Raw genomic sequence first — 72089 nt, forward strand, 5'->3', positions numbered from 1 at the left:
AATAGAGATAGCATTGCAGCTCAAAGAGAGCCCAGCTTCCTATCCATGCAGCCAGGAGGGAAAGCAACAAAACGCAGCCTGTCCCTTTAAGAGGGACCGCGTTTCTCTCCAGTCCGAAGCGCAATGCCTCCTGGGAAGCCGAGTGCCGGTGTCTCCTCCCACTTGCTTCCTCTGCTTTACTTGAGAAGGCCAAGAACTGCATTTCCCAGCATGCAAAGTAAGGTAAACTGGGCGCTGCGGCCTTAAAGGGCCAGCACAGGCAGAAGCGGCTCCAAAGCTCAGCAAGGAGGTAATGCTTTGCCAAAATGTGGTTCCTGTTTTGGAATGGTGGTGTCTTTGGTGGGGAGGAGACAGCCCTCAGGTGCAGGCCAGGATCACTTCCTTGGCGTGCGCCTTGGCGGCTTGGGCTCCTGCCTCCTTCACTCCAGGACGCAAAGGCTTGGCTCGGCTTGGCTTGGCTGGCTCTGGTTGCCGGTGCCCGATGCTGGTCTGTCTTGGCTTCGGAATCCCTCCCCCCAGCCCCCTACAGCCCCTTCTCGCCGCCCCTCTGCCGATGCCTCCTTCCCTTTCCCCTGCCCAACGGAGCCAGAGGCTTCTTTGTGCACAGGAGGGAGCCTCGCGGCAGCCTCTCCTCCCTTCCCTCCCTAGGACTCCCATTGAGAGAGAGAGAGAGAGAGAGAGAGAGAGAGAGAGAGAGAGAGAACAGGAGAAAGGGAAGGGTGGGGGGATGCCTGGAGCCTCAGCCCTCCCTTTCCGCGGATCCTGCATCAACTCACTTACAATCAGGCCACATGTTCCCTGAGCCCCCCCCCCCCCCAAGAAGCGGGAGGGAGCATCACGAGCCGAAAGCCTGGAGGGAGAGGCTCAGGGTCCCTAGGTCCCTGAGGCAAGGGAAGAGAGGCAGCCTGGAGGAGGAGGTGAAGAAGGGGCGCCTGGGATGCAGGGCCCAGAGCGGGAGGAAGAGAAGAGGAGAGCGAAGGGCATGAGGCCGGGGGAGAAGAGCTGAGCAAAACGGAGGCGTGCGAGCAACCCTGGGAGGAGGAGGCACGGGGGAGCGTCTCAAGTGCGCCCCCACAGGATGGCGCTCCAGGCAAATGCCTAGTTTGCCTCGCCGTTGAACCGCCTCTGGTCCCGGTGGTGATGGGCACATTGGGTGCCGTGCCAAAAGATCTCAGCCGGCATTTGGAAACAATAGACATTGACAAAATTACGATCTGCCAACTGCAAAAGGCCACCCTGCTGGGATCTGTGCGCATCATCCGAAAATACATCACACAGTCCTAGACACTTGGGAAGTGTTCGACTTGTGATTTTGTGATATGAAATCCAGCATATCTATCTTGTTTGCTGTGTCATAATAAAATAATCTATTATAATAATAATAATAAATCTGAAGCTCTTTCACTTGACTAGAGATTTGTGTCACTTGAAAGTTTAATGGAACAGCCATTTCATGAAGATAGAGATCTTTAAAACTAAACATAAGAGAGATTCTTATTTTTGGTTAATAGTGCTACTTCCCAAATCCCTCTACTACAGAACACATATATATTTTAGAGAACAACAGTATAAAAAGCAATGGATAAAGGGTCAGAGTCTCTTCTAGAACTATTTTAACCAAACTGTAACACCTGCCAAATCCTCTCTTCAATTATCAGCCTTGAGCAATCAGCCAGCTACTTGATAATTAATGGAAATAGAGGGGAAAGCACTTCAAGGGCTTTAAAATATTCTGGCTGATGGTTTCATGTATAAAATCAAATTAGCTATTCTACTGTTAATCATGTTGTCTACACACCTCCATAATAAACTCTATAGCTCAGTACTCGTATATTTCAGGAACAAAGCAGTTACGTAGCTCTGATTATTTTTTCACTTAGAATTTATATGTAAATGCACCAATTTGGATTGCAAAATTGAAATTAGATGCAGGATTTGGAAAGGCAAAAACCTTCCATAAACACAATTTTTGCAGTGTGTGCAAAAGTGTCCTATGCACTTTTCGTGAGGAACTAGTCCCATGGGTTCATATCAGAATCTCTGAGGGTGCTTTCTGACAGCTGCATCTGTACCTTGAAAAGTCTGACTTGGCTATGGTGGTACATGCCTGAGTCACATCCAGACTGGATTATAGCAATGTGCTCTACATGGGGCTGCCCAGAAGAGCATTCGGAAACTTTAACTGGTTCAAATGTCAGCTGCCAGATGGCTTACAAGTGCTGGATATAGGGAAAGAACTACCCCTCTCCTAAAACAACTGCACTGGTTGCCAGTTTGTTTCCAGGCACAATTCAAGGTGCTGGCTTTAGCCTCTAAAGCCCTAAATGGATTGGGCCGAGCCTACTTATCGGACCACATCTCCTCCTACGAGCCCATATGAGCCCTGAGGTCATCAGGAGAGACCCATCTCAAGTGTGGCTGTTGGGAATGAGATAGAGAGCCTTCTTGGTAGTAGCACTGTGGCATGGAACTCCCTCCCTACAGAGGTTAGAATGACCCCTTCCCTGCTGTCATTTCGGAAGCAGGTTAAAACCTTTCTTTGGAAGCAAGCCTTCCCTGAAGAAGATTACCTGATGGACAGATGTAGTGTTGTGCAATGTTTTAAATGTTTTAATTTGTTAATTGTTATGTGGGGTTTATGTTGTATTTTTGACTGTAACTGTTTGATTTTATAGGTTGTAAGCCACTATGAGTCCCCTTGCAAGGAGAAAAGCGGGATAGAAATAAAATAAAATAAAATAAATTTTGGACTGTTGTAGACATGGTTTGCTGTTGGCTGAATGCATGTAATCGAGAATGGATTATGCATGCTTGAAACCAGTGACGCTGCTAAAATCCAGCATAACATCAATAAATATATATAATACTCACAAGCAGATGTACACTGAACCAGAGGCTAGCATACCATTTGCGTGTACAGAAACTATTTCAAAAGTTATACTGAATGTACACAAACATGGTAAGACCAGGCAAAATTTTGCCTTCCCCTATAAATCATTCAGACAGCACTGAATAGAACAGCTGCAGCAGAGTCCTATAGTCTTCTTAAAATGCATTTTGATGGGGAATCTGTTCAACAAGTACAGAGGTGAAAAAAAAATACTTTTTATTGTCTATTCTACTGCTATATGGCTGTAACTAGAACTCTGATTCTCACAGTGGAATGAAAATGATGGCAATCAGAGCCTAGCTGAAACTATTCATTCTAGAGTCAAAGATGAAACTTCAGTATGCTCTACACTGCAGTATCTTTGAAAGAAACCATTCTGAGAAAGAAATCCCTGATTCACAGATTAAATACAGAAAGAGAAAATCTAAAATAAGGCTTGTTTTATGTTCACTCACAGCTGTGGTTCTAGCACATTCGAAATCCATTTCTATGCAGCAGTATGAATAGTCTATTGCTATAGCTAGCAAACACTGGAGTAATATAAGAATTTATAACCATTATGTTCTCCTGTTTATTAGCTTCCATTTGTGAGCTTCCTGAGTTGCATTATACATTTTAATACCATTTTATCCCAAGAATTTGTAGCACTTCAGCTACGTTTTTCTCCCAACGTGTATTTTTTTATATAGCCAGATTAAAGATTTGGGAGATATACTGATTCATTACATCTGCATATTTCATTAACTACCATAATTTTTAGTGGTTGAAATCTAATTGGGCAAGTGCTCTTGTCTGCAGTTGATACCATTCAAGCTATTCCTCATACTTCCTCTTGAATGAATGACAATCCATGTAAGTATTTCATTTATCTACTAGGCATGTGCAATCCATTAAAGATTGTTCAAAAGTCATTACAAAACCAGGGATGCTGATGCTTCATTTCTAAAGTGTTTATAAAGTATACTTTGTGAAAAATGTGTTACTATAATTAAAGTAACAACATTTCATTACTATTTTGTTACAATAATTGTGCATGTGCCAAGCAGGGCCTCTCCAGATGATCTCAGAGATCTTGCTGGCTCATAGGAGGAAATACGTTCGGACAAGTAGATTGGGCCAGAACCGTTTAGGGCTTTATAGGTCAAAACCAGCACTTTGAATTGGGCTCGGTAACATATCGGCAGCCAGTGGAGCTGGCTTAACAGGGGAGTGGTATGCTCCCTGTAAGCCGCCCCAGTTATTAATCTGCCTGCAGCCCGTTGTACTAGTTGGAGCTTCCAGGCCATCTTCAAAAACAACCCCACGTAGAGGGCATTGCAGTAGTTTAAACGGGATGTAACCAGAGCGTGGACCACCATGGCCAAGTCAGACTTCCCAAGGAACGGGCACAGCTGGCGCACAAGTCTGAGTTGTGCGAATGCTCCCCTGGCCATCGCCGAGACCTGGGATTTCAAGCTCAGCGATGAGTCCAGGAGAACACCCAGACTGCGGACCTTTGTCTTCAGGGGGAGTGCGACCCCTTCTAACACAGGCTGTAACCCTATATCCTGTTCGGCCTTACGACTGACCAGGAGGACCTCTGTCTTGTTTGGATTCAGTTTCAATCTGTTCACCCTCATCCAGTCTGACACAGCGGCCAGACACTGGTTCAGGACCTGAACAGCCTCCTTAGTGACAGGTAGGAAGGTGTGACAGAGCTGGACATATTATGCATACAGATGACACCGCACTCCAAAACTCCGGATGATCTCTCCCAACGGCTTCATGTATATGTTGGACAACCTGGGGGACAGTACTGACCCCTGTGGGACCCCACAAGACAAAGGTTGTGGGGCCGAGCAGGTGTCCCCCAATGACACCATCTGGGTACGCCCCTCCAGGAAGGATCGGAGCCACTGCAAGACAGTGCCTCTGAGCCCCATCCCGGCAAGGTGTCCCAGAAGGATACTGTGATCGACGGCATCGAAGGGCACTGATAGTCTGAGGCTGCCAGATAAGCATATAGTTGTGAGGAATTAAATATTTTATATGATATTATAACATAATTAACTATTAAAAAATCTCTTTCATGTCTAATAGGCATCTGTGGAGAAAATCATACCTTACCATAGACATTGTGATACTGTGCAGCATTCATTGTTTCTTTCTATAAAATAACAAAATAGGATGTATCTATTTAATGAAGCCTGTTTAATACTTAGAAAGAGGGTTCTCTCTTCAGCATTTTGACAGCATTTTAAGGGTATTTACCATCAGCAGTAAAAAAAGTTGTCAGAGACAACATTTCTGGAGGCTATGCTAAACAGCATACTTTTATGTTTCTGGGGATAGGTTTTATACTATCTCTGTCTCCTCTGTGGTCTTATAACTTCTGATCAGGAATGATAGTTAACTGCCCTTTTTTATCCATCAGTGGTTGATGGGTTTTACTGACCTTGTGTACATGCACAATCAATATACAATTACATAAAAGTGAGACTGGCCATCTGTACAGTACCATTAAATAACCAGTCACCTATAGCCAGAGGGTAACTGGCCACTGCTTTTCTGGCTATGTTCCATCAGATGATTGCTTTTTTGTCTTGTTCAGCATAATTAAGAAATGTTATACCAATCTTGTATGTTGTTTTTTATACCCTCTAGTTATGGCACTGGTTTACTATTTTCTCATATCAGAATGATTTGTTAAGAGATTTTTGCTTTTGTATCAAATGCATCTTCTTCATCTTGGAAAGAAGTCACGAGTGGAGTGCCGCAGGGTTCCGTCCTGGGCCCGGTTCTGTTTAACATCTTTATTAACGACTTAGACGAAGGGTTAGAAGGCACGATCATCAAGTTTGCAGACGACACCAAATTGGGAGGGATAGCCAACACTCCAGATGACAGGAGCAGAATTCAAAATGATTTTGATAGATTAGAGAGATGGGCCGAAACAAACAAAATGTTCAACAGGGACAAATGCAAGATACTCCACTTCGGCAGAAAAAAACAGAATGCAAAGATACAGAATGGGGGATGCCTGGCTCGACAACAGTACATGTGAAAAAGATCTTGGAGTCCTTGTGGACAGCAAGTTAAACATGAGCCAACAATGTGATGCGGCTGCTAAAAAAGCCAATGGGATTCTGGCCTGCATCAATAGGAGTATAGTGTCTAGATCCTGGGAAGATCCTGCTCCCCCTCTATTCTGCCTTGGTCAGACCACACCTGGAATTCTGTGTCCAATTCTGGGCACCACAATTGAAGGGAGATGTTGACAAGATGTAAGGTGACCAGAGGAGGGCGACTAAAATGATCAAGGGTCTGGAGAACAAGCCCTATGAGGAGCGACTTAAAGAACTAGGCATGTTTAGCCTGCAGAAGAGAAGGCTGAGAGGAGACATGATAGCTATGTATAAATATATGAGGGGAAGTCATAGGGAGGAGGGAGCAAGATTGTTTTCTGCTGCCCTGCAGACTAGGAAGTGGAACAATGGCTTCAAACTACAGGAAAGGAGATTCCAGCTGAACATTAGGAAGAACTTCCTCACAGTGAGGGCTGTTCGGCAGTGGAACTCTCTTCCCTGGACTGTGGTGGAGGCTCCTTCTTTGGAGACTTTTAATCAGAGGCTGGATGGCCATCTGTCGGGGATGCTTTGAATGCGATTTCCTGCTTCTTGGCAGGGGTTAGACTGGATGGCCCATGAGGTCTCTTCCAGCTCTACTATTCTATGATTCTATGATTCTGTGGACACCCAGAATCAGACTGTAACCTCGTATTTCTTCACATAGAAAAAATTTACTCGGTACTCCATAACATTTATTATATAACAAATAAAATAAATATCTGTTCCATCCACAGTACACAGAAACCCTTCTGTTTCAAACCACATTATGTTATTTTCTTGAACTCTCAATCTGCTCAGCTCCCAAAACCCAGTTTCTGACAGATAAGGTTCCAAGTTATACGCTTTTCTCCATCCATCCCTCCTTCACAACATTCTCTTTCACAACTCATAAGACCTATTGGAACTCAATCTCTGGGCTCCTCCAGACCTGTCTCAAAATGCAGGACCTATCTCACTGTTACTAGAGGCATCCAAAAGATGTCTCTGATAAAACTCAATTAATACTGAGAAAATCAAGTTTCTTTGGTTTACTCTACATTAATTAAATACCTCATTGGATTCTGGTCTTTATTAAGGATCTGGCTCTAATGAGGTATTGGGCTTTTGGGGACTTATTCCTGGGATTGCTTCCACAGTCCTAGGAGTCAGTCCCCATAGCCATCCCGCTTCTTCGGGCTCCAAATAGTCTTCAGGATCCCCTTCCCCCAAGCCTCTTAAAATTTACCGAAAAGGATCCCTGGCAGCTCTGAAGCCTCCCCTCATGTCATACTGAGTGGAGGAAATGACACATGAGGAGACCGGGGGGGGGGGGATTTTCTTCCTCACCCCTTCCATTTCCTCAGGCATCATTTCCTCCATTCAGGACAATGAGAAGAGAGGCTTCATGGCTGCCAGGGAGCCCTTTCAGTAAGTTTTAGGGGCTAAATTCAGGGCTTGGGGTGAATTTCACCCCAAGCCACTATCCCAATTTCATGTAGCCACTCCTTAGGGAAAGCCTAGGATTTGGCTTGGGGGGTGGGGACTATAACCAAAGCTGGTTACTTTAATCTATTTCAATATTAGTTATGTCTGGAAGGGCACTTCATTGCAGTATCTGGTTCCCAGATGAAATTATCCAAAACATTTTTATTTTTAAAATATGTTTTAAAATAAAAGAAACAGATTCAGTAGAGTCTCACTTATCCAACACTCACTTATCCAATGTTCTGGATTATCCAACACATTTTTGTAGTCAAAGTTTTCAATATATCGTGATATTTTGGTGCTAAATTCGTAAATACAGTAATTACTACATAGCAGTAATGTGTAATGAACTACTTTTTCTGTCAAATTTGTTGTATAACACAATGTTTTGGTGCTTAATTTGTAAAATCATAACCTATTTTGATGTTTAATAGGCTTTTTCTTAATCTCTTCTTATTATCCAACATATTTGCTTATCCAACGTTCTGCCGGCCCGTTTATGTTGGATGAGACTCTACTGTAGTTGTGAATTTTGTTGCCCCCTTCCCAAGCAGAGGGCTTTGGTCGTGTTAATGTAGCAAAAGGGTGCAAACAAAGATGTAGGGATTTCGTATCAGGACATTATGGCAACAAGGATGCAGGTTTCTGGGATCATTGCCTGCTTAATGAGATTCTAAGTACTTTTCAGTCACAAGGGTATTTTTGAGTGAAACATCTGGGGAAAAGCAAACTGTAAAAAGGGTTGTCAATCGTTTGCTCCTACTAGGAGGTGGAATTTATTTTTTGCCCCATGTGAACCTGTGCTTCTATTAGGATACATGGAATTGAAGTTGGCAGACATGATGGTTCTTTCAAAAATATCTTCCCTTCCCTTCCCTTCTTTTAAAAGAAGCAGAAAATCTAGGTGGGCTCAGTTTAGATGAAAAGCTCATTGTGGGCGAGGAAGTCCGTTTCCAAGCAAAACAAGGGAAGGAAGTTCTGGAAAAACACCACCATATATCTGTCTTTCCCCCCACATATACCTTAGTGCAATCTCCCTCTGAATCGACTCTTTATAAATACCGCAAGTTTGCTCCCATATTCCCCATCTTTCACTCAATGAATCAATCAGATAATGCTCTCATTTGGAAATGCTAATGCTCAGCTTTACATGGCAGTTAGTCAAGACACTGTGACAATTCTATTTAGCTTATGGTAAATATTTCAGTTTTAAAAAAATCCCTTTCCTTGCAAGCTTAATAAACTGTCACAGCAGCTGCAGCTGTGTAAAATGGATTTGAAATCCTCTTTAAATATTTTCATCTCTGGCTTTATATTGTTCATTGGTTGTTAAAGCTCTTTTGGATTTCTGGCACCTGCACCGAATATCCAGGAATCTCTGTCACAAAAAAAGAAATAAAAATAAAAACCAGCATTTAAATTTTCCCAAGTTTTATTGGAAAGAGTGCTTCTAAAGTAAATGGAGGAGTGGATTTCAAGTTTCACCCCAAACTATTTTCTAGTACAGCAGGATTTTTTTTTAAAAAAGCAGTAAGATATTTTTATGCAATCTATTTAGTACCAGAACTATAGGTCAAGAGCTGCCCATTTCTGACAGGAATTGTGCAGGATAAATGTTCACTGTATGTCTTTAGGCTGAACTGAATGCGACTCAATATTCCTCAGGCTGGAATTTGTGAAAGAATGCCAGGGATTAGGTACAGAGCCTGTATAAGTTAATAACAAATACACTTTTCTTTGCATTTCTTCTGAAGTCAAATTTGAAGTTTTGGAGTATTTTTCTCAGAAAAAAGTAAAGAAACACCATCTGTAAATTTAATTGATGAATGTCAAACAGTTTCCCATACCATTGTATGTAGTGCTGGATTTTGTGAATGTTTGGATAATGTATTTTTCATTGTATGTTGGGAATAATGTTACAAGCCTATAATATAAAGTACTAATGTTTGCATAGAAACGAGAATTGGATTATCAAAGGAATGCCTAAATCCATCTGCGCATTTGGCTACACAGTTCAATTTCGGAACTTCCTAGCATAGTGAGGGCATTGTCAGGGCATTCACACAACCTTTTCCAAGAAATATCACTTCAAGAATGTAAATCATGCTTTCATAATTTTTGAGTTTTTAAATCTAATCTATTAGGCTTTATTGGAATCCAAATAACAATTACAACACTATAGTGGATAATTAACCTGGCTCAAGAGTTTATGGCTTGAGTTGATACTAACTGTAGGATTCAGCAGTCTCTTTTGCTGTCTTATGCTGAATATTCCCAAATTTTGGTAATTTCCATTATAGTGGCTGCTGCTGTTATTATAATGATTATTTTATTATGATGGATGAGCATCACAGTGCCTGTGGTTACCAACATATTTCCTAGTTAATTTCTTTCTGCAAAGTGTGTTATAGCCACTAAAAAGCTCAGGAATGTCTGTACAAGTTGAAGCAAACAATTGTTATGTTCTAAATATTGTGTATTTTTGGATATATGGCAAATACTCCAGTGATTTAAAGCTCTAAAAAGCCTTTTCACATTGAGAATTCTGTCCAATGCTTATATAGGTCTTTTCTGCTATTTGCCTGGGTCCTTTTAATCCTTATCAAATATTTAGTGGGACCTACTGTCATCTACAAAACATTAAAAAATCACTAAATTTAAACCAAAAAGTAGATACATCAGTCACTGTGTAGCTATAAAGGATCTCTTTAAGAACATTCTCAGGATTACTGATGCTTCACTAAAACCTTTCCCTGTGTCCTACTTGTTTGAAGACTCTCTTAGAAGTATATTGCTTTACATTCTCTAGATTGGTTTCGAGAAAGAAATCTTTCTAAGGAGATCTTCCTTCCTTCAGAAATGACTAAAGTAAACACTAGAAAATACAAAATATGAAGTAATATACGGAGGCATCATTATACTTCTTAACCATGAGTATTTGATATTTTAGTTAGGTGTTTATGTGATATCCCCATTTAAAAAATATATAATGCTTGCAAGGTAAAATTAAAGCAAAAGTTAAGATCTTAATTTGGCATAATCCAAGTAGCACGGGCAATTTGTCTGCCATGCAATGTCCATTGGAATATGTGAGAGACAGCAGTGAACTTGAAAGCATAGTAGTAAATTAGCAATGTAGAAGGTCAACAACAACATGCCCTATATATTTGTTGTTTATTCGTTCAGTCGTTTCCGACTCTTCGTGACCTCATGGACCAGCCCATGCAAGAGCTTCCTGTTGGAAGCCCTATATATATTTGCACATAAACACAGGCTCTAGCAGTGAAAAGAAGTAGCTCAATCTTCTTTGTAAAACATGAGAGCAATTATACTTACAATACTTTTTCTTAATCAAATTCATGGCTTAAAAAAGGAAAAGAGAGGGAAGAAGAAAGAAAGCGGCAGGTTAGAGTGAAGCATGAAAAGTACCCTATGTCCGTCTATGAATTTTTGTTAAAAATAACCCCCAAAACGAGGGCTGACTTACCCATGGATCAGTGTCAGTACTGTACCACAACTCTTAGTAAAAAAAGAATGAACCCTTCTTTGAGTAGAGTGGCAAAAGGCAAGAGCTTAGTATGTCCCAGAAAAATGTAAAAGAAACATTGACATCCTGTATTTTCTTTACCATGGCATCACTTCTGGTCTTTTTGAAGACCTGGGTGGGGAAATGGTATCAATAGCCTGAGGTGGCATGGGAGCTTTCCCCTCTTTGTGGAATGAGCATGAACTTATCAGCAAGTTATATCCCAATCCATATTTTTGACTTCATAACCTATCCTTGATTTACGAGAATTCAACTTATATATGAGTACATATGATTGCTATGGATAATCAAATGAACAAGACATTGCCATAAATGCATGCTGTGTCTAAGTTTCTATGAAGTAACATACAAAAATGTCAACCACAAAAAATTTAAGTGTAAGAGAAGTTTTGTTCAAATTATAAATATGGAAGTTCATAACCAATTCATTATTGGCCCAACCCCTGTGTGCAAGCAATAAACAGTCAGTTGAAATGTCAAGAATTATGACTCAGGATTGTCATTGTCTGTAGATTTGTTCTGTTGATGCTGATGCATCGAAAGACAAGGAAGGAGAAATGTAACTTTCATCTTATGTTCAATATGCCAAAAACAGGCATTTTGATTTGACAGTTTTAGGTTTGCAGCATTTCCAGTACACTAATTTTAAGGGTTTTTAAAGGCCTTATTTTAAAGATGTAAGACTCACTAAGCCAAGACAGTTTGGGTGTGGGTGTGCAAGTGCATCTTGGCGAGAGAAAAGGGGAATTATGATTTGTTTGGGAAAGTTTGAGTCTGTGTGGGGCTGAAAATGCAATTATTTGACAGCCAGGATTTTGAATGTTGTTTGGCAGGTGAATGTATAAGACCTCATTTTATACATTGGTTTCAGCAAACCAAATTGTTGCTGGTAAATTTTTTTCAGTCAGAAGGTGTCAACTGTATTTCTTCAGTTTCTCTCGAACATTTATTTTTTTGTGAAGTACAGACACCAACAGAAGGATAGTGGGGCATTTGTAGTGAAGGTGTTGCGATTCAGCCCCATTTTTGGGCACATTTACACTGACCACTTAAGGTGGGATAAAATCAACTGTGAAGGAAGCAAATCAAATGTCGAATCGATTACATGTGAAGCCCTGGAATTGGTTCAAGGTCTGGGTGGTGCTTATATGCACTGGAAAGGACAGCTGATCTGGTTCTAGGATCAGTAGTATATGTGGCTTCATTTTCCCCCTTAACTCCCTGCCTCAATGTGCATTTACAGAACACCAGAGCACCTATTTGTTAATCAGTTTTGCCATGTAATGTGGATTACACCAACACACACTGATGTGCATTATTGGCTCCATTTCAGAACATTCCCTGATTTTGCTTTCTCCCTGTTTAAAGCCTTTAATTGCATTGCTATGTGCTATGATGCTATGCATTAAGTGGTCAATGTAGATATGCCCCTTGCGGTAATGTGACTAGCTCCACACAATGTAAATTGTTATCAATTTGTAATTCTTTGCCTCCTCCTCCGTGGGCCCAATCAGAACAGAATGGGGACTAGTTGTTTATGATATCATTGTACCTCTGATCCATGTGTTGCATTCTTGCAAACATTACAGTCTTGGCAGGAATTGAGTCTCTATAATCTCAGCAGAATCTTTGACAAATATAATGCGTATATAGTGAGATGCTGAGTTCCTTGACAGGAATTAACACTCAAAAGATGAGAGTGATTTTTTTCAGCAATCTGTAAATTAGGTCAAAGAAATAATCTCTCTTTAAGAAATGACTGAGACTTATTTAGATGAAAATATACAAACACCTCAATAAAACTGTGAGTTTGAGAAATTAGGCTATTTCCTTTTAAAATTTGTTTCATGATGATATGTTATATACATGTTTCAGGCGGTAAAGGAAAAATATAAGGTGCAAATGACATTCAACTGTTGTAAAATGCTTTGTAAAACAAAGTTACTTTGATTCTTTCTTTTTTTCTTTATACACAGATCCAATCAACAGTATATGTGCATTTTTGTTCATGCTTTGCTTCCAAAACTTCACATTTTGTAAACAAAATGCAAAATGCAGAAAATAATATTTATAATAATAATATTTATAATAATAATAATGACACATGTGAATTTTATGCAGAGTAAGTCTCCAGTTGTCAATAGGCTTCAAACTTGTGTGGTTTTCATAAGGAGAAGAAAGTTTTTAAAATATTCTGCTTGCTTTGAGAACAAACTTTGGGTGCATCTGTACATTCTTTTGGAGAGAAGACAAAAGAGATAGTAAAACTACATTTCCCATGGTTCTATATTGAGCCATGACAGTTAAAGATGTGTCACATTGCATTAATTCTACAGTGTAGATGCACTCTCATTGATGAATTACATCTTTTATCATCACACCATATCAAATTTAAATGTCTTCTTCCTCTAGCCTCTTTATATCACCACTGATTTTCATCAGCTATACATATGAGGCCTACACACAACTAATTTTATGTAAGGGTGTAAATCCTCACCTAATTTATAAATAAATTTGAAGTCTTTTATTCCAGCTTTGCAAACTTCAAAGCTTTCTGCATTAAACTTTTTAGAGCTTTTGATATTTGAGGACTTTCTTAGGAATATTATTTTTCAGAAAAAATGTGTATGGTTTTTCCATTTGGAAACCTCAACAAAATGCACCAAAAAAGCTATTTCTTACACACATGATATGCACAGTTTATGTACAGAAAAAGTATATTTATTCACTCTGCGCAAATTGGTGTTTTGTGAGCCGAGAAACCATCTATGTTTCAGTGCAGGAGTTTTCCCCAATAACATCCTGAAATGAAGAGAAACATATGAATATTGTCCTTTTTTTCCAGCAAGGTACCTTGAATGCTAGGACCATCATCTCCTCCCCCTCACCTCTCTTTTGAGACTGCAAATGTTAACATGTACTCTTTACATCTCTAGTTCTGAGCATCCAAGCAGCCTTAAGCTTCTTTTTTTAAACTTTAGGAATATCATTCCATCTCACATAGCAAACCAGTTTTGAAATCAAAGAGTTTCAAAAGTAGTTCGTGATGTGACAAGGAGAGCCGTTCAAAGAGCCCTTCTGCTTGCCTAAATTAATTCTTTGACTCCTGGCATTGTACTGTGACACATGTAAGAATGATTTTCTTGGCTCTTTGTCTGTTCCAATGTATTAAATTCACTCTAAAGTATCACTATTTTTATTTGTCCCACAGTTGAAATAGGCACAGCTATCAACTTTGCCAATCTCACCTTACATAACCCTTTGGCAGAATGATGGTAGACAATAGTGTAAAGCTTTTATGAAGACTCGTTTGGCATAAAAGCACAATGTAAAAGAACAGCAAAGTGGGCCTTTCTGTACAAGTGCCCAGAACATTCTGGCTAGATTGAAGGAAGCCAGAGAGCCCAGACTAGCTATAAACAAAGAAGAACTGAAGTGAAGGGAAATATAAAAGGCAGGGGGAGAATGTTTGTAGCATCAATGGATGATTATTTGCACACTGAAAGCAGGGAGTAATAAAGGGAGTCATGCTCAGAACATGCAGTGTGGTTGGATGGGAAGACGCAGCTCATGAACTAACAGTGGTGATAGGGTTGTTGTATGTTTTCCCGACTGTATGGCCATGTTCTAGAAGTATTCTCTCCTGACGTTTCGCCCACATCTATGGTAGGCATCCTCAGAGGTTGTGAAGTATGGAGAAACTAAGCAAGGAAGGTTTATATATATCTGTGGGAAGTCCAGGGTGAGGGAAGAACTCTTGTCAGTTGGAGGCCAGCATAAATGTTGCAGTTAATCACCCTAATTTGCATTGAATAGCTACATCTACTAGCTACTTTCTACCTGGGGGCATTCTTTGCCTGGGTTCTATGAATTAGTCTCCTGTGTTAATATTGTATGTTTTATGTCGATTTTAACGATTGTTTTTACTGTAATTGATGTTTTTATTGGATAATTGTTTTATTGCTGTGTTTTGATATTTGATTGTTTTATCGGGCAAGGCCCCATGTAAGCCGCCCTGAGTCCCTTCGGGGAGATGGGGCAGGGTATAAAAATAAAGTTATTATTATTATTATTATTATTATTATTATTATTATTATTATTATTATTATTATAATATTATAGTTCCCATGTCTCAGAGTGTTGCTTCTTATTTACTGTTCTGATTTTAGAGTTTTTTAATACTGGTAGCCAGATTTTGTTCATTTTTATGGTTTCCTTCTTTCTGTTGAAGCTGTCCACATGTTTGTGAATTTCAGTGGCTTCTCTGTGAAGTCTGACATGATAGTTGTTGGAGTGATCAAGCATTTCTGTGTTCTCAGTTAATATACTGTGTCCAGGATGGTTCATCAAGTGCTCTGCTATGGCTGATTTCTCTGGTTGAGTGAGTCTGCAGTGCCTTTCATGTTCTTTGACTCATGTTTGGGCGCTGTGTTTGGTGGTCCTTATGTAGACTTGTCCACAGCTGCATGGTGAAGTGGTAAATTTATTGAAGCAATAACTGAAAGCAATGGCTGAAAGTCCAGAACTGCAGGCAGTAATGTAGATCTGTATCATCAAGTTTTAAAACTTTTCATCTATTTTAATATAAGGCTTTTTGCAAGACTAATGGGTCTCAATTGCTTGAGTCAAGCAAACATATTTTGCATTGTGTTAGAGATAGATCATAACAACGCATATTTGTCCATCGAATTGAAAAGAGAGATATACTCATAGATAAAAAGGGATATTTTATTAACTAGACCTGTTATGTACCAATGCTACATAGTGTACTGTATGCGGAAACACATGCCTATATATTATTCAGTATATCAAGGACGAGTAATTACATAATTAAGTCATTGAATTTAGCTTGGCTCTGGCCAGTCATTTCCAGGAATGAGCAGAATCCTCATCTCCCCAAGACCTGATCCCTAAAGGAGGAACCCACTGAAATCTAACCTCAGATATTGTTTCCATTGTCATCCTTGAGTCACTGGACCCAAAATGAACGACTCCCTTTGGCCATTGCTCAATGTAATGGAATACAGTAACAGGATCTGAAGTTGGATGAGGCATCAATATTCTTTGACAGAGAAGACTAAAGACTTCATAAAACTGCAACTCTCATGATTCCATAGCATTGAGCCATGGCAGTTAAAGTGGTGTCAAACTGCATTAGTTCTACAATGCAGATGCAGCCTGGCTATCAATAGTTTCAGAAACTATCCAGCATGCTGAAGCTGCTATGAATTCTTCCCAAAACATGTTCTAAAGGGGTTCTCAGCACTTCTAAGCAGAATATGATTGCATGTGTGGGCTGTAGAGGGGGAATTTTTCTGTTCTGGATCTGAAGATAGCCATATATAAATAATGATTAAGGATAATAATATCCCTTGGGACTGGTGGAGATAATTAATACAAGGACCAAAGGAAATCTGCTACATCTGTCAAAATTTAATCCAGTTCCAAGGAACCAAGAAGATAGGTTGCATATGTTTTTGTGGGCCCCCACCTCTATATTCTCCGAGCAAAAAGAGAGAATCAGCTTGGCCCACGGCCTATAAAACATGAAGGCAGATTGATCAGGAAATACAGGAGAGACATGCTAAAGTGCAGTCCAATAATTGGAGGAAAAGAGCCCAAGCTCCTAGCTATCTAAAGGTGATTATTAACCTTAAAGGCCTGTCAGGATTCTATGCCTTGACAGGTGGTGGCAGCATTATTAAATCAGGAAGAAAAAAGAGTAAAAACCAAATGCAATAAAGGCCAAAGTTTTTGAGCAGGATTGGCAGAACAGAATTGTGACATTATCACTCTAAAAGCCAATAGATGCAATTTTATCCCTTCTCCACTGCATCTTTGAGCTTAATTTGACATACTTTTTATTTTTAAGTGATAGCATTTTCCATATGCATTGATTGATTATGTTTACAACAAAATAAATCCTGAAGTTTAGTGGGAATCCACATCCAGGACAGTAGCAATGTACATACAATCCTCAGTAAGGCTTAGGATTTTCTGAAGCTTTAGTTTTATTTTATGGATTTGTGACTTGAACACATAGTTTGTTGAAAAAAAGTCATGCCTATGGAAACTAGTAAAAGACACATCCTTCTGAGGTTTTATGGGACAAAAAGGTTGGCATAATTTCCTTTTTGGCCAAGAAAAGCCCAGAAAAACCAACAACGTGTGAATTTCAACTACAACTTTCAAGCAAATTAAATCAGTTTTGCTTACTAGGTAACACTTTATTCTGAAGGATCCTAAGTTCTCATTTAGTGTTCAAATAATATATGTTTAAATAATCTGTGAAACTCTTCAGATTCAAAAGCTTTTAAAATTCTTTTCTACTACTAACATTGTACTCCTTATGAATATGACAAATGCACATTATTTTATTGAGAAAGCCATAATTTAAGTAATGCTTCAACACTGCCTTTCTGCAGTGTTCAGAATGAAGGTAGAGTCTGGGAGATAATGCACCATTATTGGCTGGTTTCTACTTAATTTGTATATTTGACAGATCAAGAAGACTTGACTCATTTACATTAAGAAGTTTCCTCATAAGTAGACCAAATACTAATACATACTCCAGGTCAAGCATAAAAAGAATTGTGCTGCTAATTTTGCCATAACCCTCCCAATATATTCTTATATAAAACCCTCTATGTGTGTATGTATGAATTCCAGAACTTTCCACAGATACTTGAAACTACAAATAATACTGAATGTACTTTTTCACATTTGGAGTGAAAATAGAACTTTCACTATTTCCTCCCTAGCACTAAGTGTAGTTCTTATGATTTGTTACCCAGGGGAAGATTCTCCCTGGTATCAATGTCCTTATTCAGTTTAATGTGTTGTCGAAGGCTTTCATGGCCGGGATCACAGGGTTGTTGTATGTCTTTCGGGCTGTGTGGCCATGTTCCAGAAGCATTCTCTCCTGACGTTTCGCCCACATCTATGGCAGGCATCCTCAGAGGTTGTGAGGTATCCATACCTCACAACCTCTGAGGATGCCTGCCATAGATGTGGGCGAAACGTCAGGAGAGAATGCTTCTGGAACATGGCCACACAGCCCGAAAGACATACAACAACCCTTATTCAGTTTCATTACCTGGGAGAAAGTGGGGCAGATTCCTAGCCTTCTCCCTAGTGATGAAGCAATGCGGGTAGTGACGATTCTTCATGCTTCTCCCTGTCTGAAGTCTGAGGCTATTGTGTGAAAACTTTACTTACTTACTTAGGCGATCTCGCGTAGGCCGAGGATGATGGTCCTCCAGTTGTGGGATCTTGTGGGTGGGTCCATAGGTGGCTGAAGAGACCTATTCTTGATCCGCATGTTCTCCCGCAATGAGGAAATTGGTTTCCAGGTGGAACGCGGTCCCAGTCAGGGTTGGCTTGACGCTCCTTCCTCTTGGCACGTTTCTCCCTTAAGCCCTCCATTCATGCCTCTTCGAACTCCGCAGCACTGCTGGTCACAGCTGACATCCAATTAGAGTGCTCAAGGGCCAGGGCTTCCCAGTTCTCAGTGTCTATGCCACAGTTTTTAAGGTTGGCGTTAAGCCCATCTTTAAATCTCTTTTCCTGCCCACCAACATTCCGTTTTCCATTCTTGAGTTGGGATTAGAGTAACTGCTTTGGGAGATGGTGATCCGGCATTCGGACAACATGGCCAGTCCAGCGGAGATGATGTTCTTGATGTTCCACATAATCACTATTCAGTTCAATACATTTTATTATCCGTGCATCAAGTTTTTTGATGCCTAAGTCATAAAAATCTCCCTCTGCCTGTTTCAGCCAGTTCATCACTTCGATTTTCACCTCGTTGTCATCGAAAAAGCGTTTTCCACTCAGGTGTTCCTTCAATTTACTGAACAGATGATTGTCACTGTGTGTGATATTGGGGCTGTGAGAAGGGTGGCTTAAAACATCCCAACCAAATGAAGTCAACAACTTTTGTGTTGCATAAGCATTGTGAGGACATGCATTGTCATAAAGGAGACAGACTCCCATCGTTAGCATCCCATGATGTTTGTTTTGGATGGCTCTAAGAAGTTTCTTCATGGTCTCACATTATTTTACAGTATTGATTGTTTCACCTCTTTCCAAAAAATCAATGAGCAGAACCCCTTTTCTTCCCTGACGCCATGATTTTTCTCATGATGAATCACAGCGGCGTTCATACTCTTAGCATTTATGTAGCATTTTACAGTGCAAACTTCGCACTTGGTGGGAAACAGAATGAGGACGCTCATCTCTAACCTTCACCATAATGCCAGTCAACTGGCACTGCTCATTCACTTCCACTGGCTTCCCGCTATATAGCAGTGATACCAACTTCCCCTGAAAAACTTCCCTGTGAGAGCTACGTGCCTTGAAAACCTTACTTTCCAAATAACCCTTGTATCACACACACACACACACACACACACACACACACACACACACACACATATACACGCCTAATTAGAAAGCATATTCATGAAATCAGTTTCAGCTTGTTTGAAAGAATATACAGCTAATTTAACTAATCTAAGGACTGGATGCTATATTAATGTCACCACCATTGCAGTCAAATCTCTGCACAATATGAATATATAGCATTCTGAAGCATTACGTAAAGAACTATCACACTGACCTTAAGGCAAATCTTCATCATACTCCCACTCATAGAGATTTCTTGTCACCAGAGTGCCATGATGATATCACTGGAGAATGATATAGCCAATAGCATGTTTGTTATATTTGTGGTCATAAATTCAGATGGCTGTTTTTGACCTTGCCAAAATTTATTCTTCTCGCAAATTCCAGCTTGTGACAAAGGAGGCATGTTGATAATTGCTGGTGCAAATAAAATAAAAATATAAGCTGGAAATACAAATGAAATAGGCGAGTTCAATGTACGCTGAACAATATTCGCTTTTGGTAGACATAAATCCAATAGACATGCTAATAGTATTACATTGTCAGTACCATCATATAATATTGTTAGATTATTAACCCATTTAACCCTATGCTGTGTACTCTGATGGTATGCCCTTTCTCAACCTCATTACATGAAATCTTTTAACTTGAACTATCAAGAATTGAATTTTGAATTTTTATATACAAATCATGTAGTGCTGAGCTGTGGCCTCCCTGTGCTTCTTGAAAAAACATGGTTTCAAATGTTAGTGGGGGACAGGGAAGTAATGTCAATCATTGATCCTATGATGCCTTCTGTTGTCTGCTTTCTGCTGTACATATTGTTACTTAAAATGCTAAAAACAACTTCCTACATGCTATCTGAATAAAAAGTAGAATCCAGTTCATTAAAATGGGATGAGCATAACCTTTAAACTTTCCTACTGTGATACCATTGTTAATTAAATTACAGGCCTTACCATAGATAGCACCAAAGAGTCTTAGCTCCAGCTTTCATTCTTCAACGGGTATAAGACATTGATGGATAAACTCAATTAAAGCCTGGACATTAGAAAAGTTATGCACAGAGCTGCACTGATCTCCACCAATCTACTTTTTAAAATTGCTATAAATATTTTAAAATAAAACCCTCATAAATTATGCTGAGGACACATGTTACTGAGATTGAATGGAAATTGAATTCAATTACTCTAAGTGAGCTTACTTTTGGCTAGGAAATGACTTTTGTTTTCCTGACAATTATTAGTTATAGCATCTTACAGACAGATTATTAAAAACGGAAATGAAATAGGACATAATGCTGCTGTTCTATTCCTGTCCTTTGAAACAGAAACCAAAGGAGAAAAAGTATCTGGTGACCTAGATTGGTCTTCAAGCTTATTAACATGAATTCTGCTGAAATACCTATATTTTTTATTATGATTACTATTTGGCTAGTACTTGACAGTTGTGCTGAACTCATAGTCAATGGACTGGTTGACCAGTAATGATGGTCCCAGATGTCTAGGAGGTGACTTGGGCCCAACTATATTGCATGCAAGATTTCCGGTGATGGTCATAGTGACTGGAAATAGAAAGCAGTGTTGTGGGTTCATCTGCCATGGAGGGAGTCCAGACAGGTGGGTGGGAAGGAAAACACATGGTTTCTATGCCTGCAGGGATACACAGGCATGGAAAACTGCACATTTCTCAGGAAGAATCGGGTTTAAAGGGTACATTTTAAATATGTGTTTTCCAGCCTTTAACCAGATTCCTGCTTGTACCTTTTGAATTTTGGCTACACACTGTTTAGCCACCCCCCTTTAACCCGATTTAAACTGGATTATAATGCATGAGTAGAAGGACCTTTCATTTTCGTATTTACTCAAATCTAGTGTACCATCAAATCTAATGCACACCTTAATTTTCAAGACCCTGAAATTTTAAAAAAAGATTTCCTGGTGAACGTAATGCGCAGTGGCAAAAAGTGCCCTTTTTGTTATTTGTTCCAAAAAGGTGTTGCTGTATGCTTAGAATTCCTTCTTTAAAAATAAAGTATTAGAGCACCAAATCTTTCAGCAATGGAAAATAACATCAGGTAATCCTCCCCTCAAGGAGCCCTGAAAGAAAAGGCAGAGAGACAGAAAGAGAAATGAGGCTTCATGTTACAGATGGGGCTTATGTTATTTGGAATGATACTTATGGTAAAGATGACACTCATGTGTTGCCAGTACCAGCTTAGTGCCCACAGAAAGTAGCAAACCCTATTTTTCAAACATAATTTTAACAGCAAACAAGATGTGTTTACCTTTGTTAGATGTTTTCAGTCACAACTCTTAGATGCTAAGGAAAATGGGAAGGGGAGGGGGAGAGTCCCCTTTCCTTAATGTCTCAATGGCAGGCTAAAGAAAATAGACTTGGGAAGGAGGGGGATAGTACTTTTTCCTTAATGTCTCAGTGGAAGACTAAAGACCACGGACCTGGGGAGGGGAGAGTCCTTTTTCAGAGCCTGAATGAGGCCAGCAGAGAAGCTGCGGCTCCTCCATCAGGCGGAAGCAGGTGAATCCAGTACCCTGAGTCCGATGGAGGGAAACAGGCATGTTTTAGCACATGATTCTAATGCACTATTGAATGTAATGCACACCTGCATTTTGGCTAAGCAATTAAGCCAAAAAAGATATGCATTACATTCAAGTAAATGTAATGCCAACTATCGTCCTGTCTCCAACCTCCCATTCTTGGGTAAGATGATAGAGCGGGCTGTGCTAGTGGGCTGCAACAATTTCTGGATGATACGGCCGGCCTGGACCCTTTCCAGTCAGGCTTCCGCCCTGGCCATGGGACGGAGACAGTCCTGGTTGCCATTACAGATGAACTTCGTCGCCAGTCTGATAGCGGCGGATCAGCGCTACTGGTACTTCTCGACCTTACCGCAGCGTTTGACACCGTTGACTACGATCTAATGATTCACCGTCTCACCATGTCCGGAGTTCGCGGTCAGGCCCTCAATTGGTTCAACTCATTTCTGCGAAACCGGAGCCAATGCGTGGAGTATATGGATCAAGTCTCTGACAGATCTCCCCTCCTATGTGGGGTACCCCAAGGTGCAATTCTCTCCCCTCTTCTCTTTAACATCTACGTTAGACCCCTTGCTAGCGTGGTTCGGAGTTTTGGCCTAGACTGCTATCAATATGCGGACGACACCCAACTCCTTCTGCGCTTGGAGCCTGGAGCAACGTCAATACCAGACAATTTCACCTTATGTCTGGAGGCTCTGTCGAACTGGCTACGTGCTAGTAGACTGAAGGTGAACCCGGCGAAGACCGAGATTCTCTGGCATGGCCGCTCGACTGGTCTGACCCATTTGCTACCCACCTTCGATGGTGCTGCCCTATCTCCTTCGCCTACCGTTAAGAACCTGGGTGTCGTTTTAGATTCGCAGCTGACAATGGAAGCTCAAGTTGCTGCTGCCAGCAAACAGGCCTTTTTCCACCTACGACAAGTGAGGCAACTGGCACCCTATCTATCTGATGAGGCGCTGGCAACAGTCATCCATGCCACGGTCACGTCTAGGCTGGACTATTGCAATGCCCTGTATGTTGGCCTTCCGATGTCCACGACCCGAAAGCTCTGTATTGTTCAGAATGCGGCAGCCAGGCTACTCACAAGAACACCCATGAAATGCCACATAACACCATTGCTGCAGCATCTGCATTGGCTTCCAACTGATTACCGTGGTCTATATAAGATGCTAGTTCTGACCTTTAAAATTCTTTACGACCAGGGCCCATCGTACCTTAGGGACCGTCTCTCCTTCTCCCATCATCGGAGGTCACAACGACCATCCCAACGAGACTTACTCTATGTACCGGGTTCTAGAGAAGTGCACTTGGAAAGGACCAGATGCAGAGCTTTTTCTATTTCTGCCCCTGCCTTATGGAATGCCTTGCCGCCCTACATGAGAGCCATGCGTGAGTTAGAGCCTTTTACCCTAGCACTCAAGACCTGGCTCTTTACTAGAGCTTTTAATCTATGTTAATTTTATTAATATTTGTATGTATGTATTTTTATCCTCTACAGTTTTATCTTGTAAATCGCCTAGAGCATCGTGGATGCTCTTTAATTAATAAGTAATTAAATGATGATGATGATGATGATGATGATGATGATGATTATGATGATGATGATGATGATGAAGTAAATGCGGTAGTTGCATCTATGCATGGCTGACCCAGATGGAGCACCGAAGTCCATGTGTCGCCAGGGAGGGTCTCTGGATGCAGGTCAAAGAGAGAAGTGAAGCAGTTGCCAAAGTGAGAGGCTGCTGAACATGGGTGGCAATGACTTGTGTTCCTCCCTCCCAGCAAAGATTAGAACTCAATGAAAAAGTGAATTTTCTGGTCCCTCTATTTTTTCTATGAGGATCCAAACCAGTGGCCTTACTCCTCTCTATATTTGGATTATAACAACCTTGTTTTTATATCTTTATATCAAGCTAGTGGGAAGATTATAATGGTAGGGTCTAGGATGTGGGATGTTTATGCATGTACTGCTTGCCTATTGGTTTTCCTTCATGCCTCCTTAGAAAATGTGGAAACAAGTATTCTTGAAGTACCATATACATAGCTTGGGGGCACAGCTATTGTTGAGATATCTCAAGTTATCCCAAGAAGTTTGTGAATGTCTAGTTTGTCTTAAGACTCAGCAATTCAGCTTCACATTTCACCATGATGCTTTTTTCATTGTAGAAGACAGCAAGCTAGAAGTCAGATGAGAGCAGCAGAGAGATCCCTACTCTTATGTGAATGGGTCCTTTGGGGGAAATGCTACCTTGTATAAGTAAGCAACAACATCCCCCTCCCCCGATAATGAATCATAATTAGTAAATGTTATTTATTGCACGAAAATCCCAACAGCTTAGCTCGTTATTATATTATTTGTAAAAGAACAGTTGCTGTGCCTGAATTGCTCCCTAAAGAAACACATTGTGGATAAAGATAGTGAATAACTTTCAGTCTTTGAATATACCATATTTGTACTTTCTTAATTTCATGTTCTAGAATGTATTGGATCTCATTAAAAGAACATTTCAGCATAGCTGAAGGAGACTGAAGTCTTATGTAAGTGCACGTTCTGACCATGATCAATCCTAATTCATCCTGCTGTGTACATGTATGAAAGGAGAGGAGAGATTATATGTAGATTCAAGTGTTCTGTTTCTGACCTAAAATGTTATAGTTCAGCCACTGATGCATCAAGTGCAGATGCTGACAGTGTAGAACAATCTTTGACCTTCTGTTCTTTCTGTTTATTTATTTATTTATTTTTTAAACTTATATGCCGCCACTCCCCTAGGGCTCGGAGCGGCTTACAAGAACCGACTAAAATCAACAATTTAAAAAACATTTTAAAAACATCTTTAAAAAAAATCTTAAAAACATCCTAAAAGCACCTTTTAAAATATCAGCAACAGAACTCAAAAGCCTGCCGAAAGAGGTGTGTCTTACATGCCCTGCGGAAGGCCAACAAGTCCCGCAAGGCACGGACTTCAGGTGGCAAGGTGTTCCACAGAGATGGCGCCACTACTGAAAAGGCTCTGCGTCTAGTTGCAGTTAGACGCAAGGTCTTAAAACTGGGGACTTCCAGCAGGTCTTGGTCCTCAGAACGGAGGGATCTCTGGGGTTTGTAGGGGGTGAGGCGGTCCCTCAGGTACATCGGCCCTGGACCATGTAAGGCCTTGAAGGTAAGCACCATCACTTTGAAAGTGATCCGGTGCTCAACTGGTAACCAGTGCAGCTGCCGTAAGATTGGTGTTATGTGGCATCTTATCGGGACTCCCAAAAGGAGCCGGGCAGCTGCATTTTGCACCAATTTGAGCTTCCGGATCACCGACACAGGAAGGCCAATGTAAAGGGCATTACAGTAATCCAGTCTCGAGATGACTGTAGCCTGGATCACTGTAGCCAGGTTGTCCCTAGATAGATAGGGGGCTAGCCGTCTAGCCTGCCGAAGATGAAAAAAGGCAGTTTTGGTAACGGCGGAGACCTGGGCCTCCATCGTCAATGAAGGGTCCAAGAGGACTCCCAGACTCTTTACTAGTGAAGACGGGCGTAGCACTTCGCCATCCAGGGTTGGCAACTGGATATCCCCACTGTTGTTTAGACTAGCCATCCACTGCAAAATGGTTAATAGCATTAACTTTTGTGTAGCATGCTGTCATTTCTTTGGCAGCCAGACAAATTATTTCTGCCTCCGCAGAAGTTCTGCACTTTTCCAGTGTAAGTGCTTGTTGCTGAAGACATGCCAAGGAAAGATTTTGAATGAATCAAAATCTTCCAAAATCTATGATTATGGTAAACTTTTTTTGTCTTGACATTTAGTCTTGTGGCAGCAGCCAAAATTCAGAAACACCTGTCATATTTATCATCCTGCATCTAAGATAACTTATTACACTTCTCACTTGGTATTCCTCCTGTTCCCACATAAACACTTCCTGTTATTTGATTATCTTTACTGTTCTCTCAAGTTTCTACTTGCCTTACAGAATGTTCCTCTTTTAAAAAATGTAACATTTTACTCTATAGCAGCTGTGCTAATGGTTCTTTCAAGAATTCTTAAAATGACTATATGTTAAGCCCAGAAAACACTGAGTAATGTCCCTGTGTTCTGGAAAAAGTAGTGGGAGTGAAAACATTCACTAGTCTCAATAAAATTACATTTATTTATTCATTTAAATATTTATTTCTTCCCCTATATTCAAAGATCTCAGGAGATGCACAACAAGTTCAGTCTCAAATAATTCATAAAATTAATAATCTTGAGTTGACATTTTATACTGTAACCTAGAATTGTAGATCCACAAGTGTTCTGTATTCAGTAAAACTATGTAGTCATGATCGTAAGTGACCCTCAGCCCAACCTTAATAAACAGTAGCTGCATTCATCTATTGAATTCTATTCTGTTTCCAATTGAGGTATGAAGAGAATAATGTTTCCAGTCCCCTCCCACCAACAAGTGAGGCTGCAACTGGGAATTTCAATAGTTGTGTTGCTTCTGACCATTGCAGTCCCAATTGCTCATGGGAGTGGGCTGGAAATATCCTCTGCACACCCTGATAGGTAGCTGAAAATGCAGTTGCTGACTATTAAGATAGGCTTGGGAATCAAGCCAGAGTGTGTTACTTAGCAATGCATTCACAATTGCATTGATGAATAATTTTAAAAGACTGAAAGCATATTAAATCGTGTGTCACTTAAGCCCAGACAAGTTAAAATGAGTTTAAACAATGTAAAATAATGTAAACCATGGTGCAGGTAAAAGTAGAATAAAATCAATTATGCCCTCAAATTTGATGTGATGCTTATAGGCCAATAAGGCCTCTAAAGTGAAGATAGTACTTTTATCCTCCAAAAAATATTGGAGAATAAAATCATATTTTCTGTATTTGGAAATTGCTTTGCTTTTACATTAAGATTAGATACATGTATGATGGTCAGGCAGATAACCCAGACACCCCATTTTATTATTTGTATGCTGCTAGAGTCAACAATCCTTGTGCTCTAGATGATTTTTAAATTGTGGGTTTTGGCAGCAAATAAGGCCCACTTAGTTCAATGTTGAGGTTACAAAACATTTGGTAACAGTAAAACGTTTCTGGATGCCACCCATTTACACAATACTTTTAGCAACAACGTACAAGAGCAGAGGGCCACATGTACAGGAGACATTGTAAATAAGTATCTTTTATAGAAATGTAATATGGATATTTTATAAAAATACATTTTAATATGTGTATTTGTGGTATTTTTACAATGTTTATGTGTTTATTCTGTAACTCACCTCGAACCATGAGGAGAGGCGGGTAAGAAAAAAAATTGTTGTTGTTGTTGCTGTTATAAAAACTCAGGAATAATTCCATGAAGCAGAGTAGGAGAATGAGCATTTTTGATCTTGTTCTCTTACTGCAGGGGTGAAGCTATAGTGAAGGGGGGGGGGGGGAGAGAAAAGGAGGAGAGCATTGTTTCTCAACAATAATTCTTCCCAATAATGAAATTTTCCTTCACCCCCTACATTTCTAATATCGTAGAGTGAGAAGTATTGTATATTTTCTGTCTTTGATTTCACTGGATAAATGTTGGTTTGCTTTTTTCCGTTGAAGCTTTAAGTTCCTGCAATGCTAAAGTTTGGAGGCTAAAGAAAACTATCATTTGAGGGGCAGAATTCGTATTTAGAGGGAAATGTCCCCTTTTTACCGTCATCTATAACTACACCTCAATCTTTTTTTTTCTTAGGAGAAAATTTTATTGATCATTTTGATAATAAAATGTGATTTTATGACCTGGGTCTCTCCTTTTTGCCTTTGTACAAGGCTAGTAGGGAAACATTTGCAACTTTGACAACCTTGAAACCACCTCCAGGAATGTCACCAACAGCATGACCCTTTCAACCAAAGCCAGCAATCAGGACCTCATCGTTCTCTTCAATGAAGTTCAAACAACCATCTTTAGGAACAAAGGCTGTTATCTTCTTGCCATTCTTGATGAGCTGGACTCAGACACACTTCCTGATGGCAGAAATTGGCTGCTTAGCTTCTACACCAACTTTTTCCAGGACAATGCTTTTGGCATAGGAAGCTCCTCCAAAAGGGTTGGCCTTCAGAGCAGTACCCAAATGGGCCTTCTTATACTGTTTGTCATGCCATTTCTGGTCACGACGGTGACTGCGCAGCTTCCTGGCTGTACGAAGCCCACAACATCGTGCTGCTTTCACACCGAGGAAACTACGCCTCAATCTTGTTGAATGTCATATTGCTCATCCTGTTGTATTCATTCCTTGGTTGCATGGGTGTTAAAGACTGGCATTTCAATTTATATAATCAGTTATTATCAGTATTGTATTTTATATCATCTTTCATGATATATTGTTCTCTTATCCACTTCCAAGGATGGCAGTGTCTTAAAGAGCAGATATTACAAACAGATGAGGATAATTTCCCTTGGCTTTCCAAATTACATTTATCCAGACTGGCAACTTGTGGCTGCTGAGATATTGTTGGACCACAGTTTCCATCATTCCTTGCCACTAGTTATGCTAGTGAGGGCCAATGGAAATTATAATTACAATACTAAGAGTAATAATTAACATATATAATCTCCATACATTAAACATTGTAGTTTATATCCTGTGTTTGTATAGTGCTACTCAACATGTTTTCATTTTCCATGTTTAAAAAATATGTTCACCGTGTTGTCATTTTGCAGGCACAAACTCTATCATCTCATATCACTACACAAGAAAGACAGTTAAGTTTGAAAAGGCAAATACTTAATGTTTATTTAGTATAGGCGTATTTCTTAGCCAGTCCGATTTTCTGTGAAAAAGGGCAGCTTATAACTAAAAGTCTAAATCAGTGGTTCTCAACCAGGGGTCCCCAGATGTTTTTGGCCTACAACTCCTAGAAATCCCAGCTAGTTTACCAGCTGTTAGGATTTCTGGGAGTTGAAGGCCAAAACCATCTGGGGACCCCAGGTTGAGAACCACTGGTCTAAATCAAGGATCATGTAACCTCCTAACTATTGTTGGATTGCAATTCACAGTTTTTCTCACCATTGGCTATGCTGACTGATAGGAACTGAAATCCAACAGGCTATGGAGGACTGTGGGAATTCTATTCTAGAATAAATCAAATTTTAAAAAATAGAAAGGATGCAACATAAATTGTCAGTGATGGGGATGGGGGAGGGGGGAGGGGAGAATACAAACATTTGTTCTTTTGTCTCATGCGATAATATTGTACCGAGCCTGTTCTTCTGAGATTTACTTAACTCAAGTACAAAGCCAGCCTTACATCCTATGAGGAGAAAAACACTTAACAAAGCCATTAACGATCTGTATTGCTCTAGCAATGTCTGTTAGATCTACTGTTTAATGAAATAGCATATGTTTACATGGGATGAACATTTACAATCTACACATGTATACTAGAAAGTAACTTCCACTAATTATAGCAAGAATTTTTCCCAGACAAGATTTACATGTTTCTTTTTTTGTGATTGAGACTGTACATTTCATAGCTATTTGATAGGTAAAACAATTAACTTTCCCCCTATGAAATAAGAATACATAATTTTTCTCATGCATTTCCTTTACTCCGCTCTTTAAAAAATACTGGCAGATGGGGTTGGAATCTGTACTCTGCATGGCATTGCACATAGCTCAAATCTAATCAGAAAAGTTGATTTCCATCTCTGCATGCCGTTATCTGATCCATCCACACTTCTGCCAGCAGATCTTTGGCTAAATGAGGTTTTAGCTCCCAGCTTGTTCCCACTTGTCTCTTATTCCTCCAGAATAAGATGTGATAGGTTTCTACTTAATAGATCTGTTTGCGTAGTTTATTGTAAGCTGTTTTTGTTTTAGTCTGTATCTAAAAGTACAACCGCTATCATGAAATTATATCAGATTTAAACACAATTACAGAATTAGCAACAAAAATGGGTTCTAGTATTAGAATCTATAATTTTTTAAAAAATAAAGTCACTAAAGGGAGGCTACAGAAACCTTCAAATAGTCTTATACTGAGGAGCAACTCACATGTAGTGTAAACTCTTTTATGATTTTATGATTCTATGATATCAATCTTGGAACTGCAGTTGCCACTGTCGCATAACCAGACAGGGCTTTTTCACTCATATAAATTGATGCTCTTAAGTTGTTACTTACACTGCAATTGTCCATATCATCCCTATGGACACATGAGCACATACATTTAGCAACATTGTATGGCTGAACTCTAAAGGGCCTCCCCCCGCATGCCTGCTTGAGGCAAATTGGAACTCGCTTTCCCAGCAGCACTTTGTGCATTGTGTACATAGAACCATTATAAAGCAAAGGTGCTACTACCTCAGCCACCATATGGACAATTTTGGGTTTGGGAATATTTTAATTTTTTGGAATTCCAGCTAAGGGATGCTGAACCTGTATTTCCTTTTATCTGGCCTGAATCTTGTGGTAACGAATTGTGGGAGTTGTACTACTAAATATCTGGAGGGCTAATGGATTGATTGTTATCACAACGATCTAGGAAGTCTTGAAATCCTAATTTTAAAAGAAAAAGTCATACATTGTTTTACATAAAATTCTTAAAAAATCAATGGGTTAAAAAGATTGTTGCTGATATTTTAGACTTCATGGTATGTAAAGAGGATTATACAATGAATAAAAGATAAATGCCTCTGGTTTTTTTAAAAAGATTAACATGAAATGTGAAGCCTATTAGCATATGAAAGTTATCAGCACACATTCTCCATCCCCAGTGTGCTTGAAGCACAATTGTCTAAAGAACTTAAAAACACATGATCAAGCTGAAGAAAAAGCATTTATAATTTAAATTAACATAATCAGCACTTGTCCTGGTAAGTATTCAATTTTGCTTTTAAGTGCTTTTAATTATTAAAAGAGAGTGAAGTTAACATGGCAGTGAAGCTTTGTAAAAAAACAATAGATACAAATAAGATTATAAAGAGCTCAAGAGTTAAAAAGATGAAATGTCAAATACTGATTGTGTTGCTTTCTACTTGTCAGTTTTTACAATGAAAAAAGAGGAGTCTTTTTCTCCAGTACACATCAAAAAGGTTTCTATTCACCACATTATTGTGAATAGTGTCTGGTCAACGTGGAAAGCAACACATTTTGAATGTAAAATGGAATGAGCTTACTCAACTATGTTTTGTTTTAGGAATAGTTAACAAAAAAAAAATATAACTGACAAATCTATACACATAACAAAAGTGACAATATGTATGTGTGTGTGGCTGGGGTGTCCACTTACACAGGCAAGCTCCTGCCTCCACAAACAGCTATAGCTCTAACTACTCAGGACACACCAAAGGCCCTCCCTCCAATGACACTGCAGGTTATAGTGAGCGCCATAAACATGTACAAGAGCCCTGCCAATGTTCTTCACAAGTACAATACTGCCCACCACCCAAGTGAAGACTTTCATATGGGGACAATATCATCCTCCACCACAGACATCCCAGTGTTTCTTACTCTCTCCATTGGTGTGGAATTTGTATGACGGCTTACATAGAGGCAATTATTCAATGTCTTAAAACATGCAATTCCAAAAAAAATAAAATTAGATTAAAATTAAAACATATTAAACATTTAAAAACATTATTTATAGGAGTTGTAGGTACTGGGATGGATAATTCACTTGCAACCTAAGAGTACTCTGAACTCCACCAACGATGGACCTGGAACTAACTTGGCACACAGAACCCCCATGACCAACAAAAAATACTGGAGGTCTTTGGAAGGATTTATAGGACTCGTCATCCAGAGCGCACTATGAACCCAAACAATGATGGATCTGGACCAAACTTGGCATGTATACCTGATATGCCCCAATTTGAATACCGGTAGGTTTTGAGGGGAATTGGCCTAGACATTTTGGAGTTGTAGGTACTAGGATTTATAGTTCACCTGCAATCAATGAACACCCTGAACTCCACCAAAGATGGAATTGGACCAAAATTGGCACACAGAGCCCCGTCTTTGGGGAAAATTCACCTTGATTTGGGGGAATTGTAATTCACCTACATCCAGAGAAACTTTCATCTCCACCAATGATGAACCTGGATCAAACTTGGCACATAGAACCCCCATGATTAACTCAACGTACTGGAGGGGGTTTGAGGGGGTTGACTCACCATAGAGGGAGTTGTAGTTTACCCTACAGACAGAGAGCTGTACAAGAATAGTCAGTGAGGTCCAATACATGGGGTTACACAGGGGTATCTAAAGTGCTGCCATGTCTCCTGTCAAACTTTTTTTGGTGTACATATGCCAAATATTTCTTCCATGTGTAGGTCAGGAACATATTGTTGCAAGCATCAGCATAAAGGGTCAAGTGTGTGTGGGAAGGAAAGAAATAAAAATGTTTTCCTTTGAATATGTAACATGAGAGTTTTTCTTTACCTGTAGTGGTAGCAACAATCTTTAAAAGTGTGTATGAGAGAGACAGATAGACAGACAGACAGACAGAAAGGGTGTAAAGTGTTATTGATGCTAAGCCCAAAAGTAAAGTCTTTCACAAATTTGCTTCTCACAGTTCCCCTTGTCCCCATTTTAGGGTGGTTGTTTGCTTTGCATCTCCCAATTTTTAGACAAAGGTATTTTGGACAAAATATCTGGCTTGGCTTTCTTTCAATCCTGGAACCTACCTTTTAGTGTAGAGTGGTGAATTGATTCCTGCAATTCATCCAGCATCCAGCAATTGAGATCTAACTATACTCACACACACACACACACACATGTACACATGCACCTTACTTCTGGAACTGCATTCCACACAATGATAGTATGCCATCCAAAAGGGTTTCAGATAAGTATATATAATTAATAGCAGCAGTAGTGCTTCCAAAGCAGAAGTGTGTTACTACCACTGGGTGCACATATTATTTTGCTTTAGGCTCAGTAAATGAAATAAATCACTTGTTAATTCACATAAACGTGGCAGCATTGGAAGGTTCTAAGAGAATGCTAAAAGTGCTGAGAGCAAAATGTAAGGAAATGATAGCAAAGGATGAAAAACAGTGGTTCTGAAATATTAATAGGCTACTAAAAATAAATGGCATATGTACAGAACTTACTCTAAAGTCTCAGTAACCTGAAACGACCACCTTCTGTCATTGCCAGTCTTCACAGCTCTTCCCCTTTGCCCCCGCCTTCCCTTTGATATGTTTCAGCCACAGAGTCAGCACCTGTGGCTACTCACAGGGTGGCATGGTAGCTATAGACTTCTCAGAAGCTTGTGATCTATTTTTCAAGAAATGACATTTGTTCCTCTGAGTGGCCCCCTACTGATGTTTTCTCAGCCTTTTTAGATGACTGCTGGTTATTCTTCATTTCTGGAGCTCTCCTGTTTAGTCCTGTGCAGCATCAGATTGGTAATAACTGTGCTTGAACTCCCTTTTGGTGCCATTGCACTTTTGCAGGGTTATACTTTTCTTGCACAAAGCAATAAAACCTGATTATTCTTTTCCCCAGCATGCTACAGCCGGATGACATTGAATCCATAACTGAGAGCAGGTCAGGAGACAGAGTCGCATGTGCCTTTGCACTGTATTTTACCATGATTTATTGGTGGTTATGTACTTTTGCCAGTCACTTTGGCTTAAGTACTACATCAAGCACATGACATGTTCTGATCAGTTCTAAGGAGAGGTCATAGAAATGTGGGAAGAAAATGGGATGAATAATATTACAGCAAAGTGTAAATAATATAAATGTCTTTGCAGTGACAGTTGATGCTCAAATAAAGTTTTGGAAATTGAAAAGGAAGCCAGGAACCAGATTTTACAAAATATATACAACTTCAACTAACCCAATCGTGAGCAAATCAAACCCTAACCTCAAAGCTTGCCATTGTAGCATTTCATTCAACCAGCTTTCTGAAAATAAATAACAATATTGAAAAAGGAGAATATAAGAGAAGGCTTTTTATCAAACCGCATATTCCTTCATAGAAATTTCGGTGCACCTATTTGTTCTTATACTAATACATACACATTCCATATGCTATTTGAGCTCTATATTTGGATGATATGGTAGTTCTATCTATGAAAAAACTGGCTATGTTAGGTAAAATCAGCTTTTCCTTGCCTGGCATTCACCTAATGTATTGGACTGAAGTTCCCATCAGTTTTACCTAGCATGGGAGATGGCCATGTTGACTGCAGATGACAGAAGTTATACTTCAAAAACATCAGGAGGGTGACAATTAAGAAGAATTCTGAGACAAATTCGCTTAGACATCTTGCCTCAAAAATGACTTATGTGACTTGGATGCAGTTCCAATCCACCTGCTTAACAGCCGTAGTATACCAGGTCTGTTTTTCATACTTAGCAATCTGTCCCATGGTTAGAACAGAATATGTATGAAATTAGAATCTAATGGGAAATGTGCTGGGATAAACTGGAAAAAAAGTTTTAATAACTTTGTCAAAGGAGATTGAATACCATGTGCACCTATCCTTACCTGCACAGTGGTGGGATAGAAAGCACTATGGTAGTAGTTATGATATCTGGAGATTATGGGAATTGAGGTCTGTGCAACACATCTGTTGGGAGAGTTGGGAAGGCTAACATGGCAGATAAAGCAGTTAAAGCAAGTTGTCTGACCACTGTGGTTCAAGGTTAACTTAGTGTGGTAGCCATCTGGAAGGCTGATAAAACAAGGAGTGCATTCATGCAAGAAGTGAGGATTTTTACATATTAGCATGCCTACCTGAACCTTCTTCCGTTATCTATAGAGCCCTGATCCAAACTGTACCTTTGTTATGAATTCCTTGTCTTGAATGTCATTTTGGAATGTGATGTTGCTAAGCAAGTGTGCTATCACTGGTCTGAACTTTGGTTTGGATTCATCAGCCAAGATCCTGGTCAGTACTGGCACAGTGTAAAATTCTACTGATATATTTCTGCCAGACTTTTTCCTTTACCCTTGTATGCAATCTCAGCTTCATACACTAGGGTGCTTTCCCACAGTCAATAAGTGACCAGAGGGCACAAAGTGGTTCCAGTTTTGTAGTCGGAATAGGAAGAGCAATTATCTTTTTGGATCTCAGAAATCCCAATTCTTCAAGAAGTTTTCACAGGAGATGAAGTTAATTATATGAGCAAGTACTGAATACTCAAAGAATGTAAATATTCTGTTATTTCATCCTCACATGCAAGGGTGAATGCATAGTTATCTCCCTACTGTGGGAGAATTTTTTTTCTGCAGAGTTCTTTCAGTGTTGTGGCATTCAAAAAGAAATACACTTTTTGTGGAAACACATGTTTTCTTTGAAGAACAAGTACTTCCTGTGTGGGCAATGTTTTTATACATGAAACATGTTAATTATATAGAACACTTGAGGGTTGTGCAAAACCCCCGAGTTTCCCTACAGAATAATTTCTCCACAAGCCCTCAAGTTGTATGAATGCTAGAGAAGGCTGCACAAAAGACTTGCTGCTCTATTCTTCTAATATTGGAATGCTAATTTCTAATATTCCAGGTTTTCCTGGTGGTTTGATCTGGAAATGAATAATTGTAAATATTATTCCCATCTCCAGAATACTTCTTTGTGCAATGATGAAAAAGTAGAAGGAGAGGTATATCACCAACACAATTCTGGCATGTTTTTTTATGGTCAAAAGGTGAGAATGAATGTGCTTTAGGTGCACATTTTTGATCAATCCACACCTCAGGATGGAAAATTATCTTGTGATCTAAGCAGTTCCCTGGTTCAGATTCACTCCAGAGTCCCTGATTGCAAATCTTTCCAATCAAAAGATTGTCTGCTTCACTCATTTTTAGTCTGTTCCTGACAATCACACATTTAGACCATCCTGTAGGGGAGTTTGCTATCTCTGATCTGTCATAGCCCTGATTTGTTTCACAGAAGATTAGCTACAGAAATGTTTCCTGTGAGAGTTCTGTTATTCGTGATATCCAACAACACCATAATGACTGTTGCAAATGTAGCAGTTGAACTGAGGCTGAATTTTGTCATCCTAATTCAGACTGTTTCATAAAAATCTGCTGTACAAATCACTGCTAATGATGAGTGTTGAAATGTAGTGATATTGTATCTCATTCAACATCCTAATAAGTTGGATGGTAAAGCATTTGATAAGATTGCTCAAGGAGTAAACCCCTTAATGACCCTATTTACTTCTCTTAAAAAGTGATTGTTCCCCACCAAAACTTTGTGATTGCCTTCCTGTACTGCAGGAAAAAAGACCCCAAAGAAGTCCACCAAAACCAATAACCACAACAAAAAAGCCACTCCAATACATCTTCCTAGAAAATATTTGACACAGGATTTATACATTTCCCTAAAGGCATGTGTCTAGTTGTTGGGGATTAGTCATTTAAGCACTGCAAATTCAATTTAAATTGCTAATGGAAACTATCAGAAGGAAACACCTGTAAGTGTTAAATCACCCAACTACTGGTTTTTAACCAAATCAATAATTTGTAGCAGGACAATGAATATGTACTATCCAATCAAAACAAATAGGAACTTCTTCTGATTATCATAACAGCAATGAAATGGCGTGCACAGCATTCTTTCCTCTAATTTGTCTTTCACGCTGCACTATAAAGATAACAAAGTATGGCATTCTCATAGACTGTATTGTTTTACCCACTGCATTTTTCCTTACTGAAGTCTGGAGTGTATTGTTTTTTTTTAATTTGCTGATGGAAACCATCAATTAGAAATCACAAGAGTGCTGAGGATAGAGTCAACAGACAGAGGAAGAACAGAGGATAATTTCAAGGATAAATTAATTATGCATCTATTTGGTTACAAACCTCTCTCACTTTGTAACAAGCCTTAGTGAAAATTGTATCAGAAGCCATAGAAAGACCCATATGATCTAGAGAACCACTTAATTAATGGTGTTTGTGTAAGAATGAATCCCTCAACTTCTTCGTGATGAGATGAGATATTGATTCAGAGCAGTCAATAGGTCTCCAAAGATTATATGGGACCTTTCTGAAAAGGTTTATAATATGAATATGGCATGCCAAATTATTCTAACATACAATGCTTTCTAAAAAATATCTGCACAAATGTAAACCCCAGAAAAATGTGATTCTGAAATCAAGAGGAAACCCCTTCTAAGTTGCCAAATGCACTTGAATTCTGGCTCCCAACTCATTACCTAGCTTCTTAGTAAAAATTGCTGTTATTTCAGAGCTGAACAGGAATTTTTGATTTGCCACCACTGTGGTTGAAACACCAGTTTTATTTTCGCCTATGCTGCAATGAATACAGAGGAGCTATAAGAGGATTAAGTTGGGTTAATGTGATTGGAAGGTAAATGCCAGAAATGCAGAATGAATGACCAACCTAAAGCATCTGTATAGTGAGTGTTGTTACTCAGACCTGTGCGGCCTGATCCAGTTCATCTTTCTAGAATTGTGGAGCCACAGAAAAAGGTGACATGGGAAGTACATAGGTAGCCTGAGGAGAGGAAAAAGATATATTTCAACAGGACAACTGGGGGTCATCTTGTTCAATGTTCCACAGGTTGTAACTTTGCACATGCACAGTTTGATGCTTGGATGAAGCAATGGATGAAGACATAATTTTTCCACCCTTAGCTTTAAAAATATTTGGGATATTAATCAGAATGAAAACACCAGCATTTATTCTTCATCTTTTTTTTTTTTTTTGCTCAGGGTGATTTTGAATAAGGGCATGACATTTTAATGCAAAAACAATATTTTGTGTAATGTTTATATTTTATGCACTGCTTTTAGCATCCCCATCCTATAATTCATTCTATAGTTTTACTGATTCAAAGAAACTACAGAATGAATACATGTATAGCTCATCAATTCCATTATAGCTCTTCCATTTCATTATGAATCTTCTACTCCATCTTGAATGAGGACCCTAGACATAGTATTAAAATATGAACAGGCTAAGTTCATCTGGGAATTCTGTTGAAAATTGAAATCAGTATACTGTTTGAATGTGGGCCACATCTGCATTTTGATGCACATTATATGCAAGGCATAAAAGATGTGTGTATATGGTTGTGCAATGGCGTAACAGTTTGAAGTTACAAAAGAGTAGATTCTTGACAGTAAGAAAAGTTTGTCAACTGAGCCAATTGCATAAGAAGGTACTGGGTTCATCTTACCTGGATGTCTTCTTATGGTGTATCTGCAGTGTTGAGTTAATATATCTTGACACTACTGTAACGTCTAAGGCTCAATGCAATAGGATCATCATAGTTGTAGTTTTACAGCTATTTAGCCTTCTCTGCCAAACAGTGCTAATGCCTCACTCACCTTCAAATTTATTTATTTATTTATTTATTTATTACATCACTTCTACCCTGCCCTTTCACCTATCAGGGAACTCAGGGCGGCTTACAATATAAACATATACATCAAAAATAGTTTACATCAAATTTAAAAATCCATTACGATTAAAAATTACAATAAAATCAGGAGCATACATTAAAAGACTTACATAATTATACAAATCCCATTACAGTTAAAGTGCTGTCACTCTGCATTAATTCTACATTGTAGATCAGGCATTAGCATTGGCAAACTTTGGCTCTCAAAGTGTTTTGGACTTCAACTTCTAACAGCCAGTAAACTGGAGGGCCAAAATCTCCACATGGCTATTGTAGATGCACCCCAAAAAAGGCTGGAGAGCTACCTCATGGGGCAGGGCGTTGAACTGATGGCCTATAGGACCCCTTCCAACTCTATGATTTTATGATATCTATGGGTATTTTAAATTAATTCTGTTTAAACTGGACCGGTTCTCATTAGTCTAGACCAGTGGTTTTCAAAATGTGAGCTTTGAAACTATAGCTGGGTCAACTCCTTTCAATGCATGTAAGACAAAAAGGTTCAATCTTATTATGATGATGACATGTAGGAGTCCTATATGTGACTTTGAGTTTAGCGGATAAGAGAAAGGAAAGGAAAGGTTGAAACACTGCTCATGTTGAGCTTCTGGGCATTGTAGTCCAGAAAAGTCACTATTTCAAATGCTGTTGTAGGTGACATTGGGAAGAAGGGTTAAAATACATAATGTTTAATTTGGTCTGAATTTCTAGATTGTGCCTGACTTTAAATTAGTTCCCATATCTGTCCAGTCGTGCAAATTGTTCAGGGTCCTTTCACACTGCACAAATATAGCACAGTAATTCCAATTTAACTCTCCTGGCTGACTCCTATGGAATCCTGGGGTTTGGAGGTTAGTGAGACACAAGAGTTCTTCAAAAGAGAATTCTAAATGCTTCTCCCTAAACTATAAATCCCAGGATTCCATAGCAGTTAAAGAGCATTGCAACACCATAATTGTGCAATATGAAAACATTCCCATATAATGTGGCCTGTGGAAATTACTGCCCAAGTTCTTTGTTCTACCTGACATTTATTTTCTTTTATTTAGTTTTAAATGCCTAATAATAAGTAACAGTGTGCAAATTTGTACACACTTAATAGCAGTAGCTTGTCTACATAACTGTCATTTTAACTATTCTGACACTAAAATAGTTTGCCATTTTCTAAAATAAAAAAAAACAGATGGTTAAATTAGCTTTGACAGTGACCTGTTAGAATACATTTTTGCTGTTACTCATAATAGTATTCCTTTATAAAATTGGTGTGACAAAATATTTAAAATCCATCAGCTAAGTAAAAACTCTAAGCCAAATAAAATCTAGCATAATTAAACGAGTCAGAAGGAATTAGATCATTCAGATTAACAAGGTGCCCTTTCTGCCTGCCCCCTACTTATCCTAAATATAAAATTGTAATTAATATTTAAAATGCACTTCACTTGTACATGATATTTAATTTATCTAAAAGAGAATGTGTTTTTTAAATTTATGCAGGGTAAACAAAAACCACAAGGATTGTTTTGTTCTCTTTTATAATCAATGAGAAAACATTGCAGTGCCTTTCCAGATTTGTCTTTACATACATTAAAGAACCTGAACCTGATGCACAATAATGTAGTCATCTTGAAACTGGGGTCTCACCAAACACCCAGAGCTTGTGTTTCAGGATTGTATCAGGCAGGTGTGTTGCAATCAGACATGGCAACTATACTGACATTTGAAGATTCTATCAAGCAACTTTCAATAAATGTGAATTATGTGTGGAGAAAAATAGCCTCTTCGATCATGGTTGAAAATGTTCACCCATAACATGCAAAGATCGAAGACTGACTTATTTTTAACATGATTTTTCTACGTATGAAGTGTTAGTTTATGTGTTACACTTTGTTGTTGTAGAGATGAACAATGAAAATGCTTCCCTTGGGATATATAAGGTGGCAAATAGCAGAGAATTATGAGAGCTATTAACTCTGGAATTAGATGAACCAAGGTGAGACAATGTGAAGAAACTGCACTGACTTCCCACTCACTAAATCTGGCAGTGTACATCTCAAAAAGACTACACAGGATTATTCTGTTCAGGATTATGCTGTGTAGGTTTCTTTTTCCAACTTTTTATGATCTTGATGTACACTGTGTTTCAAAAAGTTGCACCTGATTTCAAATTGCTATATCTGTGCAACCACAAACAGCCCTTGAAAGGGTGGATCACAGAGTTTCAAATGATTATTCCTAGATGCTTGTACCAGTACACAAACAGCCCCTAGCCTCAGTCATTCAAAATATGTTGAACTTGACCCCACATCATAAAGTCAAAGGAAATATTTTCCATTTGCAGAATTATTTTTGAGATTTGTTTCTGACACAAAATGGTTAGTAAAACTTGATAACTTGATACATCATTAAACCATCTGTAACTTTTTGTGTAATTATAACATGTTGCTATCGTGAAATATACTGCTCTGAAAATGGGTCCATCATTTTGAAACACATTGTATATTCAGATGTCTGACATGTGAATGTCTGGCAGGATAAGCTCACATATGCATTACTTGACCTCAAGGATTTCTTTGTTCACATATGTTAATATTCTGCTCACATTTAGGCTGAGGTCCAACCATGGCAACTTTAAAGTTCAAGAATTAAATATTTGCGAAACGCCTTCCTTAGTGCTGTAAAATATTTCATTTTATTGTCGCTGGGGCGGGGGGGGGGAGGGGGGTGAGAATTTTTCAGCAAGTCTAATTAGAAGGGGAAAAACAACTTCACTAAAACCCTGGAAAATGTTTCTAGTTTTAAACATTTAAAACTTTGAAATATGAAAGAAAGTCAATTTCGATATTGAGTCTTGTAGTATAAAGAGAATAACAAATGAGAGCTGTGCTTAAGTGGCAGGATTTGGCTTCAGTAACTTTCACAGAATGACGAGCAACACTTTTTCTAGTTATTTCCCTATAGATAAGCCTGGTGACCTGTCATTGCTCTCTCTTCACAAATTAGTGACAACCTTGATTCAAGAATGAATGCTCAGAATACATTTGCAGTGGTGTGAATTCACTCATCCCCATTCTCCAGAGAGTCAATAAATGTCATGTTCACAGAGAGGCAGCACGGGAATAAATTACAGGAATCATGGTAAAAGTCACCAGCCAAGAACAGTTACTATATCCTCATCTCAACAGAGTCATCCTTAAGTCACAATCCTAAAGTCTTTTTGCATAGATCTAAGTCCTGGCAGAAGACTGGGGTGTTAATGTCATTAAATGAATTAAGAACTGAGTGTTGGAAAGGCACAGTTATCAGCCCATTTTGTGTGTGTGTGCGTGTGTGCTTGTGAGACAGTTTGTTTCTGGTACTTGGAATTTCTGCTTGCTGCAAATTACTACTGTGATTCCAAATGACAATTTGAAAAGTAACATTTCTATTTCTACAAAATAGAAAGAATGAGTGAACATTCTGTTGGTTTTGCTTCCTAATGAAAGATTACTCAATTTTCACCTGACAAAACTGGATGGTCAGACACAAGGTCTGACAATGCAGTTCAAATATCAGTACCAAAGATGCAATCCACACAGCAACACACAAACTAGGCAGGGCCACGATAACAACAAGACACATTCCTAAGTCAAAGACCAGAGAAGAATGGGTTGCCAGGAGGGATCGGTAAGATCCACATCAGAGATTGCTCACAGTAACTTAATTGAGTGAGCTTTGAAGCTATAGCTGGGTTACATCCAAATGTCACATGGAAAAACTCTTGCACTAGCTTCTCTGTATGAAGGTTCTTCAGTTGAAGGGATCTCTTACACACCAAGAGACTTAGAACTAAAATGTCTCATTCTTTCAGTTGGTTTTGGTACCATGGGCTGGAAGAGGTTCTAGTCTTTTCATCTGATTGTGGAGCAATCCATTGAGGGCTGATGGATTTTGGGTTCAAAGGAGCAGTTAGTTCTTGATAGCTTGAGGCTTAGGAGCTTGAAGATTTTTCTGAAGGAGTCCTCCAGCAGATATGTGACACATGCAGATTAAAATGCATGGCTGAAAAATCCACCCATCCCTGTATTTGCCATTCTATTTGCAAAATGAGCAAACAGTATGTGCATTTAAAACTGCATCTGAAAAATATATTTATAAAACATGTACACAATTTAGTTTGTGGTTACATACAAGCAAAAAAATCTATTTGGAAATGCACACAAAAAGCACACTTTTTGAAAAATGTGAAAAAAATATGCGTACATTCTGTGTAAAGTGAACAAGGTTTAAATATATACACATTTGTCTGCAGGTAAAATACCTGTAGAGCAAAAAAGATTCAAGTGCATGAAAGAACAGCTGAAGTAACTGGAAGCCTCCCTTTCCCAGGAATCTCAGGTGCTATTGACCCTTCAAAAAGAAATAGCAATAGCAATGGTAACTGAGGAGTCAAACTAATCAACTGCAGAGAACTCCCTTATAAATTCTATTTGGTATGGAAAATGGCAACAGGATCTTGCATGCTGATCTTTAAAGGCAGGTGAATGAGGAATTACTTAGGTGGGACATAGATAACTTTTCAGAAGGATTCTGACTGGGATGTTCTCCTGTGTATGTATTACTGGTTGCTTCTCCATGCACTATATTGCCCTAGAAATAGAAGAATTTACCCACTCCAGCTGGATTGCTAGCTTCATTTCTCTCACTGCACCTCTATCCAAATTATGTGATTACACTCTAATAACTGGAAGCAAACATTACTAAGCAAAGTGGGATTTTCTGAAGAGGAAACATAGTTAGGATTCTAGTATGAATAATATGGGAAGTGAAAGTTCTGTTGTCAGATTGAGATTCATTTAGAACTCATAAAGAGTCTACCTGTTTGATGTTACAGCTGAAGAAAATGATCAAATGTGCAGCTTTCCACAATCATGATCACTTTACATAATTAGAGGTGCCACTTCAGTCATGAGAGGAATTATCATACCTCTACCTGAAATCGTTTATAACTTTACCATGTGAGCTACTCAGTAATGCTCCATCCCGTAATTCTGGGTTCATAAATTTGTGATTGGCCTCCCCTTTTTTGATGGCCAATGGATTAATAAAATTAAAACAATTGTGAAGGGGGCAGTGTAATAGTATATATTGCAATTTGATTCCCCATTTCTCACTAGGTTTTGGGGGCATTCCTGAGCTTACTGGTAGAAGTGTGGGCTTTAGAGATATTCCTACCATAAGATTTACTGGAAAAGGTACTACACATGCACCTAGAGGATTCTGGGAAATATAGTTCAAAGAAGTAACTTTTCCAAGCTATACTTGCCATCTCTGATACTTTCTAGAGAAATGAGTGACAGATAGCACAGACAAGTCGGAAATCGTATGGTAATGGTATGACTCAGAAATCAAGACTGAAGCCTGTAAGATAATAGGAGAATACATGTCACTGTCACTCAGAGCTGGCCCTAGGTATTTTTCAAGTGTAGGCGAACAGAATTTTGGTGCCCCCCCCCAACCAATCACTGAAAAATAAAAGCATTGTATAAGTGAAAATGTTGGATAATAAGGAGGGATTAAGGAAAAGCCTATTAAACATCAAATTACATTAAGATTTTACAAATTAAGCTAAAAAATATCATGTTTTACAACAAATCAACAGAAAAAGCAGTCTCAACTGTGCCCCCGTATGTTTTGTGCCCCAAGCGACCGCTTAATTCGCCTTGTTGTTGGACCGGCTCTGTTGTCACTTTAGCTCAAGGAAATGTGCCTCTAAATGAAGTGCATTAGATTTCTGAGATATTTACTGAGAAAAGATCATTTTTTTAAAAAAAAATCAGGTAAAATCAGATTGTTTGATTAATTGAGAACTTTTCATTTTGTTAACTTACTATCTGAAAAGATGTTGTTCTGAACACACTTAATGTCTGAACCTACAATTTGAATTCTACTTTGTGATTGTTCATATATGCTTCATATATAAATCCTGTATCATTACACAGCAAAAGAAATGCTCGTTAAGGCTTAAAATATGTTCCTGCATCTGTTCCAGCATCTGATTTTCTCTGTTTTCTTTGTTTGCATGCATATTTTCCAGAATCAAGTTTGGTACATTGGTTTGTTTTGATTTTTTTTTTAAAAAATCAAATTTTATAAAGTAGCCATTGTCTCACTGAAGATAAGAAAGTTTAAATTCCATTGATGTCAGTGGAAGAGTTATGTACCTTTGTAATGACTCTTGATGGAGTCAATCTACCATTAAAAAGTAAAAAGTAAAAGAAGCCACTACAATAATTATGCTAGAAGTAAGAGATGCAACTTTGCACAATGGGAGATATTCCATGGAGGCAGCCACTTTTCCTTGTACCATGTCACTGGGAATGGCTTCATGTCATAATGTAGTGATATTCTCAGGGGTAGCTTTAGAATGTGTGTGAGCTGGGAGTAGTGGAGGAGGGGGCTATGTGCTTGTGTTAAAAAGAAAGAAAAATATATGGTATATGTGTATAAGGCTGTGTGTGCTGTAACACCATGAGGCTGAAATGTCCCAGGATCACCTTGGCTTCAGGTCAAAACTATTTCCCCGTTTTTTCTTCTGTTGTGTGCTAAGTCCCAGTATCAGGGCAGAAGCTTAAATAAAGAAAAGCAAGATAAGCCAAAGACCATATTTTGTTTAGAAAGCAAAGTCCTATGTTTTTCATGGTCTGGTCAAGATAACAGAATAGCAAAACATAAACTGATAACATTGCCAAAGTCAAGAATCTAATTAGTGAAGACAAGCTGAGGAGTATAGAGTCAGGTCAAGAACAACAACAAACAATAGCCAAATTCATAGTCAAGTAGTCAAATGTCAGAAGTTTAGTTGTCAGGGTTCATAAATCCAGGAATACAAATTGAAGTCAAAGTTCCGAAGCCAGCCAAGAAGTCAGGAATACAAACTGAAGTCAAATTTCATAAGTCAAAGTCAGGAATTCAGTTGTCATCGTCTAGAAGTCAAAGCCAGGAATGCAAACAAGGTCCAAAAACAGAGTACAAGAAAACCAAAGTCAGAGTTCAGAAATTCAACCAAGGGGCAGGAGAACCAAGGTCCAGGACAAGGATACAAAGTTGTCTGCTCCCCTAGAGCTACTCCACAGCGGCTTTTTTATTTAGAGGTCTCATTCAGCCTCCACCTCCAATCACTAGCGCCTGTGACCCTTTCCTTGTTCCAAAGGCTGAGAAACACTTCACAAGCTGGCTGGAAATATTGGGAAGAGTCTTCTTTTGTTGGAGACCTGCCCCCAGCAGCAGCCAAGCCAAGCCAGACAGACTGAGGGCCATGACAACTCCTTTTGTTTGTGGCTTTGCCATTTTGTTTTTGAAACCAAAATGCTAGATTTGGTTTTGTTTTTTCAAAAAGCCCAACATTTTCAATGCAATGTGGCTGTGGGGAAAAGGGGAATTAATTTCAACAAAGTTGTTCAAATCTGCTTTAGTGGAAAGTCAAAATGAACCCATATATCTTCAAAAAATGGTTGACTGCTTAACCTGTCAGGAATTCATTTGTATTTTGAGACTTTCTGTAACTTCTAATTTTTTATCTGTTTGCTCACCCTCAAATAAATTTAATGTGCTCATAACTTTTGAAAAATATTTCGGCTTGGTCATTTAATTAATGCTTATAATTAATATGACTTGCTCCAAATGAGATTGGACTGACAGTAATCATACGGTTGAAGTGCTTGGGCTGATTTAATTGTATCTTAATTGCAGATTGCTATTAATGGAAAGAAAAATATTACTTAATAGAATTAGAAATTATTCACACATGGTAGGGGTGTTTTTTTTTTAAAGCAAATCAGAGGTGTAACGTTAGATACAATTTTCCCAGATGCAATGAAGAAAGCATGATCCTAAACCAACTATGGTGCAACTACATCTGAAATATGCATTTGGATACTTATGTTCAAATAACTGTCCAAATAACATTGTCGTATTACTGAGATATTGTAGAAATGTGTTGCCCTGCAGAACTTCTTCATTGCTCAAGTCATGTTTCTTCAGGTGAAAAAGTAATGAAGTCCTTATTTCCTATTTCTGAACAGAAGATTGAAGGCCTTTGCTATGAATGTATTCACTTGTTTCCACTCAGGGGCTTTTCTTGATTTACCTTTGTAGTTAGCTGCACCTCCACAATTGCAGATCATAGTACAGCCTGAGTAGACAAGTCAGGAAGTGGACTCCTATTTATGTTGAATTTAAATATTGAAAATGTCTGGAGACATGTAGTTACTGTAAATGGGTAGAATTCAAGCAACTTTATTATTACAGTAGACTCTCGCTTATCCAACGTAAACGGGCCGGCAGAACATCGGATAAGCGAATATGTTGGATAATAAGGACAGATTAAGGAAAACCCTATTAAACATCAAATTAGGTTATGATTTTACAAATTAAGCACCAAAACATCATGTTATACATCAAATTTGACAGAAAAAGTAGTTCAATACGCAGTAATGCTATGTAGTAATTATTGTATTTACAAATTTAGCACCAAAATATCACAATGTATTAAAAACATTGACTACAAAAATGGTTGGATAATCCAGAACGTTGGATAAGTGAGACTCTACTGTATTATCTTTTAAAAATCTATAGAAATGGTAAAGTCACATGGACCCTCCTTTTGGATTTACATCATATACCGAATAACACTTCATATTCTAATATTCATTATTTCATTATTCTAAAACACATTATTATGGTAAAAGTACATTCAATATGACATATTTCAGTATTTCAAGTTCTTTGCAGTATATCTGTATTCGTCAGAATATTAGTGAATATGGTTATGATTCATATCTTCCCTGGTATGCTGAGGAATTTTAACTGCATCCCATTTTTAACTATTTCTTATTTCTGCTCACTTAATTCTCTTCTGGAAGAGGTACAATGGGAATTCTTATCCAGGTTAATTCAGCTGGCATCTCCTTACTTTAGTGCAGTGGTTCCCAACCTTTCTTTGCCCAGGGACTACTTGACCAGGGACCAATTTGACCAGGGATCACTTGACCAGGGACCAATTTGACCAGCAACCACTCTCCAGCATTAGTATCAAAAGGGTTACGAATCAGTTTTTGCTCAACTTTAGTTTCGGTTTGGTTATTTGGGGTGCTGATTCAGAAAATTGTGTTAGACCACATCAGCAATAGTTTCTGATACAGAACATATGCCATCCAGTAGCCACCACCTCCTTGCCCACAGAAAACCATATTTAATAATCTAGAGCTGATGTGGTCTATCCAATGCTATATTCTGAATCAGCACCCCAAATAACCACAGGAACAGGCCTCAAACAAAGACAAAAAGGCTCCCCCTCTTCCAGGCACCACTTGGAACGGCTCCACTCAGGGGGGAGGGAGGGGGGAGGAGGAGAAGCAGCAGTTAGGAGGCTTGTTGTCATGAACTTTTGTGGGTAGTAAGCCTCCCCTCCCCCCAACATCACCGTTGTCTCAGCACTATAAGAGGGTTTCACGAGACCAGTCACTCTCGTTGCAACGGTGTAGTAACTGTGAGGCCGCAGACCATATTTTTGTTCTTGGGGACCAACTGGTGGTCCATGGACCACAGGTTGGGAACCACTGCTTTAGTGCAACAGGTAGCTATTGTATTTATTTATTTATTTCGTGTCAAAAGCATTGTACAACAAATACATTTCAAATAATGGAAATTAAAAAAAATCACAAGCAACTAAATAGTTTTGGACCAAAAGCGGGCAACAGCAACCGCATTGTCTGTAGCTTTAAACAACTCCCCCTCCGTACATGAGGCAGGGCATTGTGGGCAAGCATACATATGCTGAGTTGTTTGTTCAGCTCCACAGTCACACAAGGTGGAGGATTCCTCCAGGTAGTGCCACCTTGCCAAGTTGTCTTTTGATCTGCCCACTCCACTTCTGAGTCTGTTCAGGGACTTCCAAGTTGCCCATTCTTGGTTACCCCTCATAGGGGGCCATCCAGTTGGAATTGCCAGGTTTAGCTGCCCAGAGAGACACCCTTGCTGTTGCTGGAGGAACATCAAGAGGAGTGGTGGTTCTCATGAAGCCCTTCCTTGATTTGAGTCTGGTGGGAGGAGGCTGATAGCCATGCAGTGGGTGGCTTTCACAATGTTCTACCTTTTTTCTCTCACTGTTAGCAGCAACTTCCCGTCGCACGTCAGGAGGGGCAATGCCAGCTAACTTGTAGAGTTTATCAACAGGTGTAGGTTTAAGGCATCCCGTGATGATTCTGCATGTTTCATTCAGTGCTATGTCCACCTGCTTTGCATGGGCAGACTTGTGCCAAACAGGACAGGCATACTCTGCAGTTGAGAAAGACAAGGCCAGGGCTGATGTTCTTATTACTTGTGGGTCTGCACCCCATGCGCTGCCAGTCAGTTTCCACAGGATGTTGTTGCGTGCAGCTACTTTGTGCTTGATGTTCATGCAGTGTTTCCTATATGTTAGTGTTCGGTCTAAGGTGACACCAAGGTATTTAGGATGGAAACAGTGTTCGAGCTCTTGGCCTTCCCAAGTAACTTTCAGTTTCCTGTTGGCTTCACGGTTACGTAGGTGGAAAGCACACACTTGTGTCTTGGCAGGGTTAGGCTTCAGGTGGTTCTCTTTGTAGTAGCTGGAGAGATCTTTCAAGGCATTGGTGAGTTGCTTTTCAACTGTTTTCAACAGTTGGAAAACAGTTGAAAAGTTGAAAAGCTATTGTATGAATCATTTATTAAGACAACCGGCTCTAAGTTCCAGTGTTGGTTGTTCATTAATATCCTCTCCCCCTCTCTCAGATCAGATCCCAATAGCTGTTATGTGGTATTTCTTTTATTTTCCCTCTGCTAAGGACCTCTCTTCCCTACATGGCTGTTCCTTTTTCTTGTTCCTGTCTGTCAAACCTCAGTCCTATTGTTCTTTATTTCTAGAATCTTACTTATGGATCTCTTTATGAAATCACCTGGTGATTCTGGACATTGTTTACTTTGCTTTTTCAGCACTGGCTATTTGCCCAGAATTTCTTATCTCAATAGAAACAATACATAGCCAAATTGTGTAGACCTATGAAGTTCCTTCAAATAATGAACAATCCACTGTAATCGTGAAAAGCTTGTTAGCTGCTATAATACACACATCATTGATTAAATTCAAAGCACAACATTCAAATGTAATATAGAAATAGTTGAATAATGCTGAATTCCCCATAACAGGCTTGCTTTGCTGTTTGAAGGCAAGAGTCCTTTTTCTAACATTTTCAAACTTTTTAATAACATCTTACTTTTAATGTAAGCTTGGTAATGCTAGTATTGGCTAATGGCTATATATAACAGCAAGAGCAAGTATTATCAGTTCGGTATGAGTAGAATTAAGATATGCGGGGATGTTTCCTTTTCTTGGCTTAGTAAATAAACAATACCAATTGAAGAAAGATTCCTATTATTTTTGGGTTTTCATGTACAACCTATGGGAAACAAAAAAAAATTCTCTTGTGCCTGCCTATGATGGGAGGAAGCATGGATAATGCACACATTAAGAAAGCTATACATCCAGGGCTATTTGATTCCTCCTCTAAGATACCGGGGTGGGGGGTGCGGGGTGGGTGGATTGATTTCTTGGCCTTCAAATATGGAGAGACCAATATAATTTGCATCATAGCATCTTGCTCCAGGATACAGGAAAGAGGGGTTAAAACCTGAGTTCATCAATCGACTAGCAACATTGGGTATGGCGGATTTGGTGAGGGTTTACTCTCAGGGTTAGTAGTATTTCATTCAGCCCCACAACCTCATTGTATGGCTCTGCAGTCTCTAGTATTGGCTACCTTTTGTGTTGTAGAATTCCTGATTATTTATATTATGGATTTTGAATTGCCCTCTTTGCAGATCACCTGAGATATGGGGGTTCATCAAGATTCATCAGCAATGCTTTTGAATTTAGAGGAAATGGCCATGGATCCATAATGTGACTCCAACTTATATACCCAAATGGCTTCCTGTCAACAACAAAGGAGTGTTTTTACTAGGTCATATCCTATTTCTTGAGTTCTGAAGGTGATTGCATTAAATGCAGATGATCGGCATTACAACTACAGTAGAGTCTCACTTATCCAACATAAACGGGCCAGCAGAACGTTGGATAAGCGAATATGTTGGATAATAAGGAGGGATTAAGGAAAAGCCTATTAAATGTCAAATTATATTATGGTTTTACAAATTAAGCACCAAAACATCCTGTTTGAAATCCAAAACCCCTGGAAGACCAGAGCTGGGAACACACTGATATACTGTAGATTAATCATCTCTAGAATCCCATATTGAGCAGAGCAATGACAACACTGGGAAACCAAAGTTTGCTAAATATTTGATATTGGTCAACTGTCCCCAGAATCTCAGCTGGAGCTGGGTTGCTCCATGTTGGGAGGAGGGCTCGGCTTGTGCCTTCCAGCCTGGCAGAACGAAGCTGGGTTGGAGAGCCTCTGAAGGGAGAAGGGTGTTTCTAGGGTGCTATGCCTCTAATGATCCTTGCACGGGTTAAAAGAGGAGGAGGAGGAGAAGGCCAGAAAGTGCAAATTGCTGCAAGGCTGACAGAGGTAAAAGAGGGAGAAGAGGGAGGAGGAAGAGAGAGTACGTGGGGGAGAAAAAGGAAGGGAGAAGGAGAGAGGGGGGATCTGGAGCAAAGTGTGTGTGTGTGTACAGGAGGAAAGGGGGGTCCTCCGCCCACCCGCCCAGGTAAGGAGATGACAGAAGGCAGGCAGCCCCCCACCCCACTCGCCAGCCCTGACTTGGCCTTGCCTGCGGCCCTTTCCCAAGCCCGGGCCCGCTGCTTCGGCTTCTGTCCCCTCTATTCTTTCCTTCCAATCATGAGCCCTTTTGATTTGGAAACAAGGCCGGTTTGGAGACAGAAGGCTCTGCGTGTGCCAAGAGAAAGAGGGAGGGAGAGGGAGAGCCATCGTGCTTCCTTTTTTTCCCTCCCTCCCTCCCTCGCATACAAATGCCCCCCCATGGGATGATTCACCCCCCCTTCCTTCCCTTCCCTTCCAAGATGCGCTTTCCTCCTTCCAGTTTTTTCGAACGGGGAAAGTTCCACAGCTCTCACCTTGGATTGAGTGAAGGGTGCAATGTTTCCAATTGGCCACTAGATGGCATCGGATAATACGAAGTGTCGAATAAGTGGAAGTCGGATAAGTGAGACTCTACTGTATATGAATACAAAAAGTAATTTGGGTTTTTTGTGTGGCACCTCAGAAGAAGCACACCACATTTTCTATTTTCAACATATCTTTTTGCAATGAAATGAGTAGTTATAGTAAGTAATTCTGATACGACATGAATCTTAGCTATATGCAGTAAAGGGTATCATTTCTTTGACTTTTGTAGTTGGCCTTCCTATAATAACATCTTGCCAATTATGCTCTTGTATAAAGCTTTGTTGATGTCTTACGTTGTCCCACTTTTCTTGTCAAAACTTCCTCCCCCCCCCCCCCCCCACACACACAGAATGACTACTTCATAGAACTCAGCAAGGATTCCGGGAATGCACTCTGAATTCTCTTCGTATTTATTTATTTCCATCATTTCTATGCCGCCCTTCTCACCCGAAGGGACTCAGGGCGGCTCACAATCTGGCAAAATTCAATGCCATATACAGTACAAAAAATAAAACAGAGGCACATATGGGCTACTAACATAGTTAGTAGCCCACTCTTTTTCATCTGCTTTATGATGCACAAAATAGATGTAGGCAGTTTTCATCCCAATGAGGCTACCATCTCATTTAATCAACTCTGGTTTGGAGATTTTGACATTTAAATTAAATTTTGTTCTGGCTGGTTGACATTTAATTCATTTGGATTTGGCTGTATGGGAAGGCAGTTGGCGCTTTGTTTGGCACTGTGTAGGATCGGAAAAAATATTGCTTAGGGTTTCAGTGAATTGCAGGACATTCTCATACATCAAGGGTTTGTTTATCGAAACTTTCCCTCACAACCATCAGATGGGAGATGATTTGAAGGTGGCAATTATCCTGGGAACATGGCAGGTTGAACTATCTTTTGGGGATGAACAGTCATATTGTCTGTTTGCCAAACCCACTCCTTAAGAAACCCATGTTGGGATCTGCCTGCTATAAAGAGTTTTATAGCTTCACCTTGGCTCACCTTCAAGACCGATATCCTATAATATGGCTAGAATGGTAACAGATGCAAAGTAGATCAATTGACTCAAAAGGCATTACCTATGTGTTGATGTACAATCACTAATTCAATGGACCTACTTGAGTTGGGGCTAATTAAGAAGATTTTGGATTACTTGAGCTAAGGCATACAAGCAATCCTTGCTGCAGCCTACTGTCTTTAGTAAAGTTGTATGATTTCCAGATCCCCTGTCATCTCAGTTGAGCTCATTTTAGATAGGACAGAAAAGTATATTGGGAAGACAAGATTCTAAAATTTGATGTACAACATTCACAGATATGCTTCCCTCTTCAGACTGTCACTCTGTAGGTGTAGATGGTGATAAGAATGGACGAGAGTGGGAGCATCTATAAGCTTACATACCTGGCTGAAGAATGCTCAAAGAGGATTTATCTCAGACTTAAAAACAGATAGCCAGAGGCAGCCAGAAGATTATCCTCAGGCTGCATGGTCTTGTTTTGACTTTTGACAATTAAAGAACTAAATTCATCTGTTACAATATTTTAAAGATCAGCAATTGTTTTGCAAGCCAATAATCTCACTTTGTATTATGCTTGTTTTATTTTTTTGAATTCAGCAAAGGTATTCTTGTGAATGGCATCCAAGATTCAGCTCACAAAATTATTTGAAAGGTTCCTTGAGACCAGATGTGTTCAATGTATGGGTTTTATACCAAGGGGGCACCTGAATAATTAGAAAGAACAAAAGCTGTTTTCAGTCATGCAAACAAAATGAGATTAATAACTAAGCAGCCTTTCCAAAGAATTTCAGAGCACAGCTGTGATTTTCAGTCCAGAGGTAGTTTTTTTTGCAGATGTTAAAACAAAGACCCATAGATCTAGTTATGCAGAACATAAATTCACATTCAGTCCTTTTTTTAAAAAAAGAGCCTCATAGTATTCTCATGCATACATATGGTCCAATAGATAGATAATCTGGAGCCAATCCATGGAGCTATCTGCATAACATTCACCTGAAATGTCTCAGGCTGAGACTGGCATCTCGTTAGTGACTTATATACATGCAAATGCAGGTCACGTATACAAGCCCATAGCAAAGGGGGGGGGGGTTACAAGTTGAACCGCCCTTCCCCATATTTCTCAGGTTAAAAACAAACTTGTTTACTCATGAATTTTAACTGGATAACCAAATCCCCATGCTAAGTCTATGAGAAGCAAAAAATTAAAGTTTCTCTAGAACTGCAAGCACTATCTCAATCAAATTTTGATATTTTTTTAACACTATCATTACTTACTTTTCCGCTAATTTACAGTGCAATAGCAGCAATAGCCAAAATAGTGGAAGTGACCAAGTTTTAATATTGTGGATGTTTAATCAATATTTTCAATGTGAAGATGATGTAATCCACTGAAACTGACATCAAAATCAGACTCCCGAAGTTAAAGATGCAATACAAATCTTCAATAGACACCAAGAAACAGAGTGCCATAGGAACAACTTGTGCTTGGCTGAAAACTTCTTGCTAATTCATAGTGGAAAGCATTTTGATGTAACCCATTATGATAAAGGAAATAAGAAGAAAGCAGAAGAAAACAGAAAGAAACTTGTGCCAATTGTGGAAACAATTGTCTTTTGCGGCCAACAAGAACTGGATTAGAGAGAGCAATGATTCATGGCCTATTACCTGTGAATAACCTTTATGCAATAATGCTAATTCTGGGCCTTGTTGAGATCTCATGCCAGATCAGGAGACAATGACCTGAAAGTCATCTCAAAACTGCAATTATGAATGCCCAGTATATTAGTCCTCAAGTACAGAATGAATTAATAAACATTTGTGGTTACAAGATAATCAAAATATTGTTGAAAGATGTAATATATCACAGTATTTCTCTGTTTTGGCAGATGAAACTTTGGATGTGAGTACTCAACAGTTATTGCTCTTGGTAAGGTACATTGGTATACTAATATTTCTCAAATGAAGTATTTAGCAATCTTCAGTTTCTACTTCACAAATATTTGACAACACGTTTGAAAACATGCAAATGTGAGTAGATCAATAAGTATCACTCTGGTGGGAAGGTAACAGCGCTCCATGCAGTCATGCCGGCCACATGACTTTGGAGGTGTCTACGGACGATGCTAGCTCTTTGGCTTAGAAATGGAGATGAGCACCAACCCCCAGAGTCGAACATGACTAGACTTAATGTCAGGTGAAAACCTTTACCTTTACTATGTTCTTATTGTATTGTTATACACTTTGAGTCTTGCCTTGGTGTGGGAGAAAAGTGGGGTAAAAATCGACTCAAATAAACAATAAATAAATAAATAAATAATAAAGTGCATGTTTATTAATATCATTGAATTATGTGAACAGTATGCAGACATTAAGTTTTGAAACCAAAGACAGCCTACTTGGAAAGCTAGTGAGATCTATAACAACTAACATGTTATTTCCTGTGTAGTTCTAGTGTTCTCAAACTCCAAACAATAAGCAAACCTGTTTTAAAATAATGGGGTTTCCTATACATCTTCAGTAGAGAACCCATTCATGTAATACAACGTGTGCTCTATTGATGACCTTTATACAGCAAGGAATATGAAGAAACCAATGTTACTTTCAGTGCAGTGACAGGCAGTCTTTTCTATTCAATCACATAGTGTGTTTTTTTGTTTTCACATAGTGTGTGTTTTTTGTTTTGCTAACTAAGCTGCTTATAAAGTGATAAGAAGAGCGAAGTGCATTTTTCTAGCTAATAAAATGAGTGTTAGGCAATTCACAAGCTAATTAATAGTAGTTAATATACTGCAATGGGAAGTTTGCCCCCAAAGAGTTCAGTGGACTTCTGGAACTTCTGAATACTTCTGGAACATGGCCACAGAGCCCGAAAGACATACAACAACCCTGTGATCCCGGCCATGAAAGCCTTTGACAACACAGTTCAGTGGACTTTCTCCCAAGAGGCTTTCTCTTCTCTAGGATTGTCTGAATTTAAAGCTTCTGCAGCATCAGACAACTGGTGTGATGGCTATAAATGGCCAAACATTTTTGCCATCTTCAATGATAATACAGTTATCCATACATCAGTTCTGTTTTCATTTATCCATTTCTATTGTTCTAGTAAACTTGAAAAATGTACTTCACATGTGACCAACTATAATTTCCCCCAAATAATTAAAAACATGCACATAGATATTGCTATAATGAATTTACCAATATATTCTCCTTTTTTGTCTCTTCCCGCTCATCCCCAAATCTGCATTCTGTGCATTGAGTTTCTTACAAGAGAGCCTTGGCCTCAAAGTCATAGATCACTGTGAGGTATGAAGTAGTAATGGGGAATGTCTCTGAGCATCCCCAATAGTTAGGAGTGAAAACACAATGAAACATAGCTTTCCAAATACAACCCGAATTGCTTCAGTGGCTCCTGCTCACTCTTTTTAATATAACACTACCTCAAGGTGACTTATTTTGTTCTGGCTGCACTACAAGTGTGGTCTTATTGCCTCATTAAATTATTTCAGGTTTGTCAAAACCCATAGAAAATGGCATCACATACCAAAGGTATTATCTCCTTGTTGGGGAGAAGTGAAGGGTAGCATTACTGTGATTCATTTTTAGTAGTAGGTAATTCACTGAGATGGATCATGAATACATTTGTTCTTGTGATGGAACAAAGCTACACAATAGACAGTACCTTTTTAAGAATATTGTAGCACAACACATGATTACATTCTGTCCTGGTTGGTAAAATAAGGGCATTTCCATTATCCTTCCCAGATTTTGTTTTTATTATTTATTGTTTGAATTTCAATAGCACCCAGGAGTCCAGTCTTGACACTGGAATGGTACTATACAATGAGTGATGTGAGTACCTGCTTTGAATATATTATCTTCTGAAAAGAGAAGACAAATGTAGGATAAGTGAAGAGGGGGGGGGGGGAAGCCCAGGCAGGTGAAGCGACTCAATCAGAATAAGAAATGTACAGTTCAGTCCCGTATTTAAACATCCAACTGAAATCAATGGGATTTATTCCAAAGTAAGCCTTAAGGGTTGTACTGTGTTTTTAGAACTTCAATGTTCAGAGTTCTAACAAGTGCACAGGATGTCAGCAGGGATATGAAAATATCTTCCTTTTGCTGAGATTTTGGTTGAGAGAAGTTACCTTGGGGCAGTGAGATGTCTTGCTGGACGATCTTCAGTGCCAACAGTGATGTAGTTATGAAGGATCCTAAAAACGTTCCCCTCAAATAAGAATTCTCTCCATCTCCCATGAACATTTCATTCAATCTCCAAACATCTAGCTGCAAACTAGCTGCGAAAACTATGTTTGAACATTTAGAAATACAAGTTAGGCAGCTAAAGAAAAGGGGCAACCATAGTTACCAAGGGAATGTAAACACAGTAAATAGGAATGAACAATTTTTAATACCCGACTCTCTGTAATGCTAGCAGTATTTTTTTAAAAGAATTCTGATCATGGCTTTCAAAATTTGTACAAGACATCTCAATGCAACATTAATGTCTTTTCCCTTTGTCAAGCTAAGCCCCCACCCTTACCCACAAAGTAAGCATGAAAGACACAAAGACGCATATCCCATTAATTTTTCAGTCTATGCAAAAGGCAACACCTATTGTATTTTTCAACACTGCATATTTTAAAGAACTACTGCATTTTCCAACACTGTATATTTTATAGAGATGTGCAAAATCTCTCTGAGACTCACACTGACATATACATATATGCACTGTCCTTCCATCTATATATATAAATCTGTTCTGACCATTTCTACCTTAATAAAAACAGCAAAATTACAAAACCCAGAACCACGAAACTTGGCAACACAACACATGGTCCTCCTTGCTGTGTTTAGACGACAAAACCAAAAGTCAATTCAAGATCAATGTACCTCAAAATCCCATTTTTTAAAAAACAAAAACAAAAAACAATGTGCGCATGCCTGGAGCAGGCCTCAGCCTTCACCCTTGCAAGATAGAGCGCACAAAAAGCCCAACCGCCATGGCAGATGGTTTACCTCATGCAGGGGAGGACGACGTGGCAGAGGAAAACAAAGGGGGAAAGCTTTGCCCAACTGAAGCTTCAAAAAACTTGGGGACATACTAAACATACTTGGGAGGAGGGAGGGAGGGCAAACTACAACTCCCACAATCTCTAACCAGCCTGCCCCCCTCCTCCTCCTCCTCTTCTTCCTCCTCCTCTGTTTCCTTCCTACCTTCCTTGGCGGAGGCGCTGTTCCGTTCCAGCTGGTGCATCGCAGCTTGAAGTGCTCACCGCTTGGAAGGCACCCAAAGGCTAGCCACCCACCCACCCAGCTGCACCCCCTTCCTTCTCGCCTCTTTTCTGCTGGGAAGGAGGCCCACCCCAAACCCTCCTGGCAGAGGGCCAGCCAGCTTCTGCTTGAGAACCTCCAGCCCCTTCCGCACTCCTTTATATCCCAGATCTGGCAATGAAGACTCATCTCATCCATCTGAGAGCAGATAATCTGGGATTATAAGGGAGCATGAAAGGGGCTCTGCAGAAGAAAGGACCCCAGAGCGGTGGGGGAAAAGAGATCCCACTCGAGATGGAAGGGAGCCCACAAGGCCATCCAGCCGCACCCCTTCTTCCTGCCACGAAGGATCCTCCCCACACACACACACCAACCCCCTGTCCCTAGGTAAAGGGAAAGGAAGGAAGGGAGGAAGAAAGAAGGAGAGAGAAGGAGAGGGAGAGAAGGAGTGGAGTGAAGGAAGGAAGGAAGGAAGGAAGGGAGACAGAGAGAGAGAGAGAGAGAGAAGGAGAGAAGGAAGGGAGGAAAGAAAGAAAGAGGGAGGGAGGGTGGGAGGGAAAGGAGAGCGGTATATAAATTAAAGAAGGAAAGAAAGGAAGAAGGAAGGGAGGAAGGAAGAAGAAAGAAGGAAAGAGGGCGAGTAAAGGAAGGAAGACCCCCTCCCCCCACCTGGCCCCCTCCTGGCACCTCCTGCTGCCTCTGCATCCTACCTGTCTGGGCCGGTGTTCTCCACCGGGCTCCTTGCCTGCCTGCCTGCCTGGCTCCTTCTTGCAACAGGCATGGCCAAACTTGGGAGCTTCAGGTGATTTGGACTACAACACCTACAATTCCAAAAAGCAACAGGCCAAGGGGGAAAAGGAAGGGGTGGGAGGATCTAAGGTATTGTGGGAGTAGAAGTCCAAAACACCTGGAGGGCCCTCAATGGGAAATTCAGACAGGAAACAAACAGAACCAGCTAACACCTCCCAACAAAAGATTCCCCCAGGGAGGAATCAGCCAGACTTTTAGGCTACAAGGCCAATACATGCTAATCAAGGTGGCCAATTTATTATGCCACAGCAACGCATGGCCGGGTACAGCTAGTCTCTTATAAAAGAGATATGTCTGCATGTGTTGTTCCCTTTGTCATGCAAGGACGGACCAAGCAAGGACTTACATTCCTGAAAGTTAGAAGTGTAGCTCAACTCTCTATATATTGCCTTCTCAAAGTAAGGCCAAATGTATGCAATGGGCCCTGTGCCCAAAAATGGATCTTCAAGGAACTCAAAAGGGGTTGTTCTCACTAGGAGCATAGTAACTAGTAGGGTTCTATGTTTGGTTTGGAATTTCTTTAAATTCGGATCTAATTTAGAAGTTTAGCACTTTTGAAGCAAGTTCTGACCCACCTGCTCAATGCCCCCCCCCCCCCCGATATTAAGAATTTGAATCAAAATGAGCCTTTGATTCTTAAGTCTCGGGTGTCTTTGGATGTAGCTGTGACCAAGCCCTACTGAGAGGTGAAGCCAAACCTATTGGCATGGCTCTCAGCCAATCAGGGCTGATGGAGGAGGGAGGGGGAGGTGGAGGTATTGTTCTTGTCTTTTAAAAAAAATTGTTTTAAAAAACTTTGAAAATTTCCAAAATATCAGTGGATGTCTGAAACATTATGAAACTGGATAGGCAAAGAGTGATAAATCTGTTATACTACTGTAGCAAGTTTCACCCCAATAGCTTTAAAAATGAGGAAGATAGCAGCCCCTGAAATTTCCCCAATAGTAACCAAGGAGCCATATGCCTGCTTTAAAACTACATTTCCCAGATCAAGATAGAGGACAAAGAGGTTTGCCCCTCCCTAACACCAGTCACAGAATCTGCCAAGAGGAGAACTGTGACTGATCTATTTTCTTTATTGCAACAGATGAAGAAAAACACAAATTTGAGCATTTTATTTTATGGGGCTCCTGCACTAAATCTTTCAGGATTAAGGGAGATCGTCCTATAAACAGCACATTTTGCTTTGTTGAGTTTCTCTCTACCAATTTAACAAAGTTTCTGCCACAAAAACAAAGCTTTTGGAGTAGAACTACGACTTTCAAAGTAAAGACTACCTAATCAAACAGGAAACAATACTTTTAAACCAGGAACAGATTTCCTTATTCTGAGGCTGATGGCCATCTGTCGGGAGTTGTTTCATGGTGTGCTATGGTTTCTGTTCCTGTGTGATAAATGTCATTTCCTAATTGTTTCTGTCATAAAAACATGGCAAAACTTTATTACACTGCCAAAACTTTGTTTTTTTGCAAGGGACATAATCCTATAAATAGTACATTTTGCTTTGTTGAGTCTCTCTCCACCAATTTAACAAGGTTTCTGCCAAAAAAAGAGAAAGCTTCTGGAGTAGAACAATGACTTTCAAAGTAAAGACAACCCAATGAAACAGGAAATAACACTTCAAACCAGGAACAAATTTTCGTTATTAATAAAAATGTTTTAAATAAAAAATTTGAAAATTTACCAAAAATCTGTGGATAAGTCAAACGTTTTGAAATTTGGTGAGTTAACAGGTGCAAATGTATTCTATCACTGTAGCAAGTTTCATGAGGATATCTCAAAAAATGAAGGAGAAGCCCCTCAAGTTTCCTCATTAACAGTAATATTTTCCTTAATGCGCATGTGTGGCCGCCATTAATGAGGTTCCTCCGAAGATTTGGAAGTTTCATAAAGTTTCAAAATTTTTACCCCCAGAATTCAAAAAGGACTTTAGAAATGAAGCAGCAGGTCCCCCAACTTTTGAACACAGTTTAGAACCATTTTTTTTATCACACATGCTTAGTAACTAGAGTATGAGACTGTGCCACGATTAGTGATACATGAATCCCATTGTATATCACTTGTGAATGTTTGTAATTCTAATCACTTGAAGCTCTCTTTGCCTTCTGTGCAGCAGGGGTATTTTCATTATGTATATCTGATTATCACATTAAAAGATTTATTTCTACATCTATATGTCTCTGTTAATAAAATAATGCTTCAGATGTAGGGGTGCCCCAAGATATTTTTCCTTCCTGAAGCAAAGGACAAAGTAATATTTTCTCAATTGTATGTAATAAATTTGACTGGATGAATAGGATATTAGTTACACCACACTGAGAGGATCAATCCAGTGACGGGGTGTTAAGTGTAGGAATATTTGGCACTTATATTATGTAGAGTGTAGTGGGGCCAGTGTAATATGGGTTTGTGGAAGAAACTGGTCATGGTCTTGTAAGGTAAAAAGGAAAACTTATTTTTTTGGCTTAGGAAATCTTAGGATAGGAAAGGAAGTGGGAAAGGAAGTTGACCTAAAAAGTGATTCTCATGTGTGGGTGCAAGCTAGCATCCATCGCTAAGGCTGAAGTCTCATGAATGCTACTTCCAGAACAAAGGACAAACAAAGAGAGTAACTTCTTGAGAGAAGGGGGGAGTGATGTCTTTGTAAAGTGATTAGTGAAAGAAGGAGTCTAGATAATGCCTGCCCTATTATTTCACCCCCCTCTATATCTCTCTTTAGTCTTTGTGCTCTAGCCTTTTGCTTTTTAAAGAGGAAAAGCTTGGGGATTGCCAATGCTTTTCCAGCATCTGTTGTCTGAGGTTACAGTGTCCCTCTTCCTAATTTTACAGTAATACAGCATATCCTTTGAGATGAATATAGATTCAAAAAATACATCTACTATAAGAATGTTCAAACAAGTTTCATATAAGTGCAACATGAAGTACGGATCTTCTAAGGTTTTCTTTCTTGCATCAGAACAAAAAGTTAATATATTTTTCTCCCTGCTGCAGAAGAAAAATGAACACTCCTCTGTAGTATTCCATTTATATTCAGATATCCTGATATGTTGATCAAAATTAGTATATGCATGTTTTCTTGTACAACAATGAAGAAAATAATATTTTGTTTCCAGTAAACCCATTTTCTGAACAGAAATCATCACTTCAGGGCACTGAATGCCAAGAGAAAATTGTGCAAAAATATCCTGGTTTCTCAACAATTTAAGAATGAATGAACTCAAATATTATTTTCATCCCTCAACATGAAGTAAAGAGATGTCACACCCATCAGTCATGATCTCGACATTGACATACCTGTGGTCATGCCTTACAGCAGAAGTAGGATTGATTTCAGTATGAAAAATATCTACAAGCATGTGTAAGTTTCGTCTACATAAATAGATCACTTTAATACAAATTTCTGATCTCAGACAACTGGATATTTCCGTGTTAATAGGCAGAGCTTGTTGTTATAATCATGCCCTTCCTTACAAGTTATCTGTCATGTGGGAATTGTCATCTGCCCATCCTCTATATGAAGGCTGTTAAGGATTATGTGGGGCCCAAATATGCGTAAATCATGAGACTGCTGCCCAACCTGAGGAATAAAGAGATCTAACACAAAAGATAAAATAAGGGCATCTTTATCAACTGTTAGTTATTTAATGGAGGCTGGGGCATTTGGTCTCCCAGACTAGACCCCCAGCCTCCACTGAGTGAAAACACCAAAGCAACTGAGAGGAATTCCTGAAAGTCAAACCCCTTTATCTCAGGATAGCCATGTTCCAAATTCCCATCCTACACAAATGTGCCATGAGGTGAATTACTGGTTTGTATCTCTTCTCTGCCCACTTCCTCCAACACCTATGATGGAGACCTATTTAAGACCCCACTGTTACCCAATTGTTCAATTCTTCACAACAGTGTAGGGTAGGCGAAAAAATACCACAGGGGAAAAAATCCTGCTTGGCTCCATAGTGACCAAAACTATTACACTGTGTAGAGAGATGGGAGGGTGGGTTAAAGAAATTCAAGAAGAAACATGGAGGATAAAGTTGTATCTTAAGAGCAGGCTGGACCTCACCTATCTCCCCAATTCCTGGTAAATCATGCTAGGAAACATTGATAGTGGGTTTCATGAGGACATCAGAATGATCTTCCAACCTCAGTTGCACTATGGTTCGGGAAATCCTGTTCTGTCTCATTTTGGAGGCTAAGCAGGGCAGGGCTAGTACATGGATGGGAGATCACTAACAAATATCAGGTGCTGCAGGCTATATTTTAGAGGAAGGAACTGGAAAAATCACCTCTGACTATTCCTTGTAAAAGAAAACCATTTAAATTCATGAGGTCACCATAGGCCAACATGAAATAGCCGTATAAAATACTTTCTTTCCAATGAACAGTAGATAATATTATGCCTTCTCTTAGAAATGTAACTTCTGCAAGATATTGTTGCAGCTGTGTAAAGCATTTGCCTGGAGTTAATTTGTCAACATAATTTCATCAACTAAAGTACATAATTATAGTTGAATAGTCTTAATTTGGAATAGCTGTAGGATTTTTCTCACCTTCTTTATTGTGCATTACAGTTTCTTTGTACCATTTCTGTAAAGAAAATATTTTTTACCCTGGGCATTTAACATTGTAACACATCTTAGGGCACTTCAAAATTATAAGAAATAAACTTAGATGGTTTACAGGCATTTTTGGGGAAAGTCTTATTCGAAGTTTGACTACTATGACAGATGGAATTATTTATCTATTTACAACACATGCTTTTTGTACTTCACAAACTGTTTTTAGTGTTTATAGTTTTGTCTAGTAAGCTTTACTCAATGAACATGTATCTGGAGATTTTAGGTCTAAGGAGAATAATACCTCTTTCTGCCCAAATATGCTCCCAATGTGGCCACTCCAGACCTAGACAGAGCTGGTATGGGCAAGTAGTAGTACATAGATGACAGTCAACATGTGGGCCGGTATTAGATGGAGAAGTCAATACAGAAATGGAACATTCTGCTTGCTTATTCCCCCATTCAAAATTTTAAAATCCTTTGGGGGGCAGCTGGGGGGGGGGGATAAAGTATGGGATTTTATGAAGAGTTAATCACTCCTAGGCTGCATTGACATTTACTGAATAATCCAGACTGCTGTGCTCTGAAGATACCCCAGATAAAACATGGGAGCATCCTTGGAGCCCTTTTTATGCACAAACAGTTGACAGAGGCCACTACCATAGCTGTTTTGCCAGTCGAAACCAGCTGCCTGGCAGAGCTTTGTTGATGTTGTTACTGATGAAATCACTTCTGATGAGTGACACAGTGATTGGGCCAGATCCAGTCAGATCCAGCTGTTTATACCTCAGAAATAATGGAATCATTTCATTGCTTTCTGGAAGCTTTGAAGTAAATTCCTGTTGTCCTTGTTTTGGATTAAGGGGTGGAAGCAGCACGTCTGCTGCAAAACTAGCCATATGAACCTCCTGCAGCAGTTGTAGACATGGCCCTAGAATCCACCAAGGGTGGAAATTCTTTTCTTTTTTCTTTTTGGCCATTTGGAAATAGCCAAGGTGCCACAAAAATGGAGAAGATTGCATGCACCCCTGGATTTGAGCCAGAGCCCAATTTTCCCCTCTCCAGAACACCATCTTGCACTGTGAATCTATTCTACTAAGCACATCCACAACCAAATGATTTCCTCTTCTTCTTTCCATTACCATGTGTTGCTAGCTGGAAGCTTTGTAACCAACCAAATAGTCCTGAATTTTCTTTCACTCATTCTTCTGGGTGGAAAAACAAGGAGATAGAAAATGTATTCTAGCAACATGATGATTGGAAAGATGAAGGATGAAGAGCTTCATGTGTTGCTATTGCAAGGCTCTTAGCGAACCTTAAAATAGTTCACTTGCTTTTCTGTTTCTATATAAATTGGGTAGATGTTTCTGGAGCTGCTGCTTTAAATTATGGGGGGTGTTTTCCAGCTGCAGTTCAGGAAGAAGCATTCTTCCCACACCCCTTGCCTTTACTTTGGAAAAGGAAATAGGGGAAACTTTTGGAACAGCTATTCCATCAGCAAAAGTGTAATCATAGTGTTATAACTATATAGTCTGGAAGAGCACCAAGTGTCTCTAGGCCACTGTATTATTCCTTACTGTCAGTTATAGAAGAATACTCCTGATAATTAGCTTATCATCATCATCACTAATTACATATTATGTGTGTAGTTCTGAAATGAGAATGAGATAAAATATAGTCTTATACTTCAAGTTGTGTCACAAAAACATTTTGAGAATATGATAAAAGGTTATACAAAAGCACCTACTGTAAGCCTTTAGAAATGTTTCTGGTAGCCTCTGATGCTGCAACAAAACATATTTTTCTAACCTGCCCTTATCTCAGGAAAGTATTGAGTGCATTTTACTCCCAAGGTTGAAGGGTAGGTAGCTTTGTCAGTATATGACTTTGCATTTCACCTACAGCTTGAAGTTTTTTATTGTCAAAATGACAGGTACATGCACGAAGGTTTTTCATATCTTGTAAGTGACAGCAGATATCTCATCACTTTTTATTTTGAAAGCTCCCTTTTAACTTTGTTTTCTGTAGTGGAACCAAGAGAAGAATAAAACATCCTGTATCCCTGTGGGGAACATGGTGGTGCATTCTGTAAATGCACATTTATATCTTCTCTATCCACTAATACTCTTAGTCCAGCAAAGACCAGTGGCGATCTTTACACTTCCACAGTCTTCCAAGGGTTGATGTCATTCTACTATTGCAGTTCAACCATTCTCCTTTAAATTGTGTCCCCTATAACCTGGGCTAATAAAATATTGAGTAATCCTCCACTCTTACAGGTGTGCGCGCGTGTAGACACATGTACACATGAACACACATACACTAGTTGAAATGTATTAGGTATAACAAAGGTCTGTGAGGGTCTCCTGTCCTTCCCTTTACCTTCTTCTATCTTTCCCGATTTACCTGAGAGATCCAACACCCATTTCTCCATCTTTTTCTTATCTTCATAAATCTTAACCTTAGACCTATCCTGTTTTTCCAAGTTTTCCCTTACTCAACATAAATATTTACAAAGAGCCCTCTCTTATTTTATAGTTGTTTTAAAAAACATTTTCCTCCCAAATAAGTTAGGGGAGGGGGTCCTTTTAGAATTAATGCAGTTTGACACCACTTTATTGGCCATGATTCAATGCTATAGAATTCTGGGATGTGTAGTTTGGTGAGGCACCAGCACTCCTTGGCAGAGAAGACTAAAGACCCTGTAAAAGTATAACTTCCAGGATTACCTAGCATTGAACCATGACAGTTAAATTGGTGTCAAACTGTTTTCATTCTACTGTGTAGATGCACCCCAGTGTAGATGCACTCTCATTGTTGAATGGTCAATAATATAGCTTATTCCCATTGATTTAGGCCCCTTCCACACAGCTGAATAAAATCCTGGGAAATTATCTGCTTTGAACTGGAATATATGGCAGTGTGGAATCAGATAACCCAGTTCAAAGCAGATATTGTGGGATTTTCTGCCTTGATATTCTGGTTTATATGGTTGCATGGAAGGGCCCTCAATGGGTCTATTCACTACAGTATTAAAAGAAACAGGTGATATGAATCACTGTTTCAATTGGACTCATTCTTTGAAAAGTATGCTGGGTTTCCATGTGAGAATTTTTGTACGTGATCCAGCCAGTTTCATTGAAATAAATTGCCATTCTGCTGTTGAGTTCAGTGAGGCATGAATTGTAGTGTTCTTTCCCTGCGGACCAGAAAAAGTGTAGTCTCTCCAGGAAAGAGTGGAGAATACATTTCCTTTCATTCTTCAGGTAGGCATAAATGGCTTAGATGAAAGTAAGGATGGAAAACATGCTTAAGAACAAATTTAGCAGGGGAGAACAGAAGAACACAGAGTAACCACCATATAGTCCTCTGCAGGATGTTACTATTCAGCAGGATTCAAACGGAAAAATCTTTGCGAGACAATGGTCCCCTTTTCATAATAAAATGAAATCACATTTTCTTTTTTAAAACATGGAACTTATTCAAAGCTATATTTTTTTCATGTAAAAGCAAACAAGTTTATTTCATGGATAAAAACCAGATATATGTGTTATAAGTGAAAAATCCAGTAACATTAGGTGGCAGTATAGCTCTTTCATTTCAGACATTCTGCCCGAAATCAAATAAATCCAGCTTTTGCAGAAGCCCCAGCCATTTCCAGATGCACACATAGGCCTCAAGGCCATATTGAATCCTGCAATTCACTTTTCATTGCTGGGGATGTCTCATTAGGAGATTAACTGTTTAAAATGCAGTGCTAATGTGAAAGTTTTAATTGGGAAATCCTGTGCATGTTAAATTAATCTTAAGTACTTTTATCTAGAATGCCTGCTTCCTTTCTATGATGCTTTATGTTTCTAAATGCTTTGCATTCTTTTACATGTATTTGAAAGAAAGCAGAGACAGAGCGACACTGCTTTTGAATGCTGCTGTTGGTTGAAGCACTCTGAAAAGTGATTGTGATGTTGCCTGAATCATTAAGTTATATATTTATGTGTTTCTAATGCCTTGGTGTACATTCCTCACTAGCTACTTGACAAACCCAATGTTTTATAATGCTGACAGACACTTTACTTTGCAAAGCAAACTATCTAAATACTGGAACCTTAGATTGCAGTACTTCTTGTATGAATGGGAAGCAATTTGTAGACTTTAAGGTGTCACAGGACCACCATTCTCACTAGGGAATGTAGATGGACTGCCAATATTGAAGGATAGTGGGAGCTGTAGTCCAACAATATTGGGATGCAATTTCCTTGATCACATTTAGCCTTTTGGAGGGTTCTGACCTTTAGGAAGAATGAGAACGTACTTCATTACCATGGCAAACCTGTGCCTTATCCTCTGAACTTTCTTGGGTCTCTGAGCTTGAACTGAAAAAAAACCTCACTATTTTCTCTGATCTCTAACTGAAATCTAGTATTTCATACATTGTGCTACATTAGAACAGTAAAGACAAATATCACTTAAGTAAAATAGTATTAAAGAGGAACTGCAAGGAAAGAGTCACTAACAGAACAATGCAGCATAAAAGATGTAATGAGAGAAATATTAAAAATACAAACGGAGGTGCAAAGGATACAAGATAAACAGGACAGTCAATATTCAAAACTAAAGGAAGAGCTGATAGAAATGAAAAGGGAAGTAAAGGAAGAATTTCAAACCCTGGTGAAAGAGGAAATAAATAGAATTAGAGAGGATTTGGAAATAACAAAACAAGGAAATAATGACAAAATGTTTTACAGATGGTACCTAACACCAGAAAGAATAGCAAAATTTAGCAAGGGCAAAAACAATGGGAAATGTTGGAAATGTGGGAAACACAAGGGTGACTTCATACACATGTGATGGAAATGTAAGAAAGTGAAAAGAATTCTGGCACGAGATACATAGAAAGATAGTTAAAATATTACAAAGGAAATTTGAGTTCAAACCAGAATACTTTCTGCTAGGGCTCATGGACTTTCAAATGGACTTAAACACAAACAAGTTGTTTGTCTACCTTACAACTGCTGCTAGGATATGCCTAGACCAAATATGGAAAACTCAAGAAATTCCCTCCACCAAAAAATGGATATTAAGAATCCTAGACATCAGAAATATGGATTCATTGACACAAATGTTGACACAGAACAGACCACATAGACAATTAACAGACTGGAATAAACTAAGACTTTATTTGAAGAATGAGAAAATAGAACTCTAATAAAGATGGACTTAAAACAACCCTCGGGCAGACAGATTTAAAAAGTCCAATGTCGACAGAGGAAATAGATCAGGAAAGCATGATCTGCAACTCAGGAAATCTGGAAGTACTGATTTTTTTTTTAACACCACTATCTCTCCCCCCCCCCCCCAAAGCTCCCCTCCCTTGCCCCTCTTTTCTCCCTCCCCCCTAGGATACTTTCTACCTATCTTTATTCTAACTTTCTTTCTATATAATTATTCCACCACTTTTATTGTAACTTTAAAACTAAAAATAAAATTTAAAAAAAAGAAAAGAAAGTCATCACTGTGTTAAGAAGGAAGTCAACACAAGGCCAACACCAATCAAGACGAGTCAATGATATATGTCAGGAAACTGAGATGGAAGCAACATATTCCAGCATGGAAGACATCTATCATTCATTTACAACTTGTGTACAACATCAGAGAAATTATGACAATCCAAAAATTGTGACAGACAGCGATACTGTTCACCTGCCATGCCCAAAGAGAGGTGGTGTATTTTGGAAAGTGTCAGATTTGCAAGGAAGCAGTCTGGTCACTTTGGTTCTCTTTTTCCCAAGAAAAGAGGAAGGAGTGCATTTTGGAGTCATGATACGTGTTGCAGGGAGCCAGATTCTATTGTATGGAAGACAGGGATCAGATCCTTGGCATTTTTCTTAGGGAAAGAGAAGTTTTGGCATTTTGGAAGTTTTGGAACTTTGTGTTTGCAGGCTGCAGGGAAGCAGGGTTTGGTCTAACAGGGGTTCTTCTCCAGGAGATAAGAAATGGTCATGTATGCATGAGGATAAATGCATTTACACATGTGAATACTGAGTAAAAATTTAACCCCCTTTGTCTGTTTGTTAGCCAGTGTACCTGTAGTTTGTGAATTCAATGTAGTTACATAGAATCTGTATGTCTATATGTCTAATGTTGATCTTTGTGTAAAAGTGTAAACATGTTGTTCCGTAAAAGTTCTGATATACTCTCTCATACTGGAAATTACAATAAAAAGAAGCTATGCTTTAAAGTTATTGAAAAGTAATTCATGACACTTCTCATTAGTAACAACACTGGGGTTCAAATCCCTGCCTTTTCCAAAATGCCAATATGTCACCAACTGCATCTACCAACCATCCCTCCTGAGTTTCCTCCACTCCTTCCTCGCATTTTGGTACATCAGCATTACACAAATAATGCACATAGAAACACCTACTGTACGTACTGAGCCTGAAAAGCCTTATGCTAATTTTTTCAGCCTGTTGACATTTTTAAAAAGCCATATTTTCTCTTCCTCCAGCACTAATCTGCCTCAGGTTTGTCTCTCTATTTGGAGACACAGAGAAGCCCAGATGTTCCCTGAGATTTTAGTCAAATACCCCAAGGCCTAGCAATTCCAGTACATTCTGGTTGGTCTGAAAAACCTACATTTTAAATATTGTGAATATTTTCTGTACCTAATTTTCTTGACTGCTAAGATGAAGGCACAGTGAAATCATGATCTATATGTGAAGAAGTAATATAATGGTACTTTTCACTCAAAAATGGAATTGCAAGAACAAAACCACAAATAGTGGCAAAAAGCAATGGCATTTGGCATTGTAAACTCAGGATCATATATATTAGTATGTATTGATATCTAATCCCTATTTGATAACTCAAATCCCTATTTGATAACATTCTTTCCTAGAGAGATTATAGTTGAGTTTTATGTTAATTTTATTCTCTTTTTAAGTGGCAAGTGACTTCTTATCCATCATGATATATCTTCCTTTCTGGTCCCACAGTGTTTCTCCTTTTTAGTTTCAAGCATCCTTGATCAAAGCACTGTAAGCACAGACTTCTCAAAATGTAATCAAATGAACTTAATAAAGAATATTTGGTTTTTAATAAGCTGTGTTAAATATGTTTGATTCTCACCCAGCCCCCCAAAAGTTGAGAAATTGCACCCTTAAAGACAATATATACAGCTGTTACGCTACCTTATATAGTAGACACAATTTTATATTCACACCTAACTTGAATCTAAATGTTTTGACTATTAGAATGTCAGTCTTAACTTGGCTCCTTTTACATTGTCCCAGGATCTGATCCCAGATTATCTGCTTTAACCTGGATAGGGGACCTTTCGGGCTGTGCCGTTGTGCTGGCAATTGCTGGTGAAAGGGAAGGTGTGCGAGGCACCATGAATAGCCCTGCATACCCTCTCTCCTCCCCTAATTACATGGAGGGATCCCTTCCCTCCCCCATCAGATGGCAGAAAGGGCAGCACCTTGCGGCAACACATGTTGCCCCGCCACCCTTTCCTCCATCACACAGGGAAATGGGGAGGAAAGTGCAGGTAGCTACTCTAAATACACTTTCCTCCCCAGAGTCATGGAGGAAATGCCTTTTGGTGCTTCCCCTGACTTTGGGAGGAAAATGGACAGGGCCTACCATGTGTCGTGTGATGGTGCATGGCAAGCCCCATCCTTGCCACAAAGGAAAGCAGCAAAATGGGCCGGGCTGTGGCGCAGCTGTTGAGCAGCTGCCTTAAATCACTCTGACCATGAGGTCATGAGTTCGAGGCCAGCCCGTGGCGGGGTGAGCACCCGTCAATTAAAAATAAAAAATAGCCCCTGCTCGTTGCTGACCTAGCAACCCGAAAGATAGTTGCATCTATCAAGTAGGAGATAAGGTACCACTAAAGTGGGGAGGCAAGATTAACTAATTTACGACCTGGAATGAGGAAGTGCCGTCAGTGTGGATGATGAAGCAGCTGCTCCCCCCTGTGGCCAGAATCGAACATCCCCTCAGAAGAACGTTAACTTGCCTCTGTGTGTGTCTCTCAGTCTCTGTTTGATGTGTTTATGGGCATTGAATGTTTGCCCTTTGTGTGTTATAATGTGATCCGCCCTGAGTCCCCTTCGGGGTGAGAAGGGCGGAATATAAATACTGTAAATAAATAAAAATAAAATAAATAAAAAATGGGGCAAAATGCCCAGTGTGAAGAGGTGGTATATGAGTCTCCACTGCCAGATAATCTGGGATAAGCAGATAATCTGGGATCAAATCCTGGGATATAGGGCAGTGTAGAAGGGGTCTGGGTCTATTCACTAGAAAAGACTGTGATGTTCTAGATTTACATAGAAACAGTAGCTGTGTAAGCTACTGTAAGAAGGTAAAATGTAGCAATGTACCAATATGTTGTTATTGTTGTTGCTGTTGTTGTTGTTCTGTGCCTTCAAGTCATTTCTGACCTCTGGTGACCCTAAAGCAACTTAACTTGGGGAGTTTTTGCCAAGATTTGCTAAGAAATTTGCTAAGATGTCCTCCTCTGAGGCTAAAAAGTGTGATTACCCAAGTCATCAATTGGGTTTCCATGGCTGAGACCCCATCCAGGACCTTACCACACTAAGGGCTTTTGGCCCCTTGCTACTCTTTGAGAACAGGGCTTGCTGAGTGCCATCACATGACACTGGCCCCATTCATGGCTATCTTGCCAACTACCTAAGGTAAGTTGTGTTTTAGGTAGCTCCAACAGAGCTACCCACATTTTTGGGGCCTTTCCCTCATTTGATGGGGTAGGGATAGCACCTTATTCTGATGCCCCCATGTGATGGAGGAAGGAGAGAGGGCACATGGGGCTATGTAAGATTGTCTGCGCACCTTCTTTTTCACTGGCGATTGTTGGTGAAACTGAACCATATTTGAGGGGGGGGGGGGTAAGGCTAATGCGATGAAGTCCCTAAACTGCCATTTTATAGACTGC

General features: G+C 39.4%; 1 pseudogene; it reads right to left on the reverse strand.

Moving 5' to 3' along the window:
• Nucleotides 1-27671: 27671 nt before the first annotated feature.
• On the reverse strand, nt 27672-57747 carry LOC107982941 (small ribosomal subunit protein uS12-like; annotated as a pseudogene).
• Between the last annotated feature and the right edge of the window lie 14342 nt (nt 57748-72089).

The sequence above is a fragment of the Anolis carolinensis genome, chromosome 5 (assembly GCF_035594765.1).
Source record: "Anolis carolinensis isolate JA03-04 chromosome 5, rAnoCar3.1.pri, whole genome shotgun sequence".
Taxonomy (NCBI): Eukaryota; Metazoa; Chordata; class Lepidosauria; order Squamata; family Dactyloidae; genus Anolis; species Anolis carolinensis.